Consider the following 72,089-nt stretch of genomic DNA (forward strand, 5'->3'; position numbering starts at 1 on the left):
AGGTTTTACATGGAATCAAAGAAGGCTAAGCTTTCATTAAGAGAAAAACTGAAATTTTCTAACAGAAGTACCTACCCTTCCCCTTTTTAATCCACCCACAATTCACCCCACTTCCAATTTTTCCAGCAGAAAATAATTGGTAGGCTTGACAAAGATTCCTGATGTTTGCAAGTGTTTATTAATTCAAGATAGATCTAGGTGTCATAGTGGATAGTGTACCTGGTCTGGAGTCAGGAAATCCCATCTTCCCGAGTTCAGATCTAATCTCAGACACTAGTGTGACCCTGAGCAAGGCCCTTCACCCTATTATCTCAATTTCCTCACATCTGTAAAATGAGTTAGAGAAGGAAATGGTAAAGCACTCCAAAATCTTTAATAAAAAAAAAATCCAAATGGGGTCATGAAGAGTTGGTAAGGAGCAAGTAACAGAAAACTAAAATCTGGAATATTAAGGGTTAAGACTTTTAAACATTTCCTCAGATAGGAGAGTTTTGAGCTTCTCAAGGTGATTTAGTCATTAATGAAGACATTTTACTAGTTCCTAATCTAGTTCTCTTTGAGGCATATAAATCAGCCCATTGTGGACCCTCTAAATGTAGTTTACCTACTATATTTGGGGATATATAGGATTATGTTTTTAAGTTATATGACCTAAGAGAATGTATTAAATTGTTCTGTGTCAAAAATTATTTAGCTTACAATTTCTTATAAAGTCTTGTCAAAAACTCTAATCTTGATTCAGGGTTTTTCCCTACCTTTTCAACCTCTATTTTATTATTAAACCTACATTTTTAACCTCTATAATTTTCTGCATTGTGATAGGTTTGTTAGTCTCAACTTATCACATGAATGCAAAACTGAGGTATTTCTCCCATTACACACGTTATCTCCAACTTTGCTGTATTCAATCAATCAATTAATAAACATTTAAGTGCTTATGTGCTACGCACTATGGTAAGTTCTGGAGATGAAGTATGAGATTTCAAGGAGCTTATATTCTAAGGGGAACAATATGAACATATGTAAAATATTATGCATAATTCATACAAAAGGAATACAAGATGGTTTGGTGAAAGGGTGTCCTTAGAAGCTGGAGATCCCATCTGGGGAAAGCAATAGGATAGCCTTCAGGAGCTGAGTCTTCAAGGAAGCAGATTCTAAGTAGCTGGGGATGATGGTATTTCTCTCCTTGGCTATGCTTTTGACTTTTCTGGGCCTCAATATCTTGCTGCAGGTGAGGTGACTATTCTAAGTTCCTCCACTGACTTCAGCCTTCACACCTTGAAACAAACATCTTTCCCTGTGGCTTTCCTCATCTGTAACACCTCTATGCTGTTCTTGAACCCTTTCCCACCGATGAGATTCTCCTGGGGTCTCCTATGAAGGCAGAAAGCCTCAAACTGCCTGTTACTCTCCCCCTCCAGCATTTCAACTTCCTCTTTGTTTTTCCCTCCTTTAGAATGCAAGATCCCAGAGAGCAGTCGCTTCCTCTTTGCTTTTATTTGTATCCCCAGCGTAGCACAGTGCCTGGCCTCAAATCAAATATTTAATAAAGGCTTTTGCTTTGCCTTGCTCTTAAGGTGGATGAACATTGAGATGGTAACTTGGGTGAGAGCAATTTCAGTGGAGGGTTGGGGTGGGAAGCCCGACTGCAGAACTAAAAAAGTGCAAGGTAGGGTATAGTCAGATTTGTGAAGGGGTGTGTCTGAGGAAGAATAAATATAGTAGAGTCTTAAAGGTTTTACAAGTCACACTGCAGAGTTCCTGAAGACGTTAAAAGTACTATCCTATTCTTTTTTCTTTTAAAGTTTTTATTGAGTTTTACAATTTTCCCCCTAATCTTACTTCCCTCCCCCCACCCCCCACAGAAGGCAATTTGTCAGTCTTCCATTGTTTCCATTGATCCCAATTGAATGGGATGAGAGAGAAATCCTATCCTTAAGGAAAAAACAAAGTATTCAAGATAGCAAGATCAGACAATAAGATATCAGTTTCTTTTTTCTAAATTTAAGGTAATATTCCTTGGTCTTTGTTTCTCTGGATACAGATGGCATTCTCCATTGCAGACAGCCCCAAATTGTAAACGCTATCCTTGTCAATACACTTTTTGAAGAGGAGACGGTAGATGGGAAGAAGCTTCCTTCACAAGTAATAATGTCCAGCTGTGGGCCCTACGAATATTTTGCAGCCACTTCTCCAGTAAATACAAACCTCTCCTCAAACTATGCTTAGTAAAATCCATCCTATTTTCACCAGTTTTTTTTCCTTTGGGGGAGGAGCGTCTTTTCCTAGCCTTCGCCCCAAGGAACAGAAGCACCAGCCCCGGTTCTTTAGCGCGGCTTCGGTTCTAAATGACACTGTACTAGCTTTTAGGAAGCTCCGAATACTTGGTCGGTGTGGGCTTCACAGACGTGCCCTTTGGTGAAACAGTACAAAAAAAAAGATTGCCCTTCGAGAAGGCATTATGCAACTGAAGAGAGAAACTTCCCAAGAACTTGACCTTTTCGTTAAAGACCGGTGTAAGATTCCATCGCGAAGAAACCCATCCCGGGGGCGCTCTGAGAGAAAAGCGGGAGGAGCACCCCCACGGCAGGCCGGGCTGGGGGCCGGGAGCCTGGAGGGGCGGCGGGTCCGTCCGTGGCGGGAGCCGGAGAGCGCCACCCTCGCTGCGCCGGCCTTCTGTAAGAGGCGGCGGAGATTTCGTGCCCCGTGCTGCCCGGCGCAGTCAGTTCCGCTCCCGCGGCTGGCCGAGCCTCCCGCCCCAGCTTCCCCGACAGTCCCGACCGAGCGCCGTAGCCGAGAGGCGAGCGGCCCCGACAGCGAAGGACGAGCGGCCGCTCCGCTCTCGCGAGATCTCCTCTAACCCAAGCGAACAAGCGCGGTGGGGGCGGGGCGGACAGGGAAACGAGCGTTGGGGGGAGGGGACGGGTGGCCCTGCCCTGCCTCGGGATTGGTCCGAAGTCGAGGGAAAGAGGCCGAGTGGAGAGTGACGACAGCGGAGGGGAATGACGGAGCTGAGTAAGTAGGCCGGGGAGGGCGGGGCGAGCGGGACCGAAGGGCGTTGCGCAGGCGCCGTCGCCAAGCCGCGCCGGGGGATCGTTGTTACCTCAGCGAACGTAGAGCTCGCGGGACAAGCCTCGACCCCGCGCGCCCCCTCCCCCCGCCTGCTCGGGGCCCGCCCCCTCCCCCCGCCTCCTCCCCTCCCCCCGCTCGCCGTCGTCGAAGATAAACAATAGTTGGCGGCCGGCGAGCGCGCAGCCTGGACCTCGCGCGGCCGCGCTCGGCGGGCGGGCGGCGGGGCCGCGAGGGTCCCGGCCATCCGGCCATGGCGGGACTCTACTCGCTCGGGGTGAGCGTCTTCTCCGACCAAGGCGGGAGGAAGTACATGGAGGACGTGACCCAGATCGTGGTGGAGCCGGAGCCGGAGCCGGAGCCGGGGCCGCCCGCCGAGGACGAGCTCCCGCCGGGCTCGGCGCCGCCGCCCCCCGAGGAAGAGACGGGCCCCGCGGGCGAGGGCCTCTCGGGGGCCCGCCACGGACCGCGCGAGCCGGCGGGGGGCGCCGGGGCCTCGCCGCGCCGCCGCCGCCGCCGCTCCTCGGTGGCCTTCTTCGCGGTGTGCGACGGCCACGGCGGCCGGGAGGCGGCCCAGTTCGCCCGGGAGCACCTGTGGGGCTTCATCAAGAAGCAGAAAGGCTTCCGCTCCGCAGAGCCGGCCGAGGTGTGCGCCGCCATCCGCAAGGGCTTCCTCGCCTGTCACCTGGCCATGTGGAAGAAGCTGGGTGAGTGACCGTGGCCGTGGCCGCTCGCGCCGACCGCCTTCCCGCCTTCCCCGGGCTCGCGCCCCCGGCCCCCTCCCCCCAGCGTCCGGGGCGCGGAGCCTGCCCGCCTCCCCCCCCCCCCCCCCCCGCTTCCCCTCGGAGCCGGACGCCGAAACGAGCCGAACCTCCCGCCTCCCCGAGCCCCCGGCTGGGGCACGTCCCCCTGGAACGTGTGCCCAGCCTCCCCTCGGGGGCCCGGGCGCGCCGCGGGCCCGACCTTCGGCCGCGTCCGGGCCCGAGTTCCGGGCGTTCGGCGGGGGTGGGGGCGAGAACGGCAGAGCGGGGTGCGCGCCCTCGTGGAGCTGGAAGCCCAGCGACCCCCCAGCGCTCCGCCGCCTGCCCGCGAGCGCCCCGGACTTCCGAAGAGTCGCTCCCGGCCTTAGAAGTTTCCTTCTCCTGTCCTAGACCCTCCGCTTGCTCCTTGGCCGCTTAGACTCGTTCTGTTTAGCTCCTCCCTATGCCCCTTGGGACCGCAGACCAGAAAGGACATTGCTTCACCACTCTGGAAGAGAGTTATTAGACCATTCTCTAACCCCCTTCCTAATTCTTACAAAACCGAGAGAACGTGAGTAAATTACGTGATAAAGGACTTCACTATGTTTTGGCATACCATAAGAAGTTGCTGCCTAGAACTTCCTTTAGGAATTCTTTTAAAGAATCACAACCCAGATAAATCGAGTTAAATTACTACATAACTCAAATAGATCTGATTAGGTCTGCAAGAAAATATTTTGGAAATGCAAAAATTCTGGTTTTGGAGTATAACAAAGCCGCAGGCAAAAGGATTATGTGGTTATTTTGTTGAGTAATTTTGAGAGCCGGTTCCATAATGTTTGAAAGGTCAGGAGGCTTTAGTAGAGATCTGGTCTTGTTTTTGAAGACTTCTGCTCAAATCCTGCCCTTTGATAACTATGTGACAATAGAGTCACTCTAGGAACCTTTGGCAGCTCTCCATTATGCTATGATCCTAGGATGGGGTTGGAGAGAGGGGGAGGGAGTTTTCATTTGGAAAGCTCCTGCAAAATAAACTCCAAATGTAAGGTCAGGGAAACTTATTTGTTTAATAATTTCCTGCACGTATCTTCAATCGATGTAATATTAAAAAAAATCCCCATTGTGCTTTTCAGAACTTTTTAATATTTCTTGAGTAGCATACTTAATTAGCCAAATACAAGATTTTTTTTTTAAAAAAAAAACGCTGGTATAGTAAGTTGTGACTGGGGAAAGAGACTCCTCCCAAAGTCAGCCTGGCTTTTTGCCCAGAGTTGTGGGATTGAATCGTGGATCAGCCAGTCAGTTGCTGATAGAGCATTTTCCCAACCAATCCCAGAGGCTCCATTATACATTTGTTTTGTTTTGGAATATGAAGAAAAGAGTTGAAAGCAGAACGGCAGAAATCTACCACAGAGTTGTACCTTCTGTGCAAGGAAAGACTACAAACAACTGTAAATTGAAGTGTAGGGGATGGACATAACCTTTTGTTAGTGGAATTATGGCAAGTTTAGTATTTAAATGAAAACATACTACCCTAGCAAGCTTCTCTTAATTAAAATAATTTGCTTAGAATCACTATTGCTGTTATTTTCATAAATTATGAAGTAGTCCTTTGTTTACAAATGTATGTTTTTAGAAGAGAAATTTTCTGTTAGGCTTTAGTTTTAGTTATACTCTAGACTTTTGTAGGGACAAATAAAGCAAAGAATGTTTTTGTCACACATACAGGCTTCCATCTCCAAACCTTAGATAAAATAATCCTCTTTCACCCTAAGTGATGGTGTTCTTTAAAATCCTTTTGGAGCAAAGTACAAAAGAGAGTATGGAATGCTTGACACTAAAAGAGATGTATTTAGCATTTAATTCTGGAGGAATCATCCTAGTTTCTTGAGCAAGTACATGTAGTAAATAAATTGGCTTCCAGCTTTCATACAAATTCCAGGGTACAATAGAATCCTTCACAGCATAAGGTTGTGAAAATAGTTAAGTAAAATAGCATGGAGCTGCGTGATTTGGACTGAAGGTATATGTAAGTTTATTCTTTATTAGACTTTTGTTTGTTGGAAGAGAGGTTTGATATATTTCCTGATTTAGTATCATTGTTGCCTAGTGTTTTTGGTTAGAGTTTTGTTGCCATTTAAATTTTTGTTTATATAATTGTAATATTAATCTTTTGCTTCTACTTTGATCCCTTTATATTATATCAGTATTTCCTTGGGTTTGCTTTTGTTCTACAAGATCAAGTGATAATCTTGTTATATCTTACAGTTTATTTAGCCACTGGACATACAGTTTGTTCTCAATTTTAAAATTACAAATAGTGTTGCTTATGGATAAGTTTCACAAATCTTCCAGTGTATCTCACATTCCTTAAGAGATTTGTTCAGTTGTCCTGAGAACATCATAGTTTATAGTATAACCAATTGCAAAAGTTTTTTTCCCCCATCCCCTAAGTATTTCCTTCTATGGATGAAAGGAGAAATTAGTTTACCTAAAAGGGAAAATGACTGTTTTTAGGGTGAAGGAATAGTATTTATAATGGGGTGTATGATGACTAAATGCCGATATATCTTTTCTTTCTATTTATTAGTAAGCCTTTTCTTTTCTTCCCCCTCCCCTCTTCTTGCCTACAGGTTAGAAATCTTATTGTTTATTTAATTTGGGCCTTTGCTTACTTGGAAAACATGTTTTATCTGAAATTTGATATCATTTGAATAGAGCACCAAACTTGAAGTTAAGAGTATGGTAGAGTTCCAATCCAGCCTCAGACTCTTATTTGTGACAAGTCACTTAACCTCAGTTGACTCTTCCTCCTGCCCCCCCACTTCCGAAAGATCCAGCACTTTTTTATTCCCTAGTCCAGTTTAGTTTCAAAGAACAGACCTTGTACAAATTTTATTATGTTAAAGCTTCAGAGAAAAATGAATATTGTATTTCTTTAATAGATTTTTAGTTTAGGAAAAGTTTTATTGATAATTAATACTGTAGTATCCATAGGTAAATCTAATTTAGAGCATAATAAAAATGATAAGGAGAGGAAATCTCATTTTTGATATCAGACTTATAGATGGAAGGAACCTTATATATACTTAATCTAATTCAGTCCTTCTTCTCTTCAAAGGGAGACCCAGAGAAGTTAAAATGATTTGTTGAAGGCCACAAAACTAGCTAGTGACAGAACAGGTACTCAAATTACAGGTTGTATTGTTAAGGCTTTAGTGTGAAAAAGAAGTTGGTTGACACTGGTGTATGGTTCATTCATCTGTTGCCTAATCTATGATATTTGCTTTGCTTTATTCCTTTGAGGTTTTAAGTTTGTGAGAATGCATGCCTATACTAATTTTTTATTTTATTACATTTTTACGATTGCAAATAATTTGGATCTAGTGAAGAAGTTTATTTCTCATTTTTTTTGTAGAAGGCAAAAGCATGTTAGAATCTTACCTTTAGAGATCTTTTAAAATCTTATAAATGCATATGTTTTATAAATGTTTATTGTAATTTAGTTGAGCATTCAAAGCTCTTAGTGATTAGGTAAATAAATTATGGGCAGAAGAAAGATGGAGATAAATGGAAAGACAAATATGAAAGGTAGACTTGTCTCTTTGGGATGGTATTTATAAATAATAGGGACTATCAGGATTTCTCAGAATTTTTATTAACTTGTTAGATCTAACATATAGGCAACTTTCTTAGTTATCTTGTGTGTTTTCTCAGGGAGTTGAATATAATTTTTATGGACTACTGGCACTTTTTTAAAATTACCTAATAAAACTATCAAAGCTGTTGCTTGAAATCTTTTTTTACCTACAATATTGCTGGGTCCAACTTTATTCAGTTAAGACATTGTTTAGGTTCTTTTGGTTCTCTGTGGGAGGTATTAAACTGTGTCACCTTGGAAGTTATTTACTGCTCATTTCTAAAATTCTGTGATTTTTTTTCCTTTTGTTTTTAAGTTTCTAGCTCACCTTAGATGTTGTAGATGTTAGATTAACATTTTCTAAAATTAACATTGAATAGGAAATAATGATTTTCCAGCTATCAGAAATAAGCAGTTTTAACATACACCTAGCCTCTAAATGTTAAAATATAAAGTCCAAAGAATTTTGCAGAAGAAATAGTAATAAAATTGAATACTTTTATTCTAAGGTAGAAACATTGAGATTGAACTAGATTAACTTTTTTTGTTTGTTTTTGCAAGGCAATGGAGTTAAGTGACTTGTCCAAGATCATGCAACTTTAAGTGTCTGAGGGCAGATTTGAACTCAGGTTTTCCTTACTTAAGGGCCATTGCGCTATTCACTGAACCACCTTAGCTGCTCCTTAGATAAACATATGTTTGATAAATTCTTATGATCAGTATTAACATATCTTGTTTGACTATATTTGACATTTCCTTATTTATTGCTTTGTGAAAGTTTTATCTTTTGTGATTAAATTTTAGTATTATGTATCTGCTTATATTTTTTTGTTAAGTTTGTGTTGAAATATACAAGAATAAAACCTATGTTTCATTTCTTATTACAGCAGAATGGCCTAAGACTATGACTGGACTTCCCAGCACATCGGGCACAACTGCAAGTGTAGTTATCATCCGAGGCACAAAGATGTATGTAGCTCATGTTGGAGACTCAGGCGTGGTCCTTGGAGTTCAAGACGACCCAAAAGATGATTTTGTCAGAGCTGTGGAAGTGACACAGGACCACAAACCTGAACTTCCTAAAGAAAGAGAAAGGATTGAAGGACTTGGTGGGAGGTAGTGTATTGTTAAGTGTTATTTTTTTCCTTTTTCTGTTGCCTTTTATTAGCATGTATGTGCGTATATCAAAATTCTTAGCATATTTTCTTTACTAAAGTTGGAGGCATTCCTCATTTTCTTCTCCACATTGTGGAGTGAGGAAGTGAGGAAGATCTGCATTCAAATTAGACTTCAAATATTTACTGGATTTATGATCCTGTGTGAGACCCAGACACTGTTTCCTTTAGTTTCCTTGTCTGTAAGATAAGGAATGTTTTCAGGGTTGCTGTGATGATATTCTAAACACTTAAAATAATTCTGGGTACATTGTAAATACTATATAATGTTGGCTATAGTAATATCATCATCATCATATTGTATCAGAGGAAGTTTTGTCTCAGTGACCAGTTCATCTTTTCCTATCATATAATCCCATTTGAGGTATCTTTTAATCATGTTCTTTGCAATTCCTATTTATATATTGCATCCTAGACACACCTACCATGTGTTTTTCAGAGGCCATACTATATTGTGTCTTATCTTGCTGCCTCTTGGAAAATTATAGTATTAAAAAAAATGGGCTTTTGCTTCATGAAATTTAGGCTCTGATCTGAAAGCAATTCAGGCTACTCTCCTTTTCAATTTAGAGTTTAGATTGTTGCCTGCCTTTATTTCTTGTCCGGATATACAGCATTGCATGATGAAAAATCTAGACTGTTGACTTTTTTCATTCATTTCACCTCTCCTGTACTGTAGATGGGTACGCCATCTTTGAGTGAGCTTTGAGTGATTATGAAGCTCGCTTCCAGGAAACTTTAAAACTGCTTTGAAGCATAATACAATCAACTCAATGTTTTCTACAGACATTAGCATCTGGAAGAGCTTAGCATCCTTAGGGAAGTCCTCCTCAAACTGGAGTGTGCACTATTTCTCTTTCTTTACAGTGGTAAATATCTTTTAGTGGGAGAATAATTTTTTTGTTTTTTGTTTTTTACTTTATTATTAGATCATTGCATGCTATTTCTGTAACATTTTCTAAGAAATTCTGAATGGTGTTGATGTATGAAGAGAAAGTTTGTTATAAAAGAACATAGAAGAGGTGACATTTTGTTGTAACATATATAATTGACAAAAAATGTTTGCATAGTGATATCTTATATTCTCAACACCTTTCAATCACTTAATTTGGAAATTTGATCTCTAGTTGAATGGAAAGCCTGCCTTGTTCCACACTAATAGCCTCTTTGAAAGTTCTCTGTGTGGAAATGAATTATTGTCTTAAAGATGTTATATTCTTGGAAATGTAGGTAGATAAATTTGTAGTTTTTAACATTTACTTGGTCTTTTTGTATTAATAAGATTCAAGAATTTTTTTAAACTTTTGCTATCTTCAACTGCTTTGGCTCTTGCTTATTTGTCCCTTAGTGGTCCCACAATTACTTTCTCTTTAGCATGGATTTTGTTCTCTATATAAACTTAATCTAATCCACCTTATTTTTCCATGTATTTTCTTTTAAGTATCATTTCTTCTTCCTCTAAACCTTTGCTGATTATTAGGGTTCAGGTATGGTGGTTCCATTATTTTTTCACAGTTTTGTAGTCTTCAATTTTTATCCTTGAATGTGGTTTGGATGATTTTTCACATTTTGATAGCTTGTCAGGTTTGTAATTTCATCACTTCTCTCTGATTTAAGATTATAATGCTTATATTTGTCCACTTTCCTTTTTTAAATTGCCCTAGAATCAGAGATTTGCTTTCCTTTCTACCAAGTCCAATATTCTAATATTTTTTCTTTTGCCTGTTGAAGCCAGATTCTGCTGTTATTACTTCCTTTTCTTCTGACCCTGCCAATTATATATTAAAAGTGTAGGTACTTTTGAGGATAGAAACTTAATTTTATTATGATATTTTTAGTTTTTAACTTTTCTAATCACAGATCCTTTGACATTTTGATAAAGTCCAAGGATACTCAGAATAATTTTTTTTTTTAAGGATTTTGCAAGGCAAATGGGGGTTATATTCTCAACACCTTTCAGTCAATTGCAAGATGGAGAAATTGTTGAATGGAAAGCTTCCTTACTAAATAACCTCATTCAGTGTGCCCTTTATTTGTGTGTAAATGAATCAATATATTAAAAAAAAGTTCAAGGAACCCAGTTTTCTAAACTGAAGTGGAACATCAGCTAGAAACAGGGAATGTAAGTAATAAAATGGGAGTGTATTTAGAAATTACACTGAAATTGTAATTTTTAACAAATTTTTTTTTCTTTATTTTATTTTTTTATTCTCATTTTGTGCAAATGTTTTTTTTTTACATTAATAAAATATTCTTGTTTAAGAGTAAACTGGGCGGCTAGGTGGCGTAGTGGATAAAGCACCGCCTTGGAGTCAGGAGTACCTGGGTTCAAATCCTGTCTCAGACACTTAATCATGACCTAGCTGTGTGGCCTTGGGAAAGCCACTTAACCCCATTTGCCTTGCAAAAACCTTAAAAAAAAAAGAGTAAACAAATACTCCTCCCCCCCATGAATATAAACTTGCTTGGGAGATAAAGGGGAGAGAAAAAAATTAAAGTTAAAAAAAATAATAGTAATAATTGTACGTATGGCCAGCTGGCGCAATGGACAAAGCACCAGCCCTGGAGCCACGATCACCTGAGCCCACATCCAGCCCTGTACACCCAACAATCCCCCAGCCGTGTGACATGCAAGCCACCCAATCCCCACTGCCCTGCAAAAACCAAAAAGAAGGGAAAAAAAAGACCCAAAATAAAATAAAATAGTAATCATAGTAGGGGTGGCTGGGTGGCAGACAGAGCATTGGCCCTTGAGCCAGGAGCACCCTGGTCCAAATCCAGCCTGCTATGTGGCCCCAGGCAGGCCACCCAGCCCCATTTGGCCTGCACCCTCCCCCAAATAATAATAATAAAAAATGTGCTTCATTCTTTGTTCCAACACCAACAACTCTGTCATGGGTGGATCGCATTCTTTATGGTAAGTCCATGGCAAAAGTTACATCCATATTTTTCCAACGTTGCCATTGCTGATCGCAACTCCCTCCTTTCATACTTCTCCATTACCATGTACTATAATTTCTCTCTCCTTTCACTTTGACTCTGCTGTAGGGTCGCTGAGTGGTGCAGCAGACAGATCCCTGGTCCTGGGGCCAGGAAGCCCCAAGCCCCCAAACCACCCCTTAGGCCCAGCATCCACCTGGCCCTATGGTCCGGGACAGGCCATCCAATCCCAGCCCCTTGCAAGAAATAAAAAAGAAAATGTGTTATATCTGACCACTCTCCCTCCATGGTCCATCCTCTCCTTTATTCACATCCCCACCCCTTCTCCCTGCTCCCCCCCCCCTTCTTACTCTAGATGTGTATACCCCATTGAGTATATATGCTGTTTCCTCCCCTAACCACCTCTGATGAGAGCGAAGGTTCCCTCATTCCCCCTTGCCTCCCCCCTTCCATATCATTGCAATAGCTCATTGTAATTAAAAAAAATCTTATTATATGAAATATCTTGGCCTATTCCCCCTCTCCTTTTTCTTTCTCTCATTACATTTCCCTTTTATCTATTGACTCCATTATTACACCATATTTTATCATCGAATTCAGCTTTCTCCTGTGCTTCAACTATAAAAGCTCCCTCTATCTGCTCTATTAACTGAGAAGGTTCATATGAGTATTATCAGTGTCATTTTTCTATGCAGGAATACATGAAGTTCAACATCAAGTCCCTCATATTTCCCCCCTCTCTTCCAATCTCCATGCTTTACCTGAGTCCTGTATCTGAAGATCAAACCTTCTGTTCAGCTCTGGCCATTCCAAAAGGAACCTTTGAAATTCCCCTGGTTCATTGAAAGTCCATCTTTTTCCCTGGAAGAGGACATTCAACCTTGCTGGGTAGTTCATTCTTGGCTGCATTCTAAGCTCTTTTGCCTTCCGGTATATTATATTCCAAGGCCTACGAGCTTCCAGTGTAGCTGCTGCTAAGCCCTGTGTGATCCTGACTGCAGCTCCACGATATTTGAACTGTGTCCTTCTGGCTGCTTGTAATATTTTCTCCTTGACTTGGGAGTTCTGGAACTTGGCTATAATATTCCTGGGGGTTGGTTTTTGGGGATCTCTTTCTCAGGGGGATCGGTGGATTCTCTCCATTTCTATTTTGCCCTCTGCTTCTAGAATATCAGGGCAATTTTCCTTTAGTAATTCTTTGAAAATGATGTCAAGGCTCTTTTCCTGATCATGACTTTCAGGCATTCCAATAATTTTTAAATTACTTTTCTAAGTCTGCTTTCCATATCAATTGTTTTTTCAATGAGATATTTCACATTTTCTTCTAATTTTTCATTTTTTTTTTTTTTGGTTTTGAAGTATTGATTCCTGATTTCTGGTAAATTCATCAATCTCCCTGAATTCTATTCTTTGTCTGAAGAATTTGTTCTCCTCAGAGAGTTTTCTTATCTCTTTTTTCCATCTGGCCAATTTTGCTTATTAAGGCATTCTTCTCCTCCATAACTTTTTGAACTGTTTTATCCATTTGACCTAAGCTGGTTTTTAGCATGCCATTTTCTTCAGCATTTTTTTGGATTTCCTTGACTAAGCTGCTGACTTCATTTTCATGTTTTTCCTGCATCTCTCTCCTTTCTTTTCCCAGTTTTTCTTCCAACTCCCTCATTTGATTTTCAAAGTCTTTTTTGAGCTGTCATAGCCTGAGCCCAATTTCTGTTTTTCTTGGAGTCTTTAGATGCAGGAGCTTGTACTTCCTCATCTTCAGACTGAGCATTTTGATCCTAATTGGGCTCATATGAAAAATATTTCTCAGTGGTTTTCCTCTTATTTCTCTGCTTGCTCATTTTCCCAGCCTGGGCCTGGTTTTGGGTGCTTACTGAGCTTTTGGGACACTCCCACAAGGGCCTCAGTGTGTGAGGCTCCGTCCTCTCCCTTAGTCTGTGAATGACCATAAGCACCCCCCTCTGCCAGGGGCTGAGGTGAGGGGGGAACCCTGCTGTTCTATGGGGGGGGCCTAGACTGGGATCAGGATCTGAATGTGGTCAGAGCCCCAGAGTCCTGTTCCAGGGGCAGAGGACAGAGCTGGGCAGTCTCTCTCTTTTCACTTCCCTGCCTCAGCTCAATGGGCTCATGCCCTGGAGGCTCCTGCTTACCGGCTCTGCTTGCTTCTGTTCCTGGATCTGGGCTGCTGAAAGACCAAGCTGCTTGCTGTGTGCCCTGAGGGTTTGGCTCCATGTGCTTGCTCTGGCAGAGGTCCCCTGCTGTTCCCCCACTTTGTGCCTGTGCTCCCCAGCGGTGTCTGCTGCTGTGAATCCCGGCTCCCAGCGCCCTGGGGCTGCCTCCGGGAGGCTGAAGTTCTTTGGCTCTGGCAGGCCACCCCTCTGGTGGGCCGCCCCTCCGACCCCGGGGAGCAGAGCCTTTCTGCGCTTTTCCAGGTTACCTTGAGTAGGAGAACTGTATCACTGGGTCCCTTTGTGGGTTCTGTCTCTTGAAAGTTTAGTTAGAGTCCTTAGTTTCAAGATTTATCAGAGAGCACCTAAGACTCGATCACTTCTTGTCACCATCTTGGCTCCACCCCCTTCCAAATTATTTTTCCAAAGTTTTGCAAAAAGATTTTTTTTAAATTTTGAGTTATATATTTTTCCTCCCTCCCCAGGAAATAATCTGCTGTATTTTATACGTATATAACCATGTTAAACATATTTCCCTATTAGTCATTTTGTGAAAGAAAAATTAGAACAAAAAAAGCATAAAACATTTTAAAAATTGAAAATAGTATGCTTTGGTCTGCATTCAGACTTCAAAGTTCTTTCTTTGAATGTAGATGACATTTTCCATCACAAGTTCTTTAAAATTGTCTTTGCTCCTTGTACTGCTGAGAAGAGATAAGTTTATCACTTGATTGCTGTTAATGTTGTTCACTTCACTCAGCCATCATTTCATATCAGTTTTTCTAGGCTTTTCTGAAATCCACCTTTTCATGATTTCTACAGAAAAACAGTATTCTATCACATTCGTATCCAGTACAGTCTTTTTGCAACAACAAAAGTTCAAGTTTTTCCTAAGTTTACCCTGATAAAATTAAATGTGTTGGTGGGGATCTGAGTTTTGTACTTTTCCTGATTGACAGTTCTTACTTAACCCTTTTCTTTTGAGGTTAGAAGGACAAAGTTCCTGATGATGGTCTAAGAATTGTCATCTTATTGTATTCAATTATCTTTGAATATAATGGTGAAAGAAAAAAGTTTTTGAAAGAACTTTCTGTTAGAATTTAGTCCTTAGACTAGATTAGTCATTTCCTAGCAAGGAAGATATTATTGACTGAACTGCTCCATTTGGTATATTTCTTTCTTTCTTTTTTTTTTTTTTAGCTTTTTGCAAGGCAATGGGGTTAAGTGACTTGCCCAAGGTCACACAGCTAGGTAATTATTAGGTGTCTGAAGTCAAATTTGAACTCAGGTACTCCTGACTCCAAGGCCAATGCTCTATCCACTGCATCACCTAGCCGCCCCCATTTTGCTATATATATATATATTTTTTAGGTGTTTGCAAGGCAAACGGGGTTAAGTGGCTTGCCCAGGGCCACACAGCTAGGTAATTATTAAGTGTCTGAGACCGAATTTGAACCCAGGCACTTCTGACTCTAGGGCGGTGCTTTATCCACTATGCCACCTAGCTGCCCCTCATTTGTTATATTTCTAAAGTGTTTTTTTTTTTAACCAGAAATTTTTTTTTTATTTTAGCCAGTTTTGGAGAAATAAGCAGAAATTCTTGCAAATAGCTTGGAAAATGGACCTAAATGCCACTGTTTTTAAAGCTTCTTTAATTTTGAAAGGTTAAATGACTTGCCCATGATTATATAATAGATAAATATTTGAAGTGAGATTTTTATTTTTTGAGGTAGAAGTTTTAAAAAATCAGTTTTTTCTGAATTTAACAAAAAAGCAAATAAAATGATATAGGTTGTCGATTAGAAGTATCTAGTAGATTAGAAAAAGAAGAAATTATAAATAATACTGCAGGTCTCTACAGTGTATCCATACTTAATTTTTTAAAGTATAATAAGATCAAGTTATAACTTTCAAAGTTATCCTGTTTCTTCAAGGTGGAATTTAAACCTAAGATTTTTCTTTGTGCCATCTAGGATTTTACAATCTAGTCAGGGGATAAGATATCCATGCAGCTTTAATAGTTTAGCAATCTATAAAAGTGCTTCATGACATCTGAGGGAGGATGTTATTAATAGTAATAGAATCAAGGAGTGCTTTTTATTTGGCATTTGAGTTTTTTTTTAAAGAATTACTTTGACTTCAGCAATGGAAAGAAATGGAAAATATGTTGGGGATGAGCATGGAGACACTGATAGGATAATACATGTTCAGATAACACAGAGCATTGGGGTTTTTTTTGATTGCAAGGATTAATGATGTAAGGCTAGAATGATGGAGGGGCACCATTTTATGGGGATCATCGAATGCTGGGCAGAAGGGTTTAAATTGGATGCTCAGTTGATTGTGAAGATTTTTCATCAGAGGTATAAACATGGTCAAATCTAACCATCAGGAAGAGTATTTGTCAGCATTATGAAGGAGAGAGGCAAGCATAGAAAAGATTAGAGGCTGACAATAGAGACTCTGAAGACCTTACCCCTCTGACACATGATGACTGTATAACATTAGGCAAGCCACTTAACCTCTCATAATGTAGGCTTTGATATAGCCTATAAAGTAAGCTGCAAAGCTGCTGAGCTTCACTGGTGGAGGAAGTATCTTATGCTGTTGAAATCATAGATCCATATCTTAGGCAGTTAGACACCTCAGTGGATAGAATGCTAGACTTGGCATCTACAAGACCAAAGTTCAAATCAAATCTTACTGTTGTATTTCCGCAAAAGTAAGACTGGGCCTTATATTAATTTTTGTTCCAAATGATGTATTAAGCCTTATTTTCTGGAGATTTCATTATTTGATCTGTTCTTTTCTCTGCAAGGAAGCTCTTCATGTCTTTAGCTCTGTGAGTGCTGCTTGAATCCCATGCTAGCAGAATTCTTTGGCCACCTCACAAAACAAGTGGCAGCGTTAAATCGACCCAGTTCCTTTAACTGCTTTGTACACCGGACTTTTTCAATTTCAAGAATATTCTTATCTTTCTTGCCCTTAGTGATGATTAGAGGTGGGGCTTTTTTTTTCATCCAGATGTTATCAAGTGTGCATTTCATTTATGCATTGTTTCTGTAATAACTTTCTAGTTCATCTGTTCACATAGGCACCTGCTTGGGTATTTACAAATACTGAATTATAATGTATTATCGTTTATTTTAAGTTTTAATGTTAATCATTATTTAATTAAATAATGATTATAAAGTGCTTGGCACGTAGTAGGTACTTAATCCTTTTTTTTTTTTCTTCACTTCTCCCCTCTGATGGAATATAGGTAAGATCTGTTAGGAATAGTTATAGTTTTGCTTTCAGGTGGTAATGAAGCTTGTAGTTGGATGATTACAGTGGGAATAGAGAGAATGGATAAAAGATACTGGGGGGGGGCTAGGTGGCGTAGTGGATAAAGTACCTGGATAAAGCACCAGGGCCCTAGAGTCAGGAGTACCTGGGTTCAAATCTGGTCTCAGGCAATTAATAATTACCTAGCTGTGTGGCCTTGGGCAAGCCACTTAACCCCGTTTGCCTTGCAAAAACCTTAAAAAAAAAAAGATACTAGTGGGGTGAAACTGAATACTCAGCAATTTAATTGGAGAAATTAAGTAATAAAGAATAATCAACTGTTGCCAATATTTATTCTAGCCTCTTCTCCTTGGTTAGTTCTTTGTATAGCATTTACTGAAATCTTCCTTTGGCATTTTGATTTTTAAAAGGCAGCAGTGTTTTTTGTTAGGAATGCATTTTTGACTGCTTTTTGATCACATATTTAATAAACAAACATTTCAGTGACTATTTCCAAGCCAACAAATTCAGATTTTTTTGGATTCTAGGAGAGAGATAATATTTTAGCTTTGATTGTTTTGTTTTATTTAGAAGATAAAATGGCTGCTGATTCAACTGATGTTGAAGTGGATTTAATTTAGTTGTTTTACTTTTGGAATATATCTAACTTACTTTGGAGAATATACATATAAAACTTAAGAATGTATAAAAGGCCCTTTTGTGTACAGTTTTGTCTCCACTGGTATTATTTTTCTTGTATCTGTTCTCAATAATCCCTCAGACCAAGGCAACTAGGTGGTGCAGTGGATAGAGCACCAACCCTGGAGTCATAAGGACCTGAGTTCAAATTTGGCCTCAGACCCTTGATGTTTACCAGCTGTGTGACTTTGGGCAAGTCACTTAACCCCATTGGCTTGCCAAAACAAACAAAAATTTTAAAAATATTTAATTCCTCAGACCTTCCTCCATACCTAAAATATACTTTCTTTTCAGCCTAACTTCAAGACTCAGGTAACTTTTCTTTCTTTTAGCATTCCTTAATCTTTCCTGCTCCACCAATTTGAAAATGAGTTCTTTTTCCTAGAGCACTTTGCTTAAGAGTACTTTTTCCTAGAGCACTATGCCTAAAATTCTCCTTTTAACCCCATAATTGCATACCTTGTGTATTTGGTTGTATGTTTGTCTTATCCTTCTTCCTTCCTTATAGAATGTAAGCTTTAAATGCCAAAACCCAGATTTATTTTTATTTCCTTGATGCCTGACACATTTACATAAATGTTTATTAAATTTAATCAAATTACTGGTAGATCCAAAGTTTACCTTGCTGATAAGAGAACTCACAAGGAAGGAAGTAACAGTGGCAGAGAAAATGACTGCTTTTTGAGATCATGACATCTTTCAAGCATTCTAAGTTACAACCCTATAAGCAGCCATTTGATAAAATTGAATGTTAAGACAAGTTAAAGCAGTACTCGTAGGAGATGTCAGCCTTATATTTTTGTTCTATAAGAATGCATAGAAAAAGGGAAAAAAAGCAATCTCAGAAAACCTATAGACTCTCTGGTCTCCCTTTACTCCTCAATTTATAACAAACCACCTTCATACATAGGTTGAAGCTATTCAATTTGACATCTTTATTCTAATTTTACTAATTTTACTTTATTCTAATTTTACAGTGGCCTAGATACTTTTCCCTTCCATAGAAATATGTAATTGAAGCACTTAAAGATGTAGATCTAGAGTAAACATTTAGGGATTATTTAGTCCCACTCTCATTTTAAAGATTTTATTTATTTTTAATTTTACAATTTTTCCCCTAATCTTGCTTCCCTCCCTCCACCTCCCCACAGAAGGCAGTCTGTTAGACTTTTTTCCATTTTTTTCCATGGTACACTAAGTTGAGAGAAATCATATCCTTAAGGAAGAAACATAAAGTATAAGAGATAGCAAAATTACATAATAAGATAACTTTTTTTTAAAAATTAAAGGTAATAGTCTTTGGTCTTTATTCAAACTCCACAATTCTTTCTCTGGATACTGATGGTATTCTTCATCGCAGATATCCTAAAATTGTGCCCAATTGTTGCACTAATGGAATGAGCAAGTCTATTAAGGTTGACCATCACCCCCATGTTGCTGTTAGGGTGTACAGTGTTCTGGTTCTACTCATCTCCCTCAGCATCAGTTCATGTAAATTTTTCCAGGTTTTCCTGAATTGCCATCCCTCCTAGTTTTTAATAGAATAATAGTATTAGGTTTTTGCAAGGCAAATGGGGTTAAGTGGCTTGCCCAAGGCTACACAGCTAGGTAATTATTAAGTATCTGAGACTGGATTTGAACCCAGGTACTCCTGACTCCAAGGTCGGTGCTTTATCCACTAAGCCACCTAGCTTCCCCCTACAAGTCGTGTTTTTACCCTTTTCATAATCTCTTCAGGATATAGATCCAGTAGTGGTATTGCTTGATCAGAGGGTATGCACATTTTTGTTGCCCTTTGGGCATAATGCCAAATGGCTCTCCAGAAAGGTTGGATGAGTTCACAGCTCCAGGAACAATGCATTAGTGTTCCAAATTTTGCACATCCTTTCCAACATTAATCATTGTTCTTTCTAGTCATATTGGCCAGTCTGAGAAGTGTGAGATGGTACCTCAGAGATGCTTTAATTTTCATTTCTCTAATGATTAGTGATTTAGAGCAATTTTTCATATGACTATGGATTGCCCACTCTCATTTTACATATGAAAAAATTGAGCCCCAAAGAAATGAAGAAACAAGGACACGTAAACCTTATGAAGCAAAGCCATTTTTTTTACAGAATTCTTTTAAAGTAAACAAGTGTATTTAGTCCTGTTTAAAAATAAAAATATTTTTCTTGTCAGGATTAACCTATACTTTTGTCCTTGTCTAACTTTGTGGGACTTTGGTACATAGCTTGTCTCTTTCTACGTTCTTTGCCTTCAAAAAATTCACAATAATCATTAAAATGATTTGATATTAGTTAAAAAATAGAGATAGTTTAGTCATTGGATTTGGTACACAACATACAGAAGGAAATGCTGTACCATATCTTGATATATCTAAGGATAACCCCAATTACTGTGATAAAGACTTAACAAAAATTGCTGAGATGTTAAGATAAACTACAAATGAATACATGATATAATTATAGAAAGTCACATTATAAACAAATTAGAGGAGCAAAGAATGAAATACCTTTTAAAAATATAGATAGGGTTACTTTTCATAAGTAAACATAGGATAGAGAGGATCAGAAGGGGAAAAAGGATCATTTAATTACATGAAATTAACTTTTGTTCAATTAGTGTATCTAAAATTAGAAGTGACCTTAGGAAACATTTTTGCAGCAAATTAAAATTTTTTTTAATATTTTGTTTTCCAATTATATACAATAGTAGAAAGGTTTAAATTTTACAATTTTTCCTCTACCCTCCCTTCCCTCCCCCATCCCCCCACAGAAGGCAGTCTGATAATCTTTACTTTGTTTCTATTCTTTACATTGATTGAAATTGAATGTGTCGGGAGAAAAATCATATCCTTGAGGAGAAAATAAAATATTAGACATAAAATTATGTAGTGCATAAGATACTTAAAAAAAATTGAAGGTAATAGACTTTGGTCTTTTTTTAAACTCCAGTTCTTTCTCTGGATACAGGTGGTCTTTTCTGTCACAGGTGCTCTAAAATTGTCCCTGATTATTGCATTGATGGAATAGCAAGTCCATTAAAGTTGATCCATCACCCCCATATTGCAATTGGAGTGTACAGTGTTCTTCTGGTTCTGCTCATCTCGCTCAATATCAGTTCATGCAAGTCCTTCCAGGCTTCTCTGAATTCCCATCCCTCTTGGTTTCAGTAGAACAATAGTGTTCCATAACATACATATATCAATCACAGTCTTGTTCAGCCATTCCCTAATTAATGGACATTCACTCAATTTCCAAATCTGTGCTACTACAAACAGGGCTACTGTGAGCCACATTCTTTTTTTGGTTGTTTTTCAGTTTTGCAAGGCAAAGTAAATGGCTTGCCCATGGCCACACAGCTAGGTAATTAAATGTCTGAGGCTGGATTAGAACTCAGATACTCCTGACTTCAGGGCTGGAGCTCTATCCACTGCACCACCTAGCTGCCCCAAACAGGGCTACTATGAATATTTTTGTACAATTTGGCAAATTTTTCTAATTCATCCAAGATAAGTAAGAAGCTGATTTAAATTGATAAGATCAGGAGTCATTCTCCATTAGCTAAGTTGTCAAAGGATATAAACAGGCAATTTTATTTTATTTCCAATTTAAAATACTTAATAATTGGCTATCAACCAGAATATGAAATTCAAAAGATTAATCATTAGAGAAATACATATTAGCGGCAGAGTCAAGATGGCAGTTTGAAGGCAGGAATTCCTGGAAATTCATTCCCCCCCAAAATCCAAAAGCTGTCAAATTATGACTAGCCAAAATTTAGAGGGGTGCAGAACCCACAGAAAGACTGAGTGATAACAGTTTTCCTTAGAACTTAAAAGTTCTGTGGGAAAGGTCCATTTCACCAGAACTGAGGGTTGAAAAAAGCCTCAGCACAGCCCAGGGATCACTGGGAACAGCTTGAAGGGGTGGTGAGAGAACTCCATTGCATCAGAGTGAGTGTGGAGCCAGTGTGAAGTGAGTGCAGGCCTTGGAGTAGCCCTTGGTTGAGAACCTGCAGCAGGAATCGGGGAAAGCAGCCTGCACATCCAGAGTGCATCCCACAGATGGTAAAGCGGTTGGGGTAGACTGCAGAAATTTCTCTGCTCTCCATAGGACAGGAATCTGCTATTTGCCCACACTCAGATCCAGGTTGCAATCTGAGCTTCCATACTATGGTAGCTGAGCAGGGACTCTCCTCACAGCTCCAGGGCGGGGGGGGGGGGGGGGGGGGGGGGGGGGGGGCTGTGGTTATCCACATATCAAACAAAGTACAGGCAAGAAAGCAGTCAGAGCCTCTTGTAAGACCTTGGAGGAATTAAGGTCCCTGTGGGGTGTCCCCAAAAACCCCTGAAAGCCTTGGAAGTGTGGTAAATCAGTAGTAGGCTGAAGAAATGAGCAAGCAAAAGAAAAAGAAGAATCTGACCATAGAAAATTATTTTGGTTTCATGTAAGATTCAGAACATGACAAACTCAAAGCTTCTGTATCCAAAATCTCCAAGAGAAATAGAAAATGGGCTTAGGCTATGGATGAGCTCAAAAAAGACTTTGTGAAATTCCTTTTTTTTTTTAAATTTTGAGTTTTACAATTTTTTCCCCCATTTTTGCTTCCCTCCCCCTACCTCCCATAGAAGGCATTCTGTTAGTGTTTACATTGGTTCCATGTTATACATTGATCTCAGTTGAATGTGATGTCAGAGAAATCATATCCTTAAGGAAGAAAAATAAAGTATGAGATAGTAAAATTATATAATAATATAGTGCTCTCTTTTTTCTTCTAATTTGACAGTAATAGTCTTTGGTCTTTGTTCAATGTCCATAATTCTTTCTCTGGATACAGATGGTATTCTCCATTGCAGATAGCTCAAAATTGTTCCTGCTTGTTGCACTGAAGGAATGAGTTAAGTCCATCAGGGTTGTTCATCACCCCCATGTTGCTGTTAGGGTGTACAATGTTTTTCTGGTTCTGCTCATCTCACTCAGCAAATCTTTCCAGGTTCCCTGAATTCCCATCCTTCCTGGTTTCTAATAGAACGATAGTGTTCCATGAAATACATATACCAGTTTGTTTAAGACATTCTCTTAATTTCCAATTCTTTGCCACCACAAACAGGGCTGCTATAAATATTTTTGTAGAAGTGATGTTTTTACCCTTTTTATCATCTCTTCAGGGTATAGACCCAGTAGTGGTATTACTGCACATTTTTGTTGCCCTTTGGGCATAATCCCAAATTGCTCTCCAGAAAGGCTGGATGAGTTCATAGCTCCACCAACAATGTATTAGTGTCCCAGATGAAATACATATTAAAGTAATTCTGAGGTTATACCCCCTCAAACATCATATTTGCAAAGAAGACAAAGGAGAAAAATAACAGTTGTGGTGGGACAGAGTTAAAAACAGGTACATCATTGTATTTTTGGTGGTTTTGTGAATCAGTCCAGCCATCCTGGAAAACAATCTGGAAACTTGTTCATCTTAACAATAGCACTAGTAGCTTGACAACCCAAGCTTAGATTTTTAAACTTAAATTAAATTTTTTTTTTGATTTCTGAATCTCAGTAATTGTTCTTTTGTAATCCTGTGAATTTTATTTTTTGCATTTAAAACAACTTTGAAGACCAATAAGAAAGGAAAATATAGTGGCCAAGAATAATTTCAGAGGAATGATTTCAGAGGAAAACATGCTGCCTATTTCCTGGCAGAGCGTTAATGGATTCAAGATACTGAATGAGTTGTACATTCGTGGAAATAACCAATGTGGGGGATTTTTTTTTTTTAAGGCTTGGCTATCCATATTTTTTACAAAATCTTCCCTCATGCATTGAGGTTGTAGTTTTGGGGTTGTCCCATTTCCCCTTCAAAAAAAGAAAGGAAAAGAATGTCTTTTTTAAAATGGTTTTTAAAAAATGAATAGTACAGAAGGCAGGTCAGAAAAAATAGAATAACCTCGAAGATTACATGTTGGAATTATCATATACTTAGAAAAACAAGCTGTACATGATAAATTTTCAGTTTTCCTATAAACAAATCTCTATTTTCAGAACACAATTAATAGATTGTTTTTATATTCGAAAAACATGTACTCTGTTCTTCTCTTCTTTTTTTAAATTTTATTTAAGGCAATGGAGTTAAGTATGACTCAAAGTCATACTGCTAATTATTAGGTGTCTGAACTCAGATTTGAATACAGGTCCTCCTGATTACAGGGCTGATGCTTTATCCACTGAGTCACCTAGCTGCCCCTTCTTCTGTTCTTTCTTGACTACATCTAACTGCTTGAAATCTGGCTTCTACTCTTAACTTTGCCCTACAACTGTAGAACTGTATGTACTCTTTGTTTTTGCAAGACAGTGGGGTTAATAGACTTGCCCAAGGTCACACAGCTAAGTATTAAGTATCTGAGTGGGATTTGAACTCGGTCTTCTTGACTTCAGGGCTGGTGCTCTATCCACTGCAACACCTAGCTGCTCTCAGAACTGTAGTCTTAAAGGCAATTTCTAATTGTCACATTTCGTTGCCTTTTCTTAGTCCTCAATCTCTTTGAAATTTTACATTTTTTTTTGACAGGCTACTCTTTCCATTTTGAAATATAGTTTACTTGGTTTTCATGATATATACTGCATTCACTTGGCTATGCTTCTGTTTGGTAGATTTTTATTACTTTTTAAATCTAGACAATAGTTAAATTCAATCTTTGGTCACTGGATTCTCATGCAGAGCTCTTATTAAGCACATCTGTAACCTCCATATAAATATCTATATAGACATATAGATTAATAGGAATAATTTTTTTAATCTGATTTTTCTATGAAGAGAGTAGTTTTACATTTCTGACTGCCTGTTGGACATCCAAATGAAAAAAATGCCCCCATTATCACTTCAAATTGCATATAATTAAAATGGAAATCCCTCAGGATAACTTTTTCTGCTAGTGGAACTATCCGTTATCTTACCACATAGAATCAAAATATACATAGAATCAAAATATTGGAGTTTTCCTAACTCTGACCTGTCACAGTCCTTCCTCATATGTACTCTTTCCCCAGTTTTTCTTCTGTCTCCCTTACTTGATTTTCAAAATCTTTTTTGAGCTCTGTCATAGTCTGAGCCCAATTTCTGTTTTTCTTGGAGCCTTTAGATGCAGAAGTTTGTACTTCCTCGTCTTCAGATTGAGTATTTTGATCCTTCTTGGGATCATAGACAATGTTTTTCTCAATGGTGTTCCTCTTTTTTCTCTGTTCACTCATTTCTCCAGCCTGTGCCTGGTTTTAGGGTACTTCCTGAGTTTTTGAGTATTTTTGGGTCACCCCCCCCCCAACAAGAATGTCAGCCTGTGCAGCTCTGTCTTTCCTCTTGGTCTGTGAATGACCACAGGCGCACCCCTCTGCCATAGGGCTGAGGTGGGGGGGGGGGGCCTGTTCTGTGGGGGCCCAGACTGTGATCAGGATCTGAATGTGGTGAGAACCCCAGAGTTCTGTTCCAGGTACAGAGGACAGACCCGGGAAATCTCTCTCCACTACCTTACCTTAGGTGGGCTGAGCACTCAAGGCTCAGTTGCCTGGGAGCTCCCGCTGGAGGGCTCCACCTGCTTCTGTTTCCTGGATCAGAGCTGCTTCCCCCCCCACCTTGCTGAGTGCCCTGAGGGCTAGATTTCACTGGCTTACCCTGGCAGAGGTCCCCCTGCTGATCCTCCAATTTGTGCCGGGTCTCCCTGGGATGTAGGTCAGGAAACTGCCCCTGCTGCCATGAGTCCCAGCTCCCAGGCACCCTGGGGGCTGTCTCTAGGAGATTTGAAGTTTCTTCTCTCTGGTGGGCTGCCCCTCTAACACTGGAGCGGAGCCTTTCCACTATTTTCCAGGTTACCTTGGTCTGGAGAATTGCCTCACTGGTTCTTATTTTTGAGTTCTGTCTCTCGAAAATTTAGTTAGAGTCATAATTTTAAAATTTTTCATATATTATGGAGAGAACACCTAGGAGAGGCTCTTCTTCTGTTGCCATCTCCATATGTACTCTTAATAATATTTCATTTATGTTCCTTTCTCTTTTCCTGTTATCAATACTCTTCATTCTGGTTTTCATTCTATTCTTGGACTATTTATAAAGCTTCATATTCAGCCTTTATGCCCCTTTAATTCATTCATACATCATCACCAGGTTTGTCTTTTTTTTTTTTTTTTTTTTTAAGTTTTTGCTAGGCAGTGGGGAAGGCCACACAGCTAGGTAATTATTAAGTGTCTGAGGCTGGATTTGAGCTCAGGTACTCCTGACTCCAGGGCCAGTGTTCTATACACACCAGGTTTATCTTAAAATAACGTTTGATAATATTACTTTCATGTTTGCCTAAAGTCAGTCAGTGGCTTCTGCTGCCTGTATCATGTAGTCTTGGCCTATTACTCCTTTATTTTTACTTTGTTTAATTTTTTTTGCAACCCCATATTGCTCTTTATAATATGGATTGGGTCTGTTTTCTGTCCCCTATGATGTCTAGATTTTTACATGAAATTAGTACTCAAAGATTTATTTTGGTGAAGGCATTTTCAGTCTTGTTTGTATTACTTTACTACCTAGCTTAGTGAAACTAGTGAAGGTGTGGGGGCAGAGTTAAACTAGTTTATTTATATTAGTCAACTTTGTTTTACTTTTTCTTTTTTTTAGTGTAATCAACAAATCTGGGGTTAACCGTGTGGTTTGGAAACGACCTCGACTTACTCACAATGGGCCTGTTCGAAGAAGCACAGTTATTGATCAGATTCCTTTCCTGGCAGTTGCAAGAGCACTTGGTAAGCAAGTTTGGTGGGCTATCCTACCAGTTAATTGGCTGTGAAGGAGAGGCATGTTCAACTAGCGTGCTTTGAAAAGAAGAACTGATCATTTTGAACTTTTTAAAAAAAATGCATTGTTAAGTGAAGAGGACATTAACCTGGAACTCTGTATAAATCTCTTCAGAAGTTGTTAATTGTCTCTGAGAACTTTGCCATCCCAGTGTTTTAGATTATAAAAATTGTTGATGTAGTTTAGTAGATTTTGTCTCATTGTCAAGTATTTGTACCTTATATAGCCTTTAAAGCTACTTAGAGATGTCTTCCCTATGTTAATTAAGAGACTTCCTCTGTTTGGTTCTTTAATACAAAAATCTTTTTTGTCTTTAGTAAGAGATGAATTGCCTTAGAGGAAAGAGACAATTTTCTAATCATCTTAATGAATGCAAATTTGTTTTTGTGTTGGTGGTGAGGAGGGCCTGCCTAATACTTGACTGGTTAAGGAGAGTGGGATGCTGTAGCTCTGCTAAATTTTCTTCCCCAATTTAAAGAGAATATTTCTTCTAGGTCTTACCCCTTGTCTTTTTACTTTGAGTCATTTCCCTTTCCCCAAATCAAATCTTGTTTTTTGACGAAATAGAAATAAGCAAAAGTTTCTATTAAGAAGCACCTGGCAGTGTATACATAATTCTGTCCTAGTAGCCATGAGGATAAATGTTTGTTGGGGAAGAGAGGTATGGGTGAACATTGCTTGTGAATTAAATACATTTTCTCAATGGAAATACTTAAATACAAATTATTTCTTGAAACTTGACTGTCTTGGTCACTTTTGGTAAAACATTTTGAGATCCTGTTTATTGTTTGTTCTTTCCATGATTTTAGAAATATGATGCCTCTTATATAGGAAGATTATAACTCCAGTCAGTCCCTTTCATGCTTTCTTGAATAGACTTAAAGTATATACAGTCTTATTCCCCAAGATTTTAAATATTTTGCGGGGGAATTATACAAGCCTCAGTATCCTGGTTTTAAAGATTGATAAACTGAAGCAGTAGTAAGTTTAAAATGCTTATGGTCATACGGTGAATCAGTGACCTAGGTGAGGTTAGGGCCTGGTGTCCAATAGTTCTGCTCTTCTCTGCAAATTATTTTGTTCTCAGTCCTGTTTATGGAAAGAGTTTTACAATTCATGGATTTTTATACTTCTATCTTCTCTTCCTTTATGTCTCTTGGATTTAAATGTTTTAAAATCACATTAACTTTTTAGTTCATTTTCTGTAAGTTAATGAAAGGTTTTGACTGTTGCCTGTTGCATCTGAAAGGGATTTTTGGAAACTCATTTCTTCAGTACTCATCTCTAAGGCCTGCTAAGTCCAGGAAGTAGAAAATGAAATACTAATCATTTGGTAGTACCAATATTGTTATCTGATTCCACAGATAGCAAATCTAAGATCTTATATTCACAATACCTTTTCCTTTAAATAACCTATAACAATTAAAATTGTGTGGAACTGATGGAAAATGATTTTTGGAGGGACTGTGTACTTGAAAACACTCAACAAAGATCCAGATGATATGCTTCTTTCTATTTTTTTTGGATACTGGGTTTACTTTATGTATCCTGCTCTGTTCAGGTGAAGGCAAGAACAAAACTGGCTTTTCTGTTTGTTAACTACTTCTTAGTACATTGTAGTACATTGTAAGCTTTTATAAAATACTTTTTCATTCACTCCCTTATGGAGAAGCCTTATAAGTTAGTAGACTTTTCAATATGACTGAATGGACTTTTCCCTATTTTTCTGTTGGAAACTTAACCTCTATAATTCTCTCTGGCATCATGTTAATTTTGGCAAGCTTATAGAACAAAGATTGTTAGAGCCATTACTTTTGAAAATAAATGGCTTGGGTGTGGCTAGTTAGGTATATGAAGATATATTGAGTGTTCATAATGCTAACTGAACAGAGCTGTTGAACTGGTTTTGACAGCTGTGTGTGAAGATGGGGTGGGAAAGGAGGAAACATTATATCCTATTATCTCAGAAATTCTGAAGGCTACTTGCCTCACTTACATTTGGAGATGAGACATAAGTTCAGGGAGGCCTATTTCAGTGTTAGATATAAAAAGAAATTGACTGAATTTTAGATCATTGTATTGTTTAAAGTATTTGTCTTTTTTGAACTATTCATTAAATTCATAGAATTTTCATAAATGCTTATTGCTTTTTTAATATTTATATTTTCCTCCAATTACATATATTAACAATTTTTAATATTGAGAAAGGAAGCGATATATCTTATACTTGTGAAATAATGCAAAAAGACTACTGTATTTCCCCATGTATAAGATGCACCTTAATTTTGGGGCCCAGAATTTGCAAAAAATGTATTACATAAAGTTAATCAACTCAAGTTTTATTCATCATAAAATTCATACAGCCCCTCATCACTGTCAAAACTCCCATCCATTAGCTTGTCCTCTTCTGTGTTTGATGACAAATCACTGTCTTAGAAGAGGCTCTGACTGCTCTCCTGCCTGTGCTCTGGTCTTGTGGTTGACCACAAGCAAGCTTGGTGCATGGACTCATGCTTTAGTCCATTCTGTTTCATGAACCTTAAGCACCACTTGTATCCTTCTTTGAAATCAGGAACTTCTTTTTGATCAGCAGTTCTTTCCTCATACTGAACCACCTTTTTGGACACAGGAATTCTAATTACCCTTTGTTCTTCAATTCCCTCTCTTAAGTCAGCCTTGCCTTTCAGCCTCCTTCTGCTGGAGCATTTTCAGTAGGATTTCTTTTTCTCGTAGCCAGTCTTGGATTATTTTTTCAGTTGGAGGAGGATCAAAATTTCATTCAGCAGCATGCTCTCCATTCACTTTTGTAAACTGCATTACTTTGAATTTGAATTCAGCACTGTATGAAAATCTTTTCTGAGCCATTTCTGGGTGGAACATGGCAAAAAGTCATCTAATATACCAGTAATAAATGTGAAACAGTGAGTGCAAAAACAAGTGGGAAGAAACTGGAAATGTTAGTAAAAAAGTCTACAACCACTATTTAAGATTCTCTCAGTTTTAAGACCCCAGATTTTTCAAATAACAGGATTTTTGTAGCTTGTTAGAGAGGGGGAATTGGGTTGTTCTGGAATTCTTTATCTGTATTCTGGAGGGCAAGGGCAATTCTGTGATGAGGAGAAAAGGGATGTTTAGTTGTCTTACATTTTCTACTCCTTAGGAGTATTGCTTGCTCCTACAGTATAAACTCTGGCAGGTTCAAATGGAAAAGAGTTAAATATAGGCCTGGTGAAGGAAGTATGATCTGAGCACTAGGTTAATAAAAGATGGGATATATTTATTTCCAGGAACTTTGCCACTTTTAGGTGTTTTTCCCCCCAGTCTCCAACAATTTTGAAGACATTAGGAATCAAATTTGCTTTATTTTTTTAGCCATCACTGTATTCTCATTTTTTTATTTGAAACTTCTAGTGCTTGGTTTGTTCTAAGAACCACTAAATCTTAATGTTTTGCAAATTATGCTTTTATCTCATTAAATCTTAAATTTGAAAGGGTCATTTAGAGATACTTTTATCAAACCTTCTAGTACCCCTGTTTCTGCTTGAATATGTCTTGGGGAAAGTGACCAAACTACTTTATTATAAGACTTTTCCTAATAAATTCATTACTGTACATCCCTTGTTACAGAGTTCTTTTCCTCACTATGGGCCTGGTGAAAAAGTGTGATTTGAAGACTGGTTTACTTCCCTAACTTTCTGATGACAGTTTGATCTGTCTTACATCCTCTGTAGTAGCATGAAACAGTAGCATGAAAAAAAATCCTTTCATCTGTCAAACTTTTAAATATTTTAAACTAATGTACTATGTCTTTCCTTTTCTTCAGGTTATACCTGTTCAGTTTCTTCATATTTTTCTTGAAATGATTTCTAGAACCTTCACTATTTCTCATTTCCTTCTGAAAATACCCGACTGTTAGCATCCTTCCTAAAAGTATGGTTTCTTAATCTTGAGATCCACTAGTACCATAAAATCTTTTTCACATGAAGTGTTGTAAAAATAAATCTTTCTTAGCTTATACTTTTTTTTTTGAGTGTGGAGAAGTGAACTTAAAATTCAGGACTTTACATTTATTATTGAAAACTTAAGATGAAATCTTCTAATACATAAAGTTCATTTGGTGCTTTATATAGTGCTCACAGAAGTTCAACTCCACATCTAAGTTTTGTCTCTCATGAAAAGCATCTTTGGTAAAGTCACTTTATCTCTGTCCCTCAGTTCCCCATCTGTAAAGTGGGATAAAAATACTTGTAAAATATAACTACAAAATTTCTGTGATAATCTAATGAAATAATGACTTTAGACCCAGCACTGTTTATACTAACCCTAATGTCATCTACTTGAACTGGCTTATTATCATTCAAATAATAGGATACTTTTTTTAGGGGGGGGTGGTTTATTTATTTTTAGGTTTATTTTATTTTTTTTTGCATGGCAAACGGGGTTAAGTGGCTTACCCAAGGCCACACAACTAGGTGATTATTAAGTGTCTGAGACCGGATTTGAACCCAGGTACTCCTGACTCCAGGGCTGGTGCTCTATTCATTGTGCCATCTCGCCGCCCCCAATAAGCTACTTTCAATACAAACCTTTCAAGATAATTTCAAATCTTGAGTCTGTTGTCTTTACTAATTCTGTTACTGTTTGTCTTATGCACATTTGATTTATATGTTTTTATCCTTTATCTTTATATCCTTAGCCTTATTACTGACAAAAATGTTAGCTAGGACCAAAGACTTGTGGCTCTCCAGGATATCTTCTTTCACTTTAGTACAACTCATTCCTTCAACTAATTCATCCTTTAGGTGACTGTTAAATATAACGTCAGAGTGTTCTGTGTGTGATGGAGGATACATAACTGAAATGTTTGTTCTCAAAAAGCTTGTTTACTATAGAAGGTACCGTCATATACTCATATTTCGTATATATGCATTGGGCTATAGGCATGAGACATGAAGATATTCAAACATTTAGTTTCTTAAGGAGAGCAGTATATAATGCTGAGATACATTTGTTGCCAGATAAAATAAATTGGATTCAGCTTCTCTATGTATATGTCCTTTTTTTAAAAAAAAAAAATTTCAAGGCAATGGGGTTAAGTGACTTGCCCAAGGCCACACAGCTAGGTAATTAAGTGTCTGAGGTCGGATTTGAACCCAGGTTGTTCCTGACGCCAAGGCCGGTGCTCTATTCACTGTGCCACCTAGCTGCCCCCCTATGTGTATGTTCTGCAGCCAAATCTTGTTTCTCTTTAAACAAATCTTTCCTTTTTCCTGTTTGTGTGGTATTCCTTGTCCTACTCTCTTCCCCCATTTCAACCCATTCAAATGTCAAAGCCTAATTCAGTTACCAGCTCTTCCATGAAGTTTTTATCTCAGTCACAATTACCTTTTCTTCTGCATACCTTTAGCATAGACTTTATAAAACTTAGCACATATTGCCTAGTTCAAGTTTTTCCTCCTGCATAGATTACTAGACCTTTAAGAAGTTCCATAATAGTAAGCAGAATCAGTACACAGAAATTGGCAAGTACACAAAGATACTTGTTGACTAAATGTTTATTAATCTATTTTTGACAATTTTGAAGCAATTAGAACTTCAGTGTTCTTGAGAATCAATTCCAAATTATTGGATAACATAGTAACATGAATTGTACTGAAAATTAATTTAATATTTCATCTCTTGTTTTAGGCTTAGTTCAGGACTGGCAGTGGTAGTATACAGTAGTAGCTCTAACTATGTTGACTTGCATGGTAAACTTACTATTTCATCTTATCTGAAAATCTTTTCCTCAATTTCTCCACATGTTATTCCAGTTTTTTTCATTCAAACCTTATTGATTTTTTAATTTCAGCTCTTCTTTGAATTTTACTTTTTGTTATTTGTTGTTTGACTCACCTCTGCTTTATACCCATTTACTTCTCCTCTGACTTCTTGGGTTATACTACTTTATTTACCAAGAAAGAGTTAATAATATTTATTTCTAAAAAGAAGCTTGACACTTATTTTGATTTTGAACATTTTTATTGTTACTTTTTTTTATGGTTTTTGATTAAATTACAGATATCCATTGCCACGTTTCTGCTTGTTAGCTATTTTCTGCCCTGTTGTATCTTTTTTACTCTTTGTTTATTTTGAGAGAATTTAGTATATTATGGTGTGGGAGAAATAGATCAATATACAATTACTGATGTAATTTAATTGACAAAATTATAGCAGAGCTGCCCTCTTGTGGTTTTCAAATGAAAGTTCAGTTAAAATTTTGTCTTTGAATTTAGGGTCAAAGATTGAGAGCTGGAAGAAATTTCAGAGCCCATCTAATCCAATCTTTTCATTTTATATTATTTTTGCAATTTTCTCTGTGATACATGAATTTTTATTTTTCCAGTTACAGTTACAAGATTTTTTGAGTTCAAAATGTTTTTCCCTTCCCCCTGACCTCCCTAGTCCATCTGGTACAGGTTGTACATATACAGTCATATCTCTATATTAATTATGTTATGAAAGAAAATCAAAGTAGAAAGAAAAAAATTTAAAAAGTGAAAACAGAATGTTTCGATCTGCATTCAGATGCCATAATTTTTACTCTGGCTGTGGATGGCATTTTTCATCACAAGTCTTTTAGTATTATCTTTTGAGTATTGATCAGCTCTAATGTTGAAACTTTTTATTCTGAACTTGGGAAAGTGGATTGTATATGAAAGTACATATCTCTTATATGTTATTGATTTGCTTTTCTTAATAAATACAGCATGTAATTTTGTAAGTTATTTTTCTCTGTGATTTGTTCTGGCTTTCCTTCTGTTTCTTTCTATGTACTTAAAAAATGCTTCATTTGCTGTGTGTGTGTGTGTGTGTGTGTGTATGTATCCTTTATGTGTATTTTTTTCCTGATTGTCATTTACCCATTGTAAACAAACAGAAAGAAAAACAAAATACTTTAGCAAGTATACCTAGTTAAGCGAAACAAATTCCCATATTGGCTTTATTAAAAAATACACTTTAAGGATCAGCTAGGTGGAGCCTAGCCTTGGACAAAGCACTGGTCCTGGAGTTAGGAGGACCTGAGTTCAAATCCAGCCTTAGACACTTAATAATTACCTACTGTGTGACCTTGGGCAAATCATTTAACCCCATTGCCTTGCCAAAGGAAAAAAACAACCCCCAAAATACTTTTTATTCCACACCTGGAGTTTATCACTGTTTTAACAGATTGATAGCATGCTTTCTCTGGAATCTTATCAGTTCCTTTGTGTTTTATAAGTGAGAAAATTAAATCTCAGAGTGGTTAAGTGATTTGCCCAAGGACACCCCAAGAAATAAAGGATTGAGGCTGTATGTGAATAAAGGTCCTGATTCCAAGGCCAGTGATCCTCCCAGTTGGCCAAACTGCTTCCTTCATAGAGTAAAATCCAAGAATCATAGAATTTTAGAAGTAGAAGAGACCCAAAGAATCCTTTATTTTACTGCTGATTTAGTCAAAGTCACATATTGAGTAAAGTAAGCATGATTGGGGACCAGTTCTGTCTGGAGAAAGGAAAATGTTCTGGATGTTTTATTTGAGAAGCATTTTCAAATTCAAACCAATGAATTTGGTTTTAATTTCTGGAAACTTTACAGAATATATTATTAGATGTGTAATTTATGAGTCCTTAGGGTAAGTCTCAGTCATTTTAATGACTACTCTTCCTCAGTGGTATTCATGTTCTGTCTGTCTTCTCTTCCTCCCTCCCTCCCTCTCTCTCTCTCTCTCTCTCTCTCTCTCTCTCTCTCTCTCTCTCTCTCACCCCTCCTCAGCAGTATTGGTTTAAGGCTTGTTAGCACATATGCTTCACCTTTATATCTTTGGGTTATTGAACTGATAGATGATGGAAGGCTTTACACTTAGACTTGAATTTCTGTAAGGTATTTCTCATGTTATATTTTTGGATTAGATGGAGAGCTGTGGGCTGGATAACATTTCAGATAATTTGAACTCTGAACTGATTGAACTACTGGATCCAGTGAGTAATTGGTGATTTAGGTCAGCATGAAGGTAGCTGCCTTAGTGGAGTAAATAAAAGCTCTGTTTTTAACTCTTTTCTGTTTAACATTAATATCTATGATGCCATGATGGAATTCTTTAAAAATTTGCATGTGTCTTGAAACTGGTAGGAATAACAAACTTACTAAATAAGAGAATTGGGAACCACAAAAAAATTGGATCAGATAGAACAAGAAGTTGAAGTTTATATAAGGATAGATACTGTTTTGGGTTAAAAGAAATGTTTCACAAGTACAAGATAGAAGGAGGAATTTTTAAAATTAGTTTTTATGAATATTTTGGAGTTTTAATGGACTAAATAGAATCAGTAATGGGTACTTAACATAAAAATTTTGGTTAAAATGACTGTGTGTAACCTATAGTAAGTTGCTTATCCTCTCAGGGAGAGAGGAGGTAAGGGAGGAAGAAATTTGGAACTTAAAAGGAAACATAAAGTTAGAAATTGATTTTACAGCAAAACCACCTTGAAACTTCACAATAAGTCCTATTACAAATTCTAAGCTTCCCCTCACTTATTAGTGTTTGATGTTCTCCACATCAAATCACCAGATTATAAACTACAATTTATTTAATGAAAAACTACTTGTTTTTCTTTCATTGATGATCTGTTTTTAGTTGGTATTGATAGATGACTTTATATTGTCTTCCTACTTGTGTGTAAAATGAGTTTGACTTTTTCATGAATTCCAAGAATTAATATAGTTCATCAAAGTCCAATATTTATTTTAAGCCACAAATGAGATAGTATATTTCTTTTTAACAATCCTAAAATAAACAGCTATGTGAAAATTAATGGTAAAAATTAGAAGAAAGAAATTTGGCAACTTTTAAATAAGTTAAGTTGTTCAGTATTGGGGGTGGCTAGGTGGCACAGTTGATAGATTAATTACGTAGCTGTGTGGCCTTGGGCAAGCCACTTAACCCCCCCATTGCCTTGCAAAAAAAAAACCCCCTTAAAATCACTAGCATTTTTTAATTTGTTCACAAAAATCATGGTATTTTGTGAAATTATGTTTGATTGGCAAACCTATTTAGAGAATCCTCATCTGAACTTCCTGTACCAATACTAAAGGAATCTTTTGTATGTGTTCTTAATGGTAATTAATTCTTTGAACATTTACTATTTATGACTTTAGTTGCTCTTAAAATCTCTTAAAGGAGTTTTCATTAGAGTTCAGAGGCATTTGGCAGTCTTATGCTTTGAATTGTTATAATAAAACATTCTTTACTTTGTTATGATGTTTGTAGGCAGTTAAGTTCAATAATATAAGCATGCAGGGTTAGTTTTAATAAATATCAGTGGTATGAACTGATAAAGACTGCCATTTGAAAGTTTATTGAAATTTTTTTATAATTAGTTTGTGGAATTTTATTAAAATTTAATAAAATTTTAGTTTTAGCAAGATGGGACATCCTGTCATTGCACATTGTGTGGGACAAGTTGAATAACATTTTTTTCAATACAGGCATACTCTTGCTTGGCCACCATAGTTTTCTGATCTACCTTCAGTAGACATTTTCTTATGGGGTCATCTCACAGTTGTCATATATGTATCAAAATCTAATCTTAAAGCCTAGGATTACAGATGCAGTTCTTTCCATTCACTGAGGATCAGTTGGTGAAAGTTTTTATAAAGTCTGAGCATTGACTTCAAGAAATATAAACTTTAATACCCATATTTGGATGAGGGTTGGAAGTTTTATAAGCTAAAATAGTTGATATAGACACATTTCAAATTTGAAAACCTGCATTTGGCCTATCACACCTTTGCTGTGGAGTAAACTTGCCTTGTGCTCTAGTCATCCAAAATAATGTGTAACCAAGCTGTCAGTTCAAAGCACGGAACTAACTTGTATGTTCATTATAAAACAAAAATAAAAATAAAAAAACAAATGAAGACTTGTATAAAAAATAAATGGGAGATGGTATTGGTTGGAATAATTGACTTGCCTGTCTTGTGATGAATTTTTTTTAATATGTATTCTGTGCCATACTATTGTTAAAAATGAACTGTTGCTATTGTGAGATGGATCTTATCTAACCCAGTAAGGGTTTCTTATTTTGAATGGCACTATTTTAGGGACATTCTCGTATTTGCTTATATTGTTTGGGCCTTGTGGATAATGTACAGATTTTGAAAAGAAAATCTTGTTGCTGATTTATCCATTTCTTTCCCTGTACTTTGTTACATCTGGGATACAGTCGAACTCATCTGGTTTAATATACATTTCAAAAAAATGCCATAACTATTAAAACACCTTGTTTACAGACAGATGAAATATATTTATTCCAACCAAATTAAAAAAAAAAGAAATATAAACTTTAGGGGCGGCTAGGTGGTGCAGTGGATAAAGTACCGGCCCTGGAGTCAGGAGTACCGGGGTTCAAATCTGGTCTCAGACAATTAATTACCTAGCTGTGTGGCCTTGGGCAAGCCACTTAACCTCCTTTGCCTTGCAAAAACGTAAAAAAAAAATGAAATATAAACTTTAAATATTACATTTATAGTTCTGAAGTAATTAAAACTCAAAGCTACACTAATGCTTTCAGGACATAGCCTGCATATATAAATAAAAATTGATAAAGAATCTAAGAGTTTTGTTTTAATTTCAATTGATTTCATTTGATATATGATGGGTTTCAGTTACTTTTGGTGAATTTTTTAAAAATCTTAAAACAGTCATCTAAAAAAAGTATTATAATAATGGGGAATAATCAGAAAGATCATAGGATCTCTTTAATCTGGGGATTGGGAATGATATGGTAAAAGGAGCATTGTAGAAATGTTAATTTAGTATTGGTCCACAGGATGGATTAGAAGGGAGAGACTAGAGGCTTTGAAGACCATTTTAGAAGGCTAAGTAAGATTATAGTTAGAAAGGACTTGAGAGATCAGCTGATCCAATCCCTTCATTTTCCAGAAGAAGAAACTGAGACCCCAAAATATATCTATATATCTATCAACTGACAGAGCTAGGATTTTGACTTCAGATTTTTTTTTTTCCCCCTCCTCCATTGTTCCACATTCAACATAATGGAATAGGATGTTGACACTAAGAACAAATTTGAGACATTTTAAAGAAAGAATCTGGAACTTTGATGATTTTATATATATGGTGAAGGAGCAGGAAACTAAGATGATTGAATTTTTCAAACTTTTGTTTTATTTGGAAATGAAATTGATTTGGATTGTTGGAAATGAAGGATTGGAACTTGAATGATTTATTAGAACTATAGATGTAACTGGGAGAAGCAGCGGTAATGAAATTGTTACAGAATTCATGAGATGATTTTTTTCTGTGGTAGAGAAGGGGAGTTACAAAAAGTTGGAAGAGGAGGTGGGAGGGAAAAAAAGAATGAGTTTTGGGCGCTTTTTAGAGAAGATTAAAGGAACTAGAGGAGTCATCAGAAAAACAGGAAGAGAGAATAACTAACAAGGGAAAGTGGTCAGCAGTTTGAGTTTTGATGAGGAATGGGAAAAGGATTAGAAATGGAATTATGGTTTGAATTTGACTTGAAAGACTGACTTGGAGAAAGGGGAAAGGGAAAAAGTACTAGGCATTTTACAAATACTGTTTCATTTGATAATAGGGATAAATGAGAGATGAAAGTGTATGATGTTAGACTAAAACTAGAGTAATTAATGATCACTTGGTCAGAAAGTTTGTTGGAAAAATGTAAATTATTCCATGAGATAAAAGAAGTCAAATAAATCTTTCTGAATCAGTGTGAATTTGGGGTAGAATGTTGTCAAGATCTTTTGACTTTAAAAGCTTGTTGGTTTTTGTTTTGTTGTTTGCAGTGAACATCCCTGGCTCAATGCACAGGACATTACTGTCCTGTTGAGTGGTAAACTTTATCTCTGATACCTCCTTTAAGGAAATCATATTGAAACTTAAGCAAAGGAGAGAAGACTGTTAAGTAAAAAGGTAGGCAAAGACATGGAGGTGTTCTGTTGACCCAAATAAGAAAGAATTGGATGTCTAAATAGAAATTTCAATACAAATAATTGATTTTTAAGATTTCCTTATATAGCTTCAGGAAAGAAATTTAGAGAACTTTGCCTTTTATTAATCAGGTTATGCGGGATAAGAGAAGGAAAGCAAGTTTTGAATATGCATCCATGGTTGGTTAATTTTTTTTTTTTTGGTTAATATTTTTAAACATGGAAACTTAACTTGAAAATCTGCGTCTCTTGCTTCATATTCTCGTTAACAATATTATTTATCCGTGGGCAGCTAGGTGGTGTAGTGGATAAAGCACCGGCCCTGGAGTCAGGAGTACCTGGGTTCAAATCCGGTCTCAGACACTTAATAGTTACCTAGCTGTGTGGCCTTGGGCAAGCCACTTAACCCCATTTGCCTTGCAGAAAAAAACAAAACAAAACAAACAAACCTAATATTATTTATCCAATTCAAAAACTTACTTATTTTAAACTTTGCCTTCTTCTCCACCTCATTTTTTTATTAATAAGTTACATGAGATAAGGAGAGAGAATATGCCTTTCTTCTTATTCTCTCCACCTATTACCTGACTGTACTGCCCATAGAAGTCTCCTGATAAGTTTTTCCAGATTTCTATTCTTTCAAAACCAGTTTTCTTTTAGTTGTTAGCTTTATCTCTTAAGATTTTCAGATCTAGTCATGTCAGTTTACAAGCCTTTGAAGGTCTTTGTCTTCCTGTTCTCTCCTTTTCTCACCCGATCTCTCTGTCTCTTTCTCCCCTCTTCTGTCTCTTGTTTCTCTGTCTCTCCTTGATCATATCTTTAATTTTTTGATTTTTTTCCCCCAAAACAGAACCTAGCAGTCTAAAAGCATAGAGGTGCTTAGGCAGTGTTTGAAGTGAGCAGTAGCAGCAGCTTAAAATTCATAAGGAATAAAAGAGGTGTGGTATTAAGTTCTTTATTCTTTTATTAAAGGTGAAAAAATAATACCTTTTATTCAAAGATAGGTAGTGAATCTGAACTGAAATGTGACTTGATAATCCTTATTTCCTCAGACAGTGAGTTTAGATTTGTGGATCACAATTCTTCCATAAATTACATTTTTACAGGGCATAACCATGTTGAATCCATTTATTAACCAAAATGTGGTTTTAAAAGACTTTTAGCATCAATTATATGTACATATTCACATAAGAATACACACACAAATACACATGCTGTCTTGACATTTAACTACTTTCATGCTCATTTGGTACTTACATCAGCTAGTGATTTTTATGTGTGGGGGGTATAAAGAAGGGAAGGGAAAGTACAAGCAAGCTTGGATTATAATTAGCACTTAGCTTTTGTTCTTTTTTTCAAGCATGGTGGATTGACTCTCTGGCTAATGAGACTGGCTCTGTAGTGGAGGAGAGTAATTTATTTGAAGTATTCTTTAGGCTTTAAGTATATTTTAATTGGCCAATATCACTTATTGGGGGCTAAAGTGGAATTTCAAACTCAGGAAGGAGGAGAGACAAAGAAGTTTTTATTGCTGACTAAAGATTGAAACTATTGAAAGAAAAAGAGAACTACTTCTACTTAACTGAAACCTCATGTTTAGAAACCACTTACTTTAAAATTCATTCAGGTCTTTGATTCCCAAAGTATTTTAGAACAAAAGAAGTAGAAATTAATAGTTTAACTTTGATTTTCTTTATTTGGTCTAAAAAGAAAATTTGTAGCTTCTATTGCTTGGCCTTAAACTGTAATTTTCAAATTTATTCATGTTATTAGCTCTTATATGTTTTCAGGTTTTATGAAGTTCTCAATATTTGACAACCAGCAACCATATGAAATACTGTTACTATATAAGGGTTGTGGCACTGAGATTTTTTTTTTGGTGGGTTTCACCAACAGCAAGAAGCATATCCAGGAACATCTCCACATCTGTCTCTTTCCCTTTGACTTTATTTATAAAGAATGAAATTATTCATGCCTACCAAAGCCTGGATTCTGATAGGTGAAAATAATTCTTTGTATGTTCTGTAGTCATTTGTTTAATCACATATTCTGTGATTTTAAGTTGATATGAAGGATATTTTAAGTTGATAAGAAGGATAATTGTCTGGTTTAAAAAAATTACTTTCCTCATTTTGAAAATCAAGAATGTTTTGGTTATTTTTTAAATTTTCTACTTGATTTCTCAGGCATCTCATTACTTACTTTAGTCCTCTTCTGAAACCTGATCATAGTAGTGTTGTGTCTGGGTTCCTGAAGGATGTGTTGGTCAAGTGTTGGTAGAGTCCATGAAATAGAGAAGACTTTGTGGCCATTGGTCCTGGGTCATTTTGTGTATCTTTTTTTTTCTCCAAAATTTTAATCAATATTAAACATATCTCTACAGTTCTTATTGATAAGGTTGACCACGTCCACAACCAAATCCACCTCTAAATTGGGAATTCTGTTGCTAACCCTGCCCCAGCTTCAGCCTTCTTGTCAGCACCAGGGGGAGCAGCACTTCATCTGTGTGTGTCTCTGTCAGCTTCACCCCGAGTAAGCCGGGCAGGTCACTCACCCTCCAGACCTTTAGGCCTTGGCCTTCCTGTCTTAGGTCTACTTCTGTGAAGAGTGGCAGGCACAATCTCAGGGGGCAGGTGAAGGTAATCCCGGAGGTACTGAATACCCTCGTTGGTGAGATACCAGTAGAAATGCCTCCATGCAAACTGCTCCTTAACATAGCCAGGAGACTTTAGAGACTGACCTTCATGACGTGGAGATTGGGCACATTCTTGTCTGCCAGCTCAGGATGCATTGGCATGTGGACATCCTTCTTGGCTACCATTACTCCCTCCTTAAAAAGGAGTTCATAGATGGCAATTCAGTTCTTCTTGGGCATCAACATCTCGGCAGTGGAAATGGGTGCTCTACAAGGAGCCCAGGATAGAAAGGCTGTATATCTTTTGAAGACTAATCTTTGCTAAATTTGGAGAGATCAGTTACTAGGTTAATAACCTTATGTTGAATTTTAGGGGATGATAAAGAAGGCCATGTATTCAAACATACTGTTCTAAACAGACTTGATGAAAAGAGCATACATACTGACAAACATGGAATCTTAATATATAAGAGATCCCAATTATACTGTAACACAGCATATCTTATTTCTGTGCTAGTTTGTGATCTTAGGGAGGCTATTAATGTTGTTTTCCTTCCATAATTTCATCAGTTGGTTCTTTTTTTTCTCACAAAAATATTGTATGTATAAAGCATTCTTCTACACTTAGGTTTGTAGATTTTATAAAGATATAGTATCATATCTCTGTCCATTTCTCTTAGGTTTCCTTTGAGTAAGAGCTCCTTCTGTTGCAGTTCTCACCAACTCTGAGTGATGTCAACAACTTTGCATTTTTATTTTTATTTAATATTGAAAACTGAAAGGTGACTGCTAGGTTTTTTCTGCCAGAATATGTTGATCTATAAGATTTTGTTCCTGATGTATTTCTTTGCAATTAAGAATTATTATTTGCTTTAGCATCAAAATTATTGAGAATGATTAATTTCTGTTATGATATTTCTTGCTTTCCTCCCAATCAGGTGACTTGTGGAGTTATGATTTTTATACCGGAGAGTTTGTAGTGTCCCCAGAACCAGACACAAGTGTTCACACACTTGATCCTCGGAAACACAAATACATAATCTTGGGCAGTGATGGACTTTGGAACATGATCCCTCCTCAGGATGCCATTGCAATGTGCCAGGACCAGGAGGAGAAAAAGTACCTGATGGTAAGGAGAGATACCTTGATAATTTAATGTTGGTCTAGATAATAACTAGATATTAACTATGCCTTCTAATTTAGATTGTGCAACAGCAATCCATACAGAGAGATTCCATATTTATTAAGTCTTAATACTGTCCTTTGACAAAACCCATTATAAAAGAAGCAGGAGTCACTATATTCCCTCTTCTAGACTTCCTTTTTTTCCTTTCCTAGGTTTGTAATGTTATCCTTGTCTCCTTCACCTTACATGTGCCCCACTCCACCCCCTTTTTAAACCTTGAAAGAATCTTATGTCCAACCCCTTTTCTTTATCTTTTTCAGTAGCTTGCTAATTGTACTTCTTTCTCAAGTCTCTCCTTTAAATAGCTGTTGAAGTGATTTTCCTTTAGTGCAGATCTAATCATATCACTTATGTCTACTCCAGTGGCTCTTGATTATCTTTAGGATGAAACAAGACAAAACTACTTTGTTTAGCTTTTCATTTTATTTTCTGTGGTTATATGCAAAAACAGGATTCATCCTTATTTTTTTGTTTGTTTGTTTATTTTGCAAGGCAATGGTTAAGTTAAGTGGCTTGCCCAAGGTCACACAAGTAGGTAATTATTAAGTGTCTGAGGCCGGATTTGAACTCAGATACACCTGACTCCAGGGCTGGTGCTCTATCTACTGCGCCACCTAGCTGTCCCCCTTCATCATTCATTTTTAAAACCTTGAGTTTTCATTTCTTTTCCTTCCTACCATTCCCTTCATTGAGAAAGTAAGTTATTTGATACACATTAGAAATGTCTGGTCATGAAAAACATTACCACAATAATCATGTTATTAAAAGTAAACATAACCCCTGCCCACCCAACAAGAGAATTCATCTAGCTTTTTTAAAGCTATTCACGACCTGGCCCCAGCCTATTTTTTTTCCAACTCCATTAGACCTTATACAATCTCAACCTTGGCTGGCCCATAATAGAAACTTGATAAATGCTTATTCCCTTTCTTTCCCTTCCTTTTATACCTTATGATTTGGCAAGAGTAGCTTTTTTTCTATTCCATACCCACACATCTCTTCTACCTTTGTATTGACCTTTCCCTTGCCAGAAATATCCTCCCTCCTCACCTCTGCTCCTTTAAGAAGTTATTTAAGCACTACCTTATATTATATTATAAGAATTGTATGTGTTTTTAAAGTTTTTTGCAAGGCAAGGGGGTTAATTGACTTGAGCAAGGCCACACAGGTAATTATTTAAGTGTCTGAGATCAGATTTGAACTCAGGTCCCCCTGACTCCAGGGCTGATGCTCTATACACTGTGACACCTAGCTGTCTCCATCTCTTCAGTCTTAATTCAAATACAGACTGTGGGCTAGTCAGTAGAGACTGTGTTGCATTTTTAGAGTTCTTTTCTCTTAGCAAGCTTTTTTAAAAAAAGGATTAAGGTTTTGTTTTTGTTTTTTATTTTTTATTTTTTTAGGTTTTTTGCAAGGCAATGGGTTTAAGTGACTTGCCCCCAAGTGCACGTGACTAGGTAATTATTAAGTGTCTGAGACCGGATTTGAACCCAGGTACTCCTGACTCCAGGGTCGGTGCTTTATCCACTGTGCCACCCAGCCGCCCCAAGGATTATGTTTTTTAAAAAAGGTATTTTTCATGGAAGTTCTAAGAAGGAAACATGATTGTCATTAAATATTTAGTATGGCAAATTAGTTTTTGGTTAAACTTAGGATGTTCTTAATGTGTTTTATATATGCATCATTGTACATCATTCCTCTTCAGAAAAGTCATTGTGCAGTAAGTATTATGTCTTATTTTTATGACTGACCTGGAGAATATCTTCTTTTTTATAATGTATAGAATTGTTTTTATGGTAGTTGATCATGATTTATACCTAATTTTATTTTGTATTCTTGTTAGGGAACAAATAAATTTGCCTCTTCCAAGTTACATTATTCTTTTATTATAACACAGGCCTATTAAGTGTAGTTTTCAGGCATATATTGTGGCAAGAAATGGGGACTGTGCTTGAATTTGAGATTGTAAAAATTTAAGGATTGGGGCAGCTAGGTGGCACAGTGGATAAAGCACCAGCCCTGGAGTCAGGAGTACCTGGGTTCAAATCCGGTCTCAGACACTTAATAATTACCTAGCTGTGTGGCCTTGGGCAGGCCCATTTGCCTTTCAAAAAAAAAATTTAAGGATTAATTGGGATGAATATTTACTCAGTTCATGCTTGTTTTCTTGACATTTTAATCATTGCTTTATGTTTGAATCGATATGGGCTTTGTTACAAGGGTTTGAATTGGGATGAGCAGGGCATTCAGTTCATTTTTATTTTTTTCATTTGATTCCATTATATATGCTCTCTTCACAGTAAGAAATTTCTAGGTAATTAAGTGGTCCTACTTAATAAAGATTTTATTGTACAGTACATAGAAACATAAAATCTCAAGGAGTTTGAAGAGAATTCTGAATTCATTTAGTCCCAATCTGTAGCTAGTTATTCAAATTGAATCTTCTTCATGATGGAAGAAAAAAAGATTACTTAACAAAGGATACTTGAGAGCTGAAAATAAGTAACATCTTTATATCATTATAAATTTATTTGGTTTCTGTCCCTGTACTCCTTTATTGAAAAATATGCCTCCCATGAAGAGAACTATTTTGTCAGTCATTGGCACAGCATCTCCCAATTCCCAGAGGAACCATTAGTGAATGTACTATTAAGGCATAATATTTTGAACTGCTTCCATGGAGCTTTTATGTTTGAATGCTAATGAAATATGCTTGTATAATACCTTGTCAGCCTCTTTGGAAGCTCATTGTATTAAAAAAAACTTCCCTAAAAGTAGGTCCTCAACATTTGAGGTATCAACATTTGAGGTAATCTGAGAATTAAAAAAAAAATCTGGATATTTTACTCTTGTACAACTTTCCTCCATACTACAATATCTAAATTTTCCACATGTGCCCCTTTTGGAATGTGATTTTTTTTTTATTGTAATTTAATTCTTCCTAATTTTTCCATCCAAGATAGATAGATTAGGGGTAAAATTTCTTGCAAATCTAACATTTAAAAATAGATCCAATATAACCATGTTACAACTTTATTTTCTAAAAAGAAAAAAAGGAAGGTTAAGCAATTTCAAAGCAAAACATTTAAAATGAAATGCTTTTCCAAGTTCATTAAACATTCCCTTCATTATTTCAAAATATAAAGTAATCTAAGCTAAATATAAAACTTCCAGGAATGTGTCTAATCTATCCTAAATTACTCTTGATTTTAAAGTAGTTTCTTCACAGTTTAATTTCACCATTTCAGGTTTTTGTTATAAGCAATTTAACAAATAGCAACTACAAGTTATTAGAATAACCATTACAAAAAAGCCCATAACACTAAACCTAGTCTTCCTTCAAAATGTATCATAGTGGTAAGCTGGTGATTTACTTCAAAGGGTTAATTCTGTCCCCAACCTACCTTTTTCCATTATAGAAATGTATAGTTAATGTTACTTAACACAATAAACTATTAATGGTATCTCTCAAGAAGAAGTTGCTTAATGGATCAGAGCTTATAACTGAAGTTAAAAAGGTAAAAACTACCTTAAGATTCTCTAAACCAGATTTTTAAACAAATATATATATTTGCATGCTGATTGAAATGGGTAATTTTATGGTGTCTATGGTTAATTTTTATTTTTGGCATGTTGAACACTGAATTCTCTACAGGTAAAATGGTGACATTCTAAAATTTTTTTTAAGAATCTGATTAAGTTAAATTATTATCTTGCTTATCTTGGCAAATATGATCATTGAAATTATAAAGAAGATAATTTCAAAAATGATTATCTGCCTTGGGGTGATCCTACAAGATTAATTGAAGTATGTTTATATGCTTTCCTTGTGCGTATAGAGGATGATTGTTTTTTGAAATAGTTTTTAAATTTTCAGGAACATGTTTATTACATTTGGTAGTATATGTATCTTCTGTGCTGCTTTTTATTATTTTTTTTCATAGTTTTACTCCTACTTCTCAATAATTTAAGAATACCAAAGGTTTGGTGACCAGATATAAACACCAATATGTTTTGAAAAATGAACTTCAAAATCACATTGCATGTAATGAGGCAAATTTGGCACAGTAAGATCATCTGTGGAAAGCAAAAACAAATTGAAGGGAAAGCAGCTTGCCCCCTTGCAGCATGTAACAAATACATTAAAGTGGTACAGCAGCAGCTAGTCAGCAGTGATCTTACATATTACTGAACTCTCCGATCAACATTTGGAGAAGTTATGCACACCACCACACACACCTTTGCACAGGTAATTTTATTCTTGCTTGTGGGTGTTGACAGTGCTCATAGTTTTTTGTTGGAAATATTCAGAAAATACATACCTGAACATTGTCACTTTTTTTCATCACAATTCAATAACCATTGAACAGTTATAGCTACTAAATACAAGGAACAAAAATGGTACAAATGTTTACACTTTTTCCTTGTAAACAAGGTCTTTGTGAACAATAGTAATGAATTTACTGAATGCATATCACTACATCAATGAAGAAAAAGCTTTTCAAATATACTAATCTGTTTATAAATAAAACTCTGATTTTTTTTCAGTACATATTTACAGACCTGATCAATACAAAGCAACAATACATATACTCTTCTTTGAAAAGAAAATATCAAGAGACGGATCACTATGGGAAAATTCACCCAAGAAAAGGGAATAAGAAGCAAGAATTGTATTAATAGAGTTAAAAGTATAGGCATACTTCAAACACCTTTCTGTTCATATACACCAATACTAGGCTAGGATTGTCAGTACTGGACCATTTTTACTTAAATTCCAATAGATTGCAATCAATCTTATAGTACACATAGGGATAATATTCTTGTTAACTGAGATTTAAACCCGGGATATCCATGGGAGTATCAATAATAGCTGCTGCACTACTGTCCAGGTGTTTCTATAAATCATGCAGTACTTCTCTTGGTTTCTTCATGGTCTTCTTATTAGGCTGAAGAAGCATTGTCTGGAAATTCACTGGCAATCCATATCTTAAAACAGACTCAACAAAAATTCTTTAGGTTTTTGCAAGGCAAATGGGGTTAAGTGGCTTGCCCAAGGCCACACAGCTAGGCAATTATTAAGTGTCTGAGACCAGATTTGAACCCAGGTACTCCTGACTCCAAGGCCAGTGCTTTATCTACTATGCCACCTAGCCGTCCCTCAACAAAAACTCTTAATGCTTTCACATGAAGCCATGCTATAAAAGCTTCACTGAAATTCACTTTCAGCCACCAAACTAGTGGTCCAAATTGCTTTTTCTTGTCAGTAGAGAAACTAGTCATCTCTTTGTCTGCTTTCATTTCCTCTTCATTATACTGAAAATCACAGACGATGAACTTGTTCTCTCTGGCTTTGTGTCTGAAGTCGTCCACTGCCTTTCTAAACAAGGTAACTATCCTGGTCCTCTGAAAGAACTTTGCTAGACCTTGGGACTACAATCTCAAGCCAATGCTTCATATTGTTTAACCCAGTCATTGTGGTTTAACTTTGGAACTACCACCAATAATGTGATGAGGTTCTCTGAATCAAGAACAAAGTCATCTTTCTTTACAATTTCTGCTAGGCTTCTTGGTTAATAAACTTCCCATATTTTTTCTTTCCAAATTCTGAAGACTGCCTTTCAGAATATTATATGTAGATGTTTGGGCTTTCAAGTCATTGTCAATTTGATTTACTTCTTGGCAATTATGTCAGAAGTACTTTTCAGGGACTGCTTGATTGGATACTTGGCCATATCCCATTGGAACCTTGTTATATATGTAACCAGGTCAACTCCATTGGCCAACAGCTTTTCTTGAACTTTATCTCTACTATCTTCTAGTACATTGGACATATGTTGAGCCACTTTCTTAACAACTCCCTTCACAAATGCATCCAGTTTGGCCAATTCATCTGATAATCCAATTAAAACATCCAGTGTGCCAACCTTTAAGTCAGGAATGTTGAACTTGAAATTAACAGAGAGATTATTACTTTTGGTTGTTGCTGTGTGTAGTTTCTCCCATGTTTGCTGGCATGTTTTCTCCCTGGGAGCTGATATAAGCCAGAACTCACTCATGCTTATAAGGAATTTTTCCAGAAATAAGATTTGATACAGAAGCACCGGTGAGAAAAGAGATGACTGAGGTGGGAAAGCCAGGAGGCAGCGGCTCAGCTGTCCATCTCCCCTGTGCTGCTTTTTAAAACTGTTTATTTTGTGATTTATAATATAGAAAATTTCTTAATAATATGTAGTCTCAATTTCTTATGCTAAATTCTTAGAAGCAAATTGTGGGCAGCTCAGTGGAACAGTAGAGCATTGGTCTGGAGTCAAGAGGACCTAAGTTTAAAGGCTGGCTCAAGACACTTAATAGTTGTGTAACCCTGGGCAAGTCCTTTGAAGCTAATTACCTCAAAAAAAAAAAGGAAAGGAAAACAAAGCAAAAATCTTGGTGTTTAACTGATTTTCCCTCCTTTTTTTTTTTAAATACAGGGGGAGCATGGACAATCTTGTGCCAAAATGCTTGTGAACAGAGCATTAGGTCGCTGGCGACAGCGCATGCTTCGTGCAGATAACACTAGTGCCATAGTCATCTGCATCTCACCTGGAGTGGACAATCAAGGCAGTTTCGCACATGAAGATGAGCTATATTTAAATCTGGCAGATACTCCCTCGTACAATAGTCAGGAAACTTATATGTCTCCTTCCAACTGTTCCACACCACCGGGCAAGGTAAAATTTTCCTCTATCTTTTTTTTAATAATTCAGCATTATATTCAATTTAAATTCCAATTTTATAGAATTTCTGTCATTTGCCTTTTTTTTCATTGGTTTTGAGTTTTTAGAAACTTAAAGATTTTGGTGGATGTTTTCATGGTCTCAGAAACATGGCATGGTGGCTGGTGAGGTAGCCTTTAAAGTCACTTTTTTATTCATACTGACTCTGATCCCCAGAACAAGTCATTTAATTTCTCAGTGCTTAAAGTTAGAGGTGTCAAATTGGAGATTCTCTGCTGATCTAGATTTAAATTAAAATTAATTGAGGAATGTCTAGCAAAATAAATAAAAATGCTGTACAAGCTAGATAATGTTAATGAGGCCTATAGGGATTAGTTTCTATTTGAATTTGACACTCATCACTCTAGGCAGCTCTATTAAGATTGTTATTTGCAGAGAAAGTGCTGACCTGCATTAATTAAGACAAAAGTTTCCTCATCTGAGAATTTCCTTTAACCTGTGACATCATAAGTCCAGTTTTTACCCCATCTCTTTGATGGTTTACCAAATTAAGTTTAATTCATTACATTTAAATATTTCAATGCCATGTAGGTACTGGGCATTTCAGATTGACTACCTATATATAACCTATACCAACTTTAAAATTGTTATCTTGTTAATGTTTCATTATAAGTTATCAAGATTGCTCCCTTCAGCAAAAGACACAGGATCATTTCCCATCTACCTTGCCAAGTAATTTGTTTTTTAGTTTTTGCTAGGCAGTGGTGTTAAGTGGCTTGCCCAAGGCCACACAGCTAGGTAATTATTAAGTGTCTGAGGCCAGATTTGAGCTCAGGTACTCCTGACTCCAGGGCCAGTGCTCTATCCGCTGCGCCACCTAGCCACCCCAAGATATGACTTAATGAAAGAGCCCTCATGAATGTGTTAGAAAACTAGGATTTCTAATGATATTCAATGTAAAAAATAGGAGGTTTAGTATATAGCACAATGCTTTGTATAATTGTGGTCAGTTCTGGATTGATTAATCCTGCTATATCCTCCTCTCCTTCACATGCTCAGAAATTTCATCTTTTTTAAGAGGTATTTTTTTGGTTTCAAATATAAATTGGTAACCTACTTATCACTGTATGTTTATAAGGGCCTTTGTTCTGAAATTTTGCCTTATATCTTTTTTGGAGAGTTCTTTATATGATCTGGTAATAAAAAAAACGATTGTTTTCCAGTTTGGGGGTATGTTAATGTAGTGCTTTGCTATCTTAATGTTTTTAATGCAAATGAATTCAGAAGTATGGTAGGAAAGATGTTGCAGTAAAAATACTACAGATAACAAATGTCCCATTGCCTGTATTCTGGTGCCCTATGGAAAAATGATAAGGACATCTGAAAGTATTTTCCCTAAAAGTTAATTTGAGATGCAGCAGAACTTTTAATCTCTGGTTTTTAAATGTCACAACCCATATTACATGTGTGCAAAAAGCTCATTTGACCCTGCTGAAAAGAATTAATCAGAATAATGATAAGCATATAAGGGACAAAGTTTTACTCCCGTGTTTTTCCTTTCTATTTCTTGTCTACGCAACTTGAAGTCAAATTTTCAAAGACTGACTCTCAGAAGTGTAGATTCTTTTGTGTTTATGACAGACTGCAATAATTTTTCATTTGTTTGGCTAACAGCCCTCATTAAACATGGGGTGATGTTTCCAGTTTATTATGAATAACTCTTAATATTTTTTAAATATTTTGGTAGAGCTGAAATGTAACCTTAAAGCATTGTATGTCCCTTTACCATTACACAAAGTGGACTTTACTGACTTTCTTTTTTTAACTGATTTTCATTTCTTTCACATTAGTTAAGCTGAGCGATTTCTACTATCTAGACCATTCAACTCTTAAGACTTGTCTGTATCATAAACTTAAGTGTCAGTAAGGCCTACTTCGCATTGATAAAATGTTACATAAATGTAAGTTGCTATGAATTTGGGGAATTTTCCCTTTCTCACTCTACCCTTTCTCACTCTACCCTTTCAATCTTAGTTCCTTTTATTCAGGCACAAATTTAGTAATTATGGTTTAGGAATAAGGGACAGAATAGGGACAAAAAGATACATTTTGATTCTTATAATAGTGAGGCCTTTTAAAAATTGATATATTGCTTTCATAGAACCCTTCTCTGTAACAAAAGTGAAAGTGAAATCCTCCCTTGTAATAGAGGAAGACCATTACAAGTAACCTTTCTTTGTAACAGAGGAAAACTGTTAATCAAAACCTTCGTAGATGCAACCTCATTTGACAGCATATACAACAATCTGTTCCCATTGTTTCCAAACACTGCCTAGTGCAGGAAAGAGTGTTTCATTATCCCTCCTCTGGGACAGATTGGCCATTGAAGCATGACATTTTGACAAAGCTGTTTTAGCCCAAATAATTTATAAAATTTCAAATTACACTCCAGTTATGTAATAATACTTTTGTTAATAGGATGTTCTTTAAATTTTGGGTAGGTAATTAATTTTTTTTTCTTTTCATTCAAGAAAGATTTTATTTATTTTGAGTTTTACAATTTTTCCCCTAATCTTGCTTCCCTCCCCTCCATGGATAGGTAATTTAAATAATATAATGTGGGGTAAATTTAAAAAAGCAGTTGCAGTGTATTCCCACAGAATGCCAATAAAAAGAAAAGGAAAAATGCAAGGAGTAAATGGGGGAAGAGAAGCCTTTGTACTCATAGCATCAGAATAATAGTCTGAATTTAAAAAGAAATGGCACAACAGAAATAACAGTAAATTGTATTAACTCTGAACTTGTCCCATTGTCCTTCTTCTTTGTAAAGAATTCTATCAGTTTTTAATCCATATTAGACTAGAATGGTTAATTTGAGGCTTATTATCTCTTTTTCTTGGATTTTATCCTGTATCGCCACAAGTAGTGTGTCTAGCTGCTGACTAGAATCTATTTGGCTATTTGTTGTAGCTTATGTCATTCTCATCATCATCAAAAAAAATTTTTTTTAAAGAATTTTCACATAAATGGAGTTATCCCAGTTAGAATTTACTTTTACAATGTAAAGATGAATTGAAGAGTACGTAATTCAGTATAGGGAAAAGGACAAACCTCCTCTGTATATAGCTCCTGTAAAGGAAAAGCAGCTCTTTCTGGCTCTGTCATCTTTAATGAAAACATTGTTATACACCAAGGTGTGACACACAAATTGAAGATATTAGCCTTTGAAGTTAGGCATACAGGAACAAAATAAATGGGCCAGTGACTTAGAGAGGAAAGTTTTTGGGTTAAGGCTGATTTTGGATAGAACATCAAAATTAGAACAGTGTATTTTAAGTGTGCTTGGTTCCTTTATTTAACTATTTTCTAAAGTACTTTGACTATAAATAATGTAAAACTGAATTTATTTTAGTATCAAAACGATAAATTTTTTTGCCTTTTTACACCTTCCTAAAAAAATTAAAAGAAAATTCTAAGGTGTAATTTTAAGATAGAACTAGACTGTCTTTTAGATATAGTAAGTACTATCAGAATCTGATTCCCAATTCCAGTTGTGATTGGAGCTGGCAGCATCTCAAGTAGAGTTCATTCCCATTTGAAGTCATGATTTCCAGTGCATCTCTTGGGCATGTTGATTAAGAGATAAAAGATGTGATCACATTTTTTCCCATCTACAGGATATCTTTGTAAGTAATAGGAAATAGGAAAAAAGGAGCAAATTAGCTTATTTGCTGGTTATAGAACCTTCAGAAAATGTCAAACTTGAACTTGATTAAGTGAACCCTTGTTTGAATTTAAAACAAGGCTATAGGTGCATTAACAGTGCTATCAAAACTCAAATAAAAATGGATCCTTGTGGGCCACATATTGACTTGGAAGTCACAAATTGGTACCTTTTGTTGTACTATATTTTTGTTTATTTTAAACATTTCTCACTGTGCATCAGGCCTCTTATGGGTTTGCAGATCACTAAACATTTGACACCTTTGGTTGTGTATACAGAATAGTTCTCAGCACAAAGCCCCCATCCACCACTGGATTCTGTGCCTGGGAAAGTTGCCAAATAACTAATATAAAATAAAATTATTTTATAATTATATTCCTGTTTCTGTACATATGTGCATTTATTTTTAAAAAGATATTTAGATGGCTTTTTTCTGCATTGATTATGATAGGGTAAATGCAATTTTATTATTTTTGGAGGTTAGATCTGCTCTGATTTAGATTGGGGTAAGGAAGAGTATATAGATTATTTCCTGGATTAGGCCGTGTTGGGTCCATTCTACTGTAAACCTATACCACAAAAATCTTTCTTATTAGAAACAATCATGGGTCTAAGTGATTCTTAAATCCACCTTTCACTTTGAGAATTGTTTAACTTGCTTTTTTGCATATTCCCTTGATACATTAGGTTAATTATATGAGACAACTATTTTTTTCCCATTAAGTTGCCAGAAATTTGTAATTTGTTGAGTTCATCTGATTTTTCTAATATATACCCAATGTGTATTAACTTTTTTGATACCCCATCATGTCTATACCTACTTTATATGATTTAGAAAGTAAAAGGTAGAGTGTTACTGGAATTATTTAGTCAATTTCAGCTGCTTAAAGTTGGAGGCAAAAATCAGAAATCCCCAAAAGTCACTTTCCTCAGAGGTCTCATTAGATGCTCTCTTAAGTTCTCTTTCAATTCTAAAAGTCTTATGCTTTTATAAGTAGCAATTTAAAATTGTCAGTCTTCTTGACCTTGATAATCTACTATAACAGAGAATACTTCTAATCTGGACAAGCATATCTATTTTGACTATCAGAAAATTATTCGATTGTTAACTGACCCTCTTAAGATTTTTCATGATTCCTTGTCTCAAGGTCTTTTAGGGACACTAAAACAGTTTTTTTATTGATGTTTTTGATTCTTACGTCATTATCATAATTATCTCAAATAGTGGCAAGTGATATTTCTTAGAAAGAAAAAAAATCTACACAGCTGATACAAGCAGTGAAAAAAGTCCAAAATTACAAAACCTGTGTAGCTCCCACCACCAAGAAGACGGGTTCTATGTGTTTTCTCCTATCTTTGTATCCTGATTGTTCATAATTTTGTTATTTGCTTTGGATCTTTTGGTGTGTAGTTCTTTCCATTTGCATAGTTGTAGTTATTTTGTGTATGCTAGTTTTGGCTTCACATTATTTCATAAAGATTTTTTTTAGTATTCATTATACACATAATTTCTTACAAAACAGTATTTCATAATGTTGATGCACCCCAATTGATGAATATCTAATTTTGTTTTCATTTTTTTCCCAACATAAAAAGCACTGCTATAAATATTTTTGGGTACATGGAGATATTTATTCTTATTAATGGTTTCCTTGTGTTGACTTCCAGTGTGATAGTACCATTTTCACAGCTTCACCATTAATGTATTAGTGTATAATATCATTCCACAACCCTTAAGGAGATTTTAAAATTAGAATTGATTCACTATGGAAACTTAACAGGCTCTTTTTCTAGCATGAATAAGAATAAAAAGTTTAGCACTTTCATGCTCTTTATTTTCTTGATTTTTCAGAAACAACAACTGACGATCAGGTTAATGTTGGCTTGAAAGTAGTATTTTTATTTATCCTCTTTGAATCCTTGTTCTTTAAAAAGTCTTTCTTTGGTTTATCATAGGACAATACAAAATAGCTGGGATCATTTGAGATGTGCTTTGAATAGATTGTTGTGTTCTCCCTTCCATGAAATATTGTCAGATTATCTTCATCAGTGAAATGGCTCACTTTATACATTCCTAGACTTGGAGGACTATACTACAATAAGATTATTATTCAAACTTATTTGATGAAATTAATACATTCAAGACCTCCAAAAGAGTCTAGGATGACTTGCCACTTATAGCTTCTGTTTGACTTAAACTTGGTTTCTTGTGATTGTATTTTTAAAAATTTGATATATCTTTATTTTCCATATTACAGCTATAGGATTCTACCTCCACAAACTGGGAATTCATTAAACTACAGCATTAATCATTTCTGACATGCTTCTCCTTATTTTTCAGTTTTTGGAAGAAGATGTATGGCCACGACTAAGCTCCAAGGACCATATACCTGCCTTTGTTCGCAGTAATGACTTCTCAGAGAAATATTTAGAGTTACCAACTGAGAGAGCTCGAGGTAGCATCCAGTCTGTACCAGTATCTTCAAAGGACCCAGAGGCGTTAGAGGAAAACTACTCTAAAGGCCTTACTTTAAGGCTATATGATTCTTTGAATAATAGCAACAGCCTCACAGTTGGTATTTCTTCTAATTCAGCAAACCCCAGCGTGGACCAAAAAAACTTAAAGAAATCAACTCCTGGACAAATGAAAGCCCAAGAAGTTGAGAGGACCCCTCCGGCTAACTTTAAAAGGACACTGGAAGAATCTAACTCTGGACCGGCTATGAAGAAACCCAGACGAAGTGGCCTAAACCGGAACAGTGGTTCTTCCTCAGAAGGTCTTTCCTCAACCCCACAACGTAAAAACTCAGTGAAGCTTGCTATGCGCCGCAGTCTTAGGGGCCAGAAGAAACTTGGAAATCCTTTGTTACACCAGCACCGGAAAACTGTCTGTGTTTGTTGAAGGATATGCTGCCCATCTTAAAACCAGAGAGATTTTTTTTTTAAATACTGGAACAGAAGTCAAATGTTTAAAAAAGAAGGTAGAAAGCTTTTTGTTTCTTGGTATTCAGACAGCTTTATATCTCAGCCTTGTACTCACTTGTATTATAATTGTGAATTTTGTAGATGTTAGGGTATAAGTTGCTGTAAAATGTAAAATGTGTGTAAATTTGTATCTTTCAAACAAACATAGGCCTTGAATAAAGTAATTGTGACAACAGGGCTAAATGTCTTTAAAAATGAAAATAAAAATTATTAGATTTTAGAAATCTGTTTAATCTTTTAAAAAGGCTTATTAATGAACTGAATTTATATAAATTAATTGGGATGAGAATTTCATGACTTTTTAACTAAATTATTCAGCAGACTGGAACACTGATGTATTTTCATAGCAGCTTAAGATCCACTCAAACAATCTCTTAGAAAATTCCTCTTTAAAATTTATTTTTTTGATTTTAGATTTCATATGTGAAAACTGAAACTTAGTGGAAGCAGTTGAGCCATGCAATAGCTTGATGTTAGGTTGTTTATCTTAATTAAAATACTATGCAGTATCTCTTCTCACTGTTGAGTTTTTCTGATTTATCATCAAGGTATGTGTGTGCGTGTGTGCGCTCTCGCCCCTGCATGGTATATGAAATTGTTCAACATTTTCAATATCATGATTATCAGGGTATTTATGTAGTTATTCTTTTTTCATTATACCTTAAGAAGGATAAGGTATTCTTAAGCCTTTTTTCCAAATAACTGATAGTGTTACTAACTTTCACCATACCTATTGGCTATATGGACACTGAATGTTCATCTAATAATAAACCAGAATATTGTTCTTGATGCTGTTGCTTATTTTATTTCAACAACAGTATTTTTGTACATTTAATTATAATTTAACACACTTAATTCAAAATGCACATGCTTTGGGGGAGCTAAGTGGCTCAGTGGATAGAGCACCAGTCCTGCAGTTCCTCAGTTCAAATCTGCCCTCAGACACTTAAAAATTACCTAGCTGTGTGACCTTGGGCAAGTCACTTAACCTCACAGCCTTTCAAAAAAATTAAGGAAAAAATGCACATATCTTAAATCCATCTAGTCCTCAAAATACTAATATAAATAATTTATGAGTTTTTAAGATACAACCTCTTTGATTATTTATTTGTACTTCATTCATTTCTGAAGTAGCATTTGTCACTTTCAACTTGTAGGCCTGGTAGAACAGATTTTCATTGAAGGGTGAAAAATGTGAATTATCATTCTTAAGTACAATGCTAGATTATATCCCATCATACCTATCATTTCACTACAGAAAATGGATTTTGATAATTGTTTAGTCAATTTTGTTGTGATCCACACTTTATGACCCCATTTTAGGTTTGGGTGGCAAAGATACTAATGAAGTGATTTGCCATTTCCTTTTCTAGCTTGTTTTATAGATGAGGAAAATGAAGCAGACAATGTTAAATAACTTGCTCAGAGTGTCATAGCTACAAGGAGTCTCAAGGCTGGGTTTAAACTCAAAAAGGAATTCCTGACTTTAGGCTCAACACTCTAGTCAGAGCTACCCCAGCTGCCCTTTTGATGCTGTAGATCTTTCCATATTTTTCCAAATCTGTTTTAGTAGGATTATATTCTTAGTTTCACAGAACTGGAAGAGGGACCTAGAAGTTGAGCCTGACTTTCTCATTTTTAGGGATAAGGAAATAGACTTTGAGATGTGGGGAGTAATGTTACTTTCTCAAGAAGCTTTATTTAAATTGGATACAATTTCATATAATTTGAACCAGAACCATCTTATTTTTGGAGCTATTTTTTCAGTCAAAGAATAATAAGTACTAAAATTAGATCTTGACTGTGTTACCATGACTACAATCCCACCCAGCCTCTTAAGGGAGAAGGATTTTTGCAATAGCAGCCAATTCTTCCTCTGAAAGATAAGTAAAAGGCAGTTAGTATGTTATGCGGAATATAGAAATTGTTTTATGTGTTATTAACACATTTTAGAGTGTTATGTTAACAAGAAAGAGTTACACTGTTTGCATGAATAATTTTTATCATCTTAGGAAGATTCATTAGCCATGGTGCTAATTTTTTTTCCTAATAGATGATGTCCACTAATCAAAATGAATAGTTTGAAGTCTCTGACAGAATGATTCAGCTCCCTTCTAGAATCTGGGCAATTCTCAACTTTTTAAAATTAAGTTTGAATTATGCTTTAGTTTGGCATTCAGTTTCTACTACCTTAAATAACTTGAGGTAGCAAAGTTTTAAACCAAATATTTTTTTCACTAATAATTGTATCAGACCAATAATAACCTTGCTGGAAAAATATATCAGCATAATAATCAACTTACCAGCAGCTTAGTGGCACAATGGAGAGAATTCCATCCAAGGCTTGGTGTCAGGAAGACTCCCTGGGTTCAGATGTGACCTCAGACTCAAAAGTTTTGTGACCCTGGTCAAGTCACTTAACCCTGTTTGTCTCAGTTTCCTAATCTAGGTTGAAGCTATTTCTAGCTTCAAGAGAACTATCAGAACTAACCCATGATGACTTCACATAACATTTATGGGAATCTTGAATAAGGAAAAGATACCTTAAAATATGGTTTGTATTTACATTCCTAAATTAAGTAATCACTCTCTTTGGACCACTCTCCACAGTCTTTGGAGTTAAATAGAGAGAACTCCCTTTCTCCTTGGAGAATGCCCTAAATAAATTAATGATCAGTTTACTGGGGGGGGTGGGTTGGTGGTGATCAAAATGATGTATAGTGATGAAGCTTCATTTTTTGTTAAAATATTTGGGACCTTAATCCATTTCCCTAAAAACTTTTTTGCCCAAGACTTACCAATTTTGGGGTTTTCCCAAAGATTTTTTAGAAAAAGGTACTGTTTTCAATAATAGTTTTACTAAAAAATTTTAAATATTCTTTCTCATAGGCACATGTATTGATTGTATACTTGTGCAAATCAAGTTTGTCTAAGATTTAGTTATGTTTATCTCACAGAAGAAAAAATATGTGAGTCAAACTAATATTTAAAAGTTGCTGAAAAATTTAATTCTTTTCATTCAAAAACAAAAAACTTTGTCCCTTGCTGGGTTTATAAAGTGTAGATAAGATAGCATTATCTCTAGTTTACATATGAAGCTTTGATAGTTGACCCAGGGTGCCACCAAATAAGCATCAGAAGAGCTAAAATTGGAATCTTAAGTCTTCTCAAGTCTAGTGCTGATTACACTACAACTTTAGGGTCCAGAATGATTTCCTACTCAGGAAACAGTTCTTATCTCAAGGAGTTTATATTCTACAGGAATGTACTTATAATTGAGTTACATTTTTATTTGTTCCAGATTTAGTTCCAGAATACAAATAGGATTTCTTTTTTTTTTTTTTTGGTCATAGACTGCTTTGACAATCTGATAATGGAGATTTTTAAATGTATACAACAAAATATATAGGGTTACAAAGGAAAATGATTGTATTGAAGTTTTACTAAAATGTTAAAAGGTCAAGGATATCAGTGGCTAAGTGGGTGACTTTAAAAAGTTGAGTGGAGAACTCATCTTGAAAACAGGAAAGTGAAGCTTAAAGGATATAAGGGGATTCACAGATTGGGTTCTTTGGAGAATCAGCAAGATAATAAGTTTCAATAAAAGAAGGTGGGAGAATTGGGGAATTAACTCCTCCAGAACAAAATGGCTTTCTACGGGAAAAACAAAACCAGCAGGGAATAAATAACAGGGAAGGGAAAAGAGGTATTAGTTTGACCTAGAGTGAGTTACACCCCCCCCCCCCCCAGGCTTCAGAACAGCTCAATAGAAGAGGGAGCAGATGGGGAAGGGGTATGATACCTTGGGAGAGATATGTTGAGGGACTATAGCTCAAAGAGCAGAGACTAGGTCATGATAAATATGTAGATGAGGGGTGGTAGGTCTAAGACTTAATCCTTTCAGGCTAAGGCTGGGATTCATTGTTTTGTTGATAGAGACTTGTCTTTTGCTTTACTTAACTAAAAAATTCATTGATATTTCATACATTGGAGTCAGGGATTTACTGGGAGTCCTAGTAAGGGAGGGCATGGTAAGCACATTGGGAACAGAATAACTGAAATATTTCTCTACCAATTTTTCCTACTGTTGTATTTCATCTCCCATCTTAAACTAAACTTAATCCCAAACTGAGTCATCTCCCCACCCCCAATTCTTCTTCCTAATACTTTATTAAAGGCAATGCTATCCTCCCACTCAGGAAGACTGGAAACCTAGGTATTTTCAACTTCCTTGAATCCTGGTTGTTTGTTTTTTTTAAATCTTCTTTAAAGTCTCTGGAATATGCCCTCTTTTCTCTAATGACACTGCCATTACCCCTTTATTGTTCAAGCCTAGACTACTGCAACAGTGACTGCTGGTTGGTTTCCTTGTCACTCTGCCTCACTGCTTCTACTAAGAATTAAAACTAATATCTCCAGATGGGCAATTGAAAGACCAACAGTGGGATGAGCCACATTTAGCAAAGGAATAATCCCTCTCTTGTCTCCCAGATTCCTTGGGTTCCTTCAAGTGTCAACTGATGTGCCACTTTCTGCAAGAAGCTGCTTTTGGATAGTTCTAGTTTGTCCTGCCCATAGCTTATTTTTACAAATTTGTTTGCATGTTTAATTCTCTTAAACTGTGAGTTACTTTTTTCTTTTGTATTTTTTTGTAAGGCATTGGGTTTCAGTGACTTGCTCAAGGTAAGTATCAAGTGTTTTGAGGCCTCATTTGTGCTCTAGTCCTGTCTGAGCCCAATGCTCTATCCACTGCCAGCTTAGCTACCCCCTTGTGAGTTCTTTCAAATAGGGACTGTTTTTTGTCTTTATTGTGGCCAGCACTTATTCTAGACATTTGGCATACAAAAGGTGCTTGTTAAATATTAGGTATCCAGGGGGCAGAGCCAAGATGGCAGTAGGAGAGGACCCTCTCTTAGTTGCTCTGGAGCAAAACTTATAAACCAAGGATTCTTAACTACATTTTCGAGAGACAGAACCCACAGAGGGATACAGTGAGGCAATTGTCCAACCCAAGGTAACCTGGAAAAAAATGGAAAGGCTCAGGTCCGCGGATCGGAGGGGGTGGCCTGCCAGAGCCTCCTGGAGGCAGCCCCAGGGCACTGGGAGCCACAGCTCACAGCAGCAGGGCCAGTTTCCTGATCTACACCCCGGGGAGCACCAGGAACAACTTGGGGGAACAGCAGGGGTACCTCTGACAGCGAGCAGTGTGGCCAGGGCAATCCAGATCCAGGAACCAGGAGCCCCCAAGGCATGAGCCTGTTGAGCCTAGGGAGGAGTGGAGAGAGACTGGAGCTCTGTCCTCTCCCTGGAACAGGACTCTGGGGCTCTGACCACATTCAGATCCTGATTGTAATTTAGCCCCCACCCCATACAACAGCAGGGACCCCCCCCCACACCTCAGTCCCGTGTCAGAGGGAGGTGCTTATGGTCATTCACAGACCAGGAGGGAGGACAGAGCCTCACACACTGAGATCCTTGTGAGGGTGTCCCAGAAGCTCAGGAAGCACCCCAAAACTAGGCTTAGGCTGGGAAAATGAGTAAGCAGAGAAAAAAGGAACACCATTGAGAAATACTTTGTGATTCACAAGAAAGATCAAAAAACACTCAATCTGGAGATGAGGAGGTACAAGCTACCACATCTAAAGACTCCAAGAGAAACAGAAATTGGGCTCAGGCCATGATAGAGCTCAAAAAAGACTTTGAAAATCAAGTGAGGAAGATGGCGACAAGAAGGGATCGAGTCTTAGGCGCTCTCTGATAAAACTTGAAACTAAGGCCTCTTAACTAAACTTTTCAGAGACAGAACCCACAAAGGGACCCAGTGAGGCAGTTCTCCTACTCAAGGTAACCTGGAAAAGAGCAAAAAGGCTCTGCTCCCCGGGGTCAGAGAGGCGGCCCGCCAGAGGGGTGGCCTGCCAGAGCGAAAGAACTTCAGCCTCCTGGGGGTAGCCCCAGGGCACTGGGAGCCACGGCTCACAGCAGTGGGGGAGTCTCCTGAGCTGCACCCTGGGGAGCACCGGGCACAAAGTGGGGGAACAGCGGGGGACCTCTGCCACAGCAAGCACATGGAGCCCAGCCCTCAGGGCACACAGTCATCAGCTTGATCTTTCTGCAGCCCAGATCCAGAAACAGAAGCAGGTGGAGCCAGTAAGCAGGAGCCCCCAGAGCATGAGCCCATTGAGCAGAGGGAGGGGAGTGAAGAGAGACTACAGAGCTCTGTCCTCTGCCTCTGGAACAGGACTCTGGGGTTCTGACCACATTCAGATCGTGATAGCAGTCTAGACCCCCCCCATGGAACAGCAGGGCACCCTCCACCTCAGCCCCGTGGCAGAGTGGGGCGCTCATGGTCATTCACAGACCAGGAGGGAGAACAGAGCCTCACACACAGAGACCCTTGTGGGAGTGCCCCAAAAGCTCAGGAAGCACCCCAAAAACCAGGCCCAGGTTGGGAAAATGAGCAAGCAGAGAAAAAAGACCATTGAGAAATATTTTGCATATGAGCCCAAGAAGGATCAAAATACTCAATCTGAAGATAAGGAAGCACAAGCCCCTACATCTAAAGACTCCAAGAAAAACAGAAATTGGGCTCAGACTATGACAGAGCTCAAAAAAGACTTTGAAAATCAAATGAGGGAGTTGGAAGAAAAACTGGGAAAAGAAAGAGATGCAGGAAAAACATGAAAATGAAGTCAGCAGCTTAGTCAAGGAAATCCAAAAAAATACTGAAGAAAATAGCATGATAAAAACCAGCTTAGGCCAAATGGATAACACAGTTCAAAAAGTTATGGAGGAGAATGCCCTAAAAAGCAAAATTGGCCAGATGGAAAAAGAGATAAGAAAACTCTGAGGACAACAAATCCTTCAGACAAAGAATAGAATTCAGGGAGATTGATGAATTTACCTGAAATCAGGAATCAATACTTCAAAACCAAAAAAATGAAAAATTAGAAGAAAATGTGAACTATCTCATTGAAAAAACAACTGATGGGCAGCTAGGTGGCACAATGGATAGAGCACCAGCCCTGGAGTCAGGAGTACCTGGGTTCAAATACAGTCTCAGACACTTAATAAATACCTAGCTGTGTGACCTTGGGCAAGCCACTTAACCCCATTTGCCTTGCAAAAACCTTTAAAAAAAAAAGAATGATTTTGGGGTGGCTAGATGGCATAGTGGATAAAGCACCGGCCCTGGAGCCAGGAGTACCTGGGTTCAAATCCGGTCTCAGACACTTAATAAGTACTTACCTGTGTGGCCTTGGGCAAGCCACTTAACGCTGTTTGCCTTGCAAAAACCTAAAAAAAAGGAAAAAAAAGAAAAAATAACTTATATGGAAAACAGACTTAGGGAAGATAATTTAAAAATTATTGGAATACCTGAAAGTCATGATCAGGAAAAGAGCCTTGACATCATTTTCAAAGAATTACTACAGGAAAATTACCCTGATATTCTAGAAGCAGAGGGCAAAATAGAAATGGAGAGAATCCACCGATCCCCCTGAGAAAGAGATCCCCAAAGAGATCCCAAGTCAAAGAGAAAATATTACAAGCAGCTAGGACACAGTTCAAATATTGTGGAGCTGCAGTCAGGATCACACAGGACTTAGCAGCAACTACATTGGAAGCTCGTAGGACTTGAAATATAATGGAAGGCAAAAGAGCTTAGAATGTAGCCAAGAATGAACTACCCAGCAAGGCTGAATGTCCTCTTCCAGGGAAAAAGATGGACTTTCAATGAACCAGGGGAATTTCAAATGTTCCTTTTGGAATGGCCAGAGCTGAACAGAAGGTTTGATCTTCAGATACAGGATTCAGGTGAAGCATGGAGATTGGAGGAGAGAGGGGAAATATGAGGGACTTAATGAGGATGAACTGCATTATAGAAAAATGACACTAATAATACTCATATGAACCTTCTCAGTTAATAGAGCAGGTAGAGGGAGCTTTTATAGTTGAAGCACAGGAGAAAGCTGAATTCAAAGATAAAATATGGTGTAAAAATGGAGTCAATAGAAAAAAGGGAAATATAATGGGTGAAAGAAAAAGGAGAGGGGGGAATAGGCCAAGATATTTCATATAATATAATATTTTTCTTTATTACAATGAGCTATTGCAATGATATGATGGGGGAAGACAAGGGGGAATGAGGGAAGCTTTGCCTTCATCAGAGGTGGCTAGGAGAGGAAACAGCATATATACTCAATGGAGCATAGATATCTGGAGTAAGAAGGAGGGGGGGAGCAGGGGGAAGGGGTGGGGATGTGAATAAAGGAAGCGATGATGGACCATGAGGGGAGAGTTGTCAGATATAACACATTTTCTTTTTTACTTCTTGCGAGGGGCTGGGATTGGAAGGCCTGTCCAGGATCATAGGGCCGGGTGGATTATGGGCCTGAGGGGTGGTATGGGGGCTCAGGGCTTCTTGGCCCCAGGGCCAGGGATCTGTTGCTGGACCACTCAGTGACCCTACAGCAGAGTCAGAGTGAAAGGAGAGAGAAAATGTGGTACATAGTAGTGGAGAAATAAGAAAGGGAGTTGCAATCAGCAATGGCAATGTTGGAAAAATATGGAAGCAACTTTTGCAATGGACTTACCATAAAGAATACGATCCACCTATGACAGAGTTGTTGGTATTGGAACAAAGACTGAAGCACATATTATTATTTGGGGGAGGGTGCAGGGAAAATGGGGCTGGGTGGCCTGCCTGGGGCCACATAGCAGGGTGATATTTGGGTGTCTGAGGCCAGATTTGGACCCGGGTACTCCTGGCTCATGGGCCAGTGCTCTGTCTGCCACCCAGCCACCCCTACTATGATTACTATTTTATTTTATTTTGGGTCTTTTTTTTCTTCTTTTTGGTTTTTGCAGGGCAGTGGGGATCGGGTGGCTTGCATGGCACATGGCTGAGTGATTGTTGGGTCTATGGGGCTGGATGTGGGCTTGGGTGCTTGTGGCTCCAGGGCTGGTGCTTCATCCATTGTGCCGCCTGGCCATACCTACAATTATTACTATTTTTTTTAAATTTTAACTTTATTTTATCTCCCCTTTATCACCCAAGCAAGTCTATATTCATGGGGGGGAGGGGTATTTTGTTTACTCTTAAACAAGAATATTTTATTAATGTAAAAAAAAATTTGTACAAAATGAGCATTAAAAAAATTAAAAAAAATTAAAAAAATAAAAGGGAAGTAGGATAACAGGATGTACCCAAAATTAAAAAAAAAACCAAGTGAGGGAGATAGAGGAAAAATTGGGAAAAGAAATGAGAGAGATGCAGGAAAAAAACATGAAAATGAAGTCAGCAGCTTAGTCAAGGAGATCCAAAAAAATGCTGAAGAAAATAGCATGTTAAAAACCAGCTTAGGTCAAATGGATAAAACAGTTCAAAAAGTTATTGAGGAGAAGAATGCTTTAAAAAGCAGAATTGGCCAGATGGAAAAAGAGATAAGTAAACTCTCTGAGGAGGACAAATCCTTCAGAAAAAGAACAGAACTCAGGGAGATTGCTGATTTTACGAGAAATCAGGACTCAATACTTCAAAACCAAAAGAATGAAAAATTAGAAGAAAATGTGAAACATCTCATTGAATAAAACAATAGATATGAAAAACAGATTTAGGAAAGATAAAATTATTGGAATACCTGAAAGTCATGGCCAGGAAAAGAGCCTTGACATCATTTTCAAAGAATTATTACAGGAAAATTGCCCAGATATCCTTGAAGCAGAGGGCAAAATAGAAATTGAGAGAGTCCACCGATCTCCCTGAGAAAGAGATCCAAAAAAAAACACCCCCAGGAATATTATAGCCAAGTTCCAGAACTCCCAAGTCAAAGAGAAAATATTAGAAGCAGCCAGAAGGACACAATTCAAATATCGTCAACCGCAGTCAGGATCTCACAGGACTTAGCACTAACTACATTAAAAGCTTGTAGGGCTTGGAATATAACATTCTGGAAGGCAAAAGAGCTTAGAATGCAACTGAGAATCAACTACTCAGCAAAACTGAATGTCCTCTTCCAGGGAAAAAGATGAATTTTCAATGAACCAGGGAATTTCAGATGTTACTGTTAGAATGGCCAGAGCTGAACAGAAGGTTTGATTTTCAGATACAGGACTCAGGTAAAGCATAGAGAGTAGAGAAGAGGAAAATATGAGGGACTTAATGATGATGAACTACATGTATTCCTGTATAGAAAAATGATATTGATAATATTCATATGAACCTTCTCGTTTAATAGAGCAGGTAGAAGAAGCTTTTATAGATGAAGTGCAGGAGAAAACTGAATTTGAAGCTATATTGTGGTGTAAAAAATGGAGTCAATAGATAAAAGGGAAATGTAATGGGAGAAAGAAAAAGGAGAGGAGGAATAGGCTAAGATATTTCATATAATAATATTTTTCTTTATTACAATGAGCTATTGCAATGATATGGAAGGGGGGAGGTGAGGGGGAATGAGGGAATCTTTGCTCTCATCAGAGGTGGCTAGGAGAGGAAACAGCATATATACTCAATGGGGTATAGACATCTGGAGTAAGAAGGAGAGAGGGAGGGGATGGGGAAGGGGTGGGGATGTGAATGATGGAGGAGAGGATGGACCATGGGGGGAGAGTGGTCAGATATAACACATTTTCTTTTTTACTTCTTGCAAGGGGCTGGGATTGGATGGCCTGTCCTGGACCATAGGGCTGGGTTGATGTGGTCTGGGGCCCTTTGGCCCCAGGGCCGGGGATCTTTCTGCTGTGCCACTCAACTACCCTACAGCAAAGTCAGAGTAAAAGGAGAGAGAAAATATTGTACATGGTAGTAGAGAAATATGAATGGAGGGAGTTGAGATCAGCAATGGCAACAGTAGAAAAATATGGAAGTAACTTTTGTGATGGACTTACCCTAAAGAATGTAATCCACCCAGGACAGAGCTGGTGGTGTTGGAACAAAGACTGAAGCACATTTTTTTTTTAGGTTTTTGCAAGGCAAATGGGGTTAAGTGGCTTGCCCAAGGCCACACAGCTAGGTAATTATTAAGTGTCTGAGGCCGCATTTGAACCCAGGTCCTCCTGACTCCAAGGCTGGTGCTGTATCCACTGTGCCACCTAGCTGCACACACATTTTTTATTATTATTATGGGGGGTGTTGCAGGGCAAATGGGACTGGGTGGCCTGCCTGGGGCCACACAGCTGAGTGATTGTTGTGTGTCTGAGGCCGGATTTGGACCTAGGTGTTCCTGACTCAAGGACTAGTTGATCTGTCTGCCACCCAGCTACCCCTAATATTATTATTAATATTTTATTTTATTTTGCGTCTTTTTTTGTTTGTTTGTTTTTGTAGGGCAATGTGGTTGGGGTGGCTTCCATGGGATCACACAGCTGGGTGATTGTTGGGTGTCTGGAGCTGGATTTGGTATCAGGTGCTCCTGGCTCCAGGGCTGGTGCTCTGTCCACTGTGCCACTTGGCCATACCTACAATTTTTATTATTATTATTTTTTAATTTTAATTTTTCTCTCCCCTTTACTTTATCACTTATGTAGGTCTATATTTCTTTGGGGGATGGGGTTTTATGTTTACTCTTAAACAAGAATATTTTAGTAATGTATAAAAAAACATTATTTGTACAAAATAAGAACAAGAACAAATAAATTAAAAAGTGAAAAAAATTAAATAAAAAAAAATAAAAAGAAATTGTGAGGGGTTGGCATAGTGTATAGAGAGCACTGGCCCTGGAATCAGGAAGACCTGAGTTCAAATCCAACCCAGGACACTTAATAATTACCTAGCTGTGTGAAAACGGGCAAGTCACATAATCCCATTGCCTTGCAAAAATTAAAAAAAAAAAAAGAAATCATGAGTGGTTGGACTTTAGAGGGAAAGAATTATACAAACTGATGCTGAGCAAAAGGAGTAGAGTCAAGAGAACATTGCACATTAACAACAACATTGTGAGTCAATCAACTGTGATGGATGCAGTTCCTCTCAACAGTTCAGAGATATAGGCCAAACCAAGGAGGCCTGTTATGGATAATACTATTCACATCCAAAGGGAAAAAAAAACAAACCACAAAATCTGAATAGATATGCTCACTTTTTAATAAGTGTTTTTTCCTTCCCATCCCATGGTTTTCTTTTTTCCCTTAGTGTTCATTCCTCCTACAGAAAATTACTAATATGAAAACATGTTAAACACAAATGTACATGGAAAATTTTACTAGAAAGTTCACTGCTAAGGGTAGGGGGTAGTAAGGGAGGATGATGGAAAAATATGTAACATAAATGTGCAAGTGGATGAATGTTGAAAAATTTTCATAATATGTATTTGGAAAAATAAAATGAAATATCAGTAAAAAAAAAATACTAGGTATCCAAGGTAGATTCACATGTTAAATTGAGTAGAGTTTTTAAGATCTGAGATAATTATTTACAAGTCTATTCATCTCCTTAGTTAACATTTACCTCAGACTCCCCAAATCCTTAGAAGCCTAATCAGTGTAGGAATTTCCTTTTCTTTGGTCTCCTGGCATATGAACTATATGAGTAAAAGTCAAATTTGAAATCCACTCTGGAGATTTAGCTGCATGACTCTGGGAAGTCACATAACCTTTATATGCCCCAATTTTCTCATTTGTAAAATGGAAATAACTTACCCTATTCACCTTGAAGAATACAACTGGTGAACAACGTAATATTTTACTGTCTCAATCTATGCTGGTATAAGGAATTCTTTACCCTTATGAAATTTCATGTAATCCATTCCAATGACTTGAATTCAAATTTGGCTTCCAAAGACCATTTAGAACATTTATTTTTTCCTTTTTATACTCAGATTTTATCACTGTCTAGATTAATTTAGTTTCAGCAAACAACTCTTATGTGAAAGGACTCTTCAAAAGCCAAAGAAGATAAGCTGATTAGAGAGGAAAAACTATTTTTATTCCTCTTAATTTGGTGGATTCATTAAGGAGCTGGTAGAGTTGGACCTCAGACACTTGACTCTTATGTGTGACATTGGGTAAGTCACTTAATCCCTGATTGCCTTGCATCCAAGACCATCTCTGGTCCTCCTGATTCTTATCTGGACACTGGACCTAGATGACTCTGGAGGAGAAAGTGAGACTGGTGACCTAGCACAGCACTCCCTCACTCAAATCCAGTTCACATGCTTGTCATGACATTACTCCCTTGATGCCATTGTCTTCTTTGAAAATGAAGGACAAACATTATTATTATTATTATTATTAGTGTTTTAGCTAGAGATATAATAGCTGAGAAAACAATGGAATTGGGTGGACAGATGGGCGTACTACCTACCTGTAAGATATTGGGCAGTAAAACTTTTCCAGGCTTTTATTTTTATATGAAATGAACTGGTTCGACTTGACCTCCTTGATCCTTTCCTGCTAAAATATAATTTCTATATAGCCTAAAAATTCTCCAGAGTTTAATGAAGGTAAGAAAATGATAACTTTGTTATTAGAGTAAGACTTCATGGAAAGGTATTAGAGCTCTGGGATTGGGGGAGAAGGAAAGGAGGGAAACAAAAACATGGATTTGGTTAGTTTAGGATACTGGCTTTATTTGGAGGTAAGGGTATGGAAGAAAAGAAGCTAGGGACCTTGTGAACAGGCCTAATGGTATAACGAGAAAGGTTGCTGAATTTGAAATGGGAGGATCTGGGTTCAAATCCCAGCTCTCCTATTTACTGTTTTACTCTGCCCAAGTCACTTTTGAATCTTAATGCTCTAGGTCTTAATTACCTTAGAAATAAAGCAGTTTGTCTAGATGATTCCTAAGTGCTCTTCCAGCTTGAAATCTGTGATCCCTTGAGTAATTAGATATTCATGCATAGGATACAAATGATCTCATTGACAGTTAACTAGCTAGTGAAGATCATGCAGAATCATGGGGTGAGGCATGGGGGCTCTGATATCTGGATGCTGCTACTGATGTAGAGAATTATAAATGTTGTAGAAACAAATTCTGTAATCTTCAATGCAGTTAAATCTTGTTAAAGGGAAGAAGGCTCCTTGCTCTTGAGATGTAAGTGGAGACCTATTGTTTCACTGTTTAATGTAAAATTTGTATCCTGTCTCCTCATTCCCATCCCCTCAGATTCCAATCTTCTACCTGGTTTCAGTCAAGTAAAGGGAGAGGGATTTCCCCTTTTGCCCTCAGTGCCCACATAAGGGGCAAGGCTATAAAAATCTAAGTTGGAGCTCTGCTTGGGCTGGTCCATAACCTCTGATCCATTCAGCTCTGCTTGACTGTTCCTTATCCCTGTCTGTCTGTCTGTCTGTCTCTCTCTCTGTGTCTACCAAGCAACCTCACCTAACCTTTTATTATTCACTTCCTGTCCTAAAATATTTGTTGCTTCCCCAGGAGGGAGAAGAACCTGTTTACCTTGCTATATTTTATAATAAAATCCTGAGTAGTATTAAAATCCCAGAGAGCATACGAGTCTTTCAGTAACCCTTGTCTATCTTTAATTGGTGACCCCCAAAATCTCATTGTCAACACTACCACCTTGGTGCAGACCTTCATTACCTTAGACTGAAATGTTGCAATAAACTTTGGCTCCTGATGCTTATGTAAATTGTTCCTTATATTCATTGAAAATTCATGGAGAAGAAGTCTAGAACTAAAGGGTTTTTTTAGATCCTAGTTCAGGAGGTTTTAACATAGGGTCTGATGACTTATTTTAAAACAAATTTTGATAACTGTTTCAATATAATTGGTTTCCTTTACAATTCTACATATTATTTTTATGCTTTTAAAAACATTCTGAGACACGGTCCAAAGTCTTCCCCCTACTGCCAAAGCAATCCATAACACAAAAAAGGTTAAGAATCCTTGATTTTACTCCATTCTCCATCTTATGGAAGAGGAACAGTTGTTCTTTTCTATGATAACACTATGGTATTTCATGAGAATTGCAATCATTTGATGTAGTAATTATTGAGTACTTTCAGAGCCAGGGATAAGTGATGAAATAACCAGTTCAAACCCACCAAAACAAAAACACAGCCAAGAACTGCCTGGCCTTGAAATCCAGGGGACATACAAAGAATTCCCTGAACAATTCTTCAAGGAATCTCAAAGGAGTTTTTGACTGGTACTTTTCTAGGTTTGTTTCTGCTCTCATAGGAAAAGCAATCAGAGTCACTATTAAATATAATAATGGGGTGTGGGGGTAAAAGGAAGAACAAAGAGTTATGGCCACAAAATCAAACATTCCACTGAAAATGAGTTTCCCAGATGGAATAGCTCATATACTACAACTAATTCCTTTTTTTGAACCAGCATCTCAAAACTGGGCTGGGACACAGCAAAGATTAGTCAGCTGATATTTACTGAGCACCCAGGGTCTCAAAAGAGAACAGAGAACATGTCCCTTGGGTAGTTTCCATTGTAAAATGTAGTCAACATAATTTTTCTTTTATGGGCTGCCAGGATTTTTGGAGGGTTAGGTTGTTTTTAATTTCAGACCTTGTAAAGTAGGGGGGGATAAAACACTTTAGAACTTCTAGCCTCTATAAACATGAATTATCTTCTCTAATCTACATTTTTACCACACCCTAAGATATACTGAATGCTAGAAAGAGGTGGTGAGCTAGGTGGATGGTAGAGATTACAAGATCTCTTTATTTGTGAGGGAAGTTTACCATACTTTACCTCTTAATCAGTTGATCTACAATTTCAAGTGTTAGTAGGATCACAGATTAAGAACTGAAAGGGATCTTATCCCCCTCCCCTAAGAGGCAATTCCAGACCTCCTTTTCACTCAAATTTCCCACACCCAATTTATACAGAAAACTGAAGTCTTCTTCTGGAAACCCCTAGTTATCTCCCCCCAACTTTTTCCTCCTTTACTTCATTGTCTGATTAAATCCTTCTCCTTACCCACCATAACATTCCTTGATTTCATTTCCTCAAATCCTTTCCAGCTAATTGCAGCCTTAGGACTTCACAGACTCCTGGAAACTATTTTACTGTATCAACTGTACTCATGCCTAGAATGCAGGCCCTCTTTACCTTCTCTCCTTAGACTCTCTATCCTCCTTCAAGGTTCTCCTAAACCTCTTCCTCCTAAATCCAGCTAGTTAGTACCCTCCCTACCAATTATATTTATTTTATCTTTATGGGGCAGATAGGTGTTGTAGTGGATAGTATCAGCCTAATGTCATTCTCTTCTCCTCATGTCTGACTCAATGATCCCATTCCGGATTTTGTTGGCAGAGATACTACAGTGTTTTATCATTTCCTTCTCCAGTTTATTTTACAGATGAGGAAATTGAGGTCAACAGGATCAAGTGATTTGCCAACAGTCAAA

General features: G+C 37.2%; 1 protein-coding gene and 2 pseudogenes across 2 annotated transcripts; 1 reads left to right on the plus strand and 2 right to left on the minus strand.

Annotated features, from left to right (window-relative positions):
• Positions 1 to 3,245: 3,245 nt before the first annotated feature.
• Positions 3,246 to 55,948, plus strand: PPM1D (protein phosphatase, Mg2+/Mn2+ dependent 1D). 2 transcript variants are annotated; one of them, XM_074223542.1, is made up of 6 exons: positions 3,246 to 3,779; positions 8,340 to 8,568; positions 26,360 to 26,484; positions 42,098 to 42,288; positions 48,819 to 49,058; positions 55,130 to 55,948. In XM_074223542.1, the coding sequence occupies exons 1-6, from the start codon at positions 3,326 to 3,328 to the stop codon at positions 55,688 to 55,690; spliced, it is 1,800 nt and encodes a 599-aa protein (XP_074079643.1). In that variant the 5' UTR covers positions 3,246 to 3,325; the 3' UTR covers positions 55,691 to 55,948. The 2 variants fall into 2 exon arrangements, with proteins under 2 accessions (XP_074079643.1, XP_074079644.1); XM_074223543.1 differs by having other exon boundaries at positions 8,343 to 8,568.
• LOC141513577 (small ribosomal subunit protein eS10-like) lies at positions 40,911 to 41,405 on the minus strand (annotated as a pseudogene).
• LOC141513578 (V-type proton ATPase subunit C 1-like) lies at positions 47,112 to 48,434 on the minus strand (annotated as a pseudogene).
• Positions 55,949 to 72,089: the final 16,141 nt, after the last annotated feature.

This window comes from Macrotis lagotis, chromosome 2, assembly GCF_037893015.1.
Source record: "Macrotis lagotis isolate mMagLag1 chromosome 2, bilby.v1.9.chrom.fasta, whole genome shotgun sequence".
Lineage (NCBI taxonomy): Eukaryota > Metazoa > Chordata > Mammalia > Peramelemorphia > Peramelidae > Macrotis > Macrotis lagotis.

Excerpts from the sequence above, each read along its gene's own strand:
- PPM1D (XM_074223542.1), top strand. The coding sequence starts at position 3,326 with ATGGCGGGACTCTACTCGCTCGGGGTGAGCGTCTTCTCCGACCAAGGC. Across the intron at positions 42,289-48,818 it reads AGGAGAAAAAGTACCTGATG|GGGGAGCATGGACAATCTTG; the intron begins GTAAGGAGAGAT and ends TTTTAAATACAG. Across the intron at positions 49,059-55,129 it reads GTTCCACACCACCGGGCAAG|TTTTTGGAAGAAGATGTATG; the intron begins GTAAAATTTTCC and ends CTTATTTTTCAG.